We start from the raw sequence: 72089 nt of genomic DNA, 5'->3' as shown, positions 1-72089 counted from the left end.
TGTTTAAAAAAAAGAAAAAAAAGAGACGTGGTATATAATCGTTTCGTTCACTTTCCTATTTGTTCAAAAAAAAAAAAAAAAAAAAGAAATGTTCGTTCGTTGGTTAGTCTCGAGATTAAATCGGCCATGAAACTCGCGCAAGTGTCTTTTTCCTCACTTTTGTTTACAATTGTGGATTTTAAAATGCCATTGACTTGCTTTCGTTTCCATTCTGTTAAACGTTTTTTTTTTTACTCTTCTTTGGATCGTCACGATGGTGCCAGTTAATTAAATGACTAATTAACATTTTTAATCGTGCGTCATATCTCACGATATCAGTTGTCGATTATCTTAAGTTTTTTCAATCACACAAACCAATTTTAATATTAATATATACAAAAGAGAATATTCAATTATTTTATAGACAGAAGATCAAATTATTCTATTAGATTATGCGCTTTAATTTTTTCGTTGTTGTTTCATTGAAAATAGAAAACAAAAAATTAAATTAAATTAAATTAAAAAAATAAAAAATAAATTTTAAAGTAAAACATTAAAAAATAAATAAAAAACGAACCAATTCATAAAATAGTAAAATAATATATATTATATTTAAAAAAAGAACATGTGCAATTTCAGAATCGCTAAAAAATAAAAAATAAACGCGTATGATAAAAAAGAAATTATTTATTATAATAAATACTACGTTTGATATTACAATATCAAAATAAGTTGCTATACTTTTTATTATATTATACCATATATAATATATTTTTTGTCAATCGCCAAAAAATAAAAAATAAACGCGTAAGATAAAAAAAAGTTATTTATTATAACAAATATTATATTTGATAATATAATATCAAAATATGTTGAGATACTTTTTATTAGATTGTACCATATATGATATATTTTTTGTTCTTTTCCCAGGTGTTACGAGAAACAGCCATATGTTGTATTAAAAGTCATTCGGTCTCTTTCACGACGATTAGGAGAACCTCCGTTAAGGATGGAGGTGAAATAACGGTCGTTGAGATGTACGATCACGTTCCTTGTTGTATCTATCCTTTCTCTCTCTCTTTCTCTCTCTCTCTTCCTATCTTTAGTTCACCCACACGCAAAGTTTGCTACTGGTACAGGTCACAATGCTAATTGGAATGGAATCTTCTCGAGTGATATGCAGTTAGGATATAATGCAAATCGTATGCAACTTAAGTGAGAATAATTTCAACGTGTTTCGAGTTAAACTAAACTCTTGGCAAACTAAGAAGGATGTGTTCGAGGAGGCCCTTTAATGTCAGAAATGTGTTAATTATTATTATTATTATTAATATTATTATTACTGTATTTTATTTTATTTTTATCTTGTATCTATGCCTCGAAAGTGTGTATTTTTTGTTTCATGTACATAAGTGCATCCTATTACTTAGACGTTCGTGTCATTTTCGTTGCCAAAGTAACTCGTACGTCATTATGATTTGAGATAGTTAAAAATGTCATTAAACATTTTACATTTTCATTGATCATTTTATTTTTTTTTTTTTTTTTAATTTTTCTGTATATAAAAGTGATATATACACGAGTTTTTATTATTATTTTTTGTTGTATGTCATCTCAATGTACACGATTTTTATCGATACTCTCTACAAGTGGTCTATTTTCTTTTTTTTTTTTTTTTTTTTTTAATCGATTTTTATTATAACACGTTGAACGTTTACGATTACACGATTTTACATTGTTGTTTTTTCTTTTCATATTCACTTTTTACGATCAATTTATTATCTTTTTATCTATCTCTATGTCTCGTTGGTTTTCCTTCTTGAATTAATTGTATTTTTATCGATGACGATCGCATTGTTATCTACACGTTCAACGTGTTGAATAACAATCCTATAAAATAAATTAAGAATATTTAAGATTACCTGTTAAATATTATTTATATCTGTAGATATTGTATAATGTATTATGTAAATGTAAAATGTAAATGTTTCATGTATGTAAATGTAATAATAATAATACATTTGTATATTAAATCTAGGAATGTATTTTATAAAACGTAAGACGTTATGTATATATTTTTTCTTTTTTTATATTTTATATTTTATTATTAGTTATTTTTAATTTTTTAAAAATATATTTGTTTATTTTTTCATTTTATTACAAAACAAATTAAAAATGATATTCAAATCAATCAAACAAATTTTCTAAACGTACGTTGTGGGTGTTGGTTAATTATTACTACCTTTTTAGCAAGGTCACATTCGTCATAGCAATTTATCGTCATCGTAGCCTTGATCGAAAAGGATCAAGGAATGTCTTTTACGCGATTCAAATCACCGCGATGGTGGGTGTTTTAATTAAGACGTACTCAAAACGTGTAAGAAAATTCTTGCTCCTTCTGTCGTATCATCATCGGTCAATGCCGATCCTTAACAAAAGGGCTGCCATAAGCGTCTATCTATGAATTGTTCGGTGGATTAATGAAATGCACGGATGAAGAAGATCATAAGACAATAGAGATTTATTCAGCAGAATGGGTTGTTTAAATGTGTCAGATAAAAGGATAAAACGTGAAACGTCTTACGATAAGTTTGTTTCAAACGAACCAAAAAAAAGAAATCCTACCACGATTTATCCTTTCCCCTTCCGAATAAATGATTTCTGCATTTTTTTTTGTCAACGAGATATAAAACATTGTTAAATGAAGAAAACAAAAGAACAAAAAATATTATAATATTAATTATATATATTTTGTATATAATATAAATTAAACATAAAATTAAAAAAAAAAATAAAAATTCTATCTAACCTAACATTCAGACTAGCTACAAACTATAATATAAAACTATAAACTATAAATTATAAATTTTATTTATATATTATATACAATATATAAATAAATATTTAATAAATAAATATAAGATAAATATATAAATAAATATAGATAAAACAAAACATATGTGCAGATCACACGTGTTAGAAGTGAAACCTTCAAAAACTTAAGTTACGAAACAATGAGACGAATGCAGAATATCAGGTGTAGGATAATTGTAGGGCTTATTTGTTATAATATTATTATTATTATAATATTATTACCACATTCAAAAATTATTTTACGTTTCATTGACACATTAGTTATTGTATTGTATTGTATTGTTAGGACCGTTTTCTTGTTTAAGAAACACGAGCTGGTAAGTGTTATTAAATAAATTGATACTTAATAAAAAATAAATAGATACGTAAGTAAAATAATTATTAAATATAATGTAATAGTTAATAAGAAATGAAAATTATTAATAATTATGTGTATTTATCAATAATTAACAAACTTTTTATGGCGTGTTTTTGATCGGGACTACGGGCTAACCCTAAAGATGCTCTAACTGCGCGCTCTCCGTCCTCTATCTCAAAAACGATTCAACGTATAAAAAAATTGTTTAAACAAAAGTTGTAAGAAATTTAATCTTCTAAAATATTGATAATAAATACAAATAGCGAAAAACCTATAGGAAACGAGATATTTGGAAAAAATCGATTTTTGTGACTTTTGACCTTAGATTTTAATAGTCGCGTACACCCTATCATATGTAGATTTTGAGACAACTTTTAGAATGTTAAAATACTATTTTATACGAGTTTATAGCTTGGGATCTCAAATTCCGAGATTTTTACCTAATTTTGACTAATTTAACTGGACTATATAGTAATATAATTGAGATTTATGAATGAAAGATGAAAGAAGAAGAAGAAGATGATGATGATGATGATGATGATAATAAGAGATAAAGAAGAATAAAAAGAATGCAGGATGATAACGAGGGAAGAAATCGATGTGTTTCTTTATTCGAATGTGCTAAAAAATAACTAGGATTCTCTCATTCTCTTTCTCTTTCTCTTTCTCTCTCTCTCTCTTTCTCTCTTTCTTTCTTTCTCCGCGGGGGATTAACGCTTGGGGCGATCGTAAATCACTTTTGAAGGGCGTTAGAGGACGATAAGTTTCATGCTGTGAAAACTGACTACGAACCCACCCTCTACCACCCTCTTCACCCGTTCTCCTCCTCTTAAAACCACTTATTCCAATCCTACTGGAAAAGTTTGATTTATGAAAAAAGAAAGAAAAAAATAACTAGATCCCCCTTTACTAGCAAACACATATCTCGTATTAACGATTCGCGCGAATCTAATAGGAGAAAATAAAGGATTTATTACAAATAAATAAAAGAAAGAAATAAAAAACTAAAAAAGGTAAATAAATGCATCGATTTGTAAAAGATTTATCGGATAATTTCAACCAAACGAGCGGAACACGATTTAATTCAAGAATTAATATCGTATTACTGTAATAGTGAAAAATAGTGGGTTGTATATTATGCCAACTATTGAAAGAGATTGAATTTAATAGGAAAACACTATGCGATTAGAAAAGGATGACACTAAAGTGGATGCAGTGACTTTCGAAACCGTGCATCACTCAGGATCGAACGAGGTGGACCCCATTTAATTCAAGAATTAATGTCGTATTACTGTAATAGTAAAAAATAGTGGGTATATATTATGCCAACTATATATTGAAAGGTTGAATTTAATAGGAAAATACTATGGGATTAGAAAAGGACGACACTAAAGTGGATACAGTGACTTTCGAAACCGTGCATCACTCACGATCGAACGAGGTGGACCCTATTTAATTCAAGAATTAATATCGTATTACTGTAATAGTAAAAAATAGTGGGTATATATTATGCCAACTATATATTGAAAGGTTGAATTTAATAAGAACATTGATTCATGCTACGAACCTATACGATTAGAAAAGGATGACACTAAAGTGGATGCAGTGATTTTCCAAACCGTGCATCCTCCTAGGATCGATCGAACAGGAAGATAATTCGACAGTCGATGCCCCACCTATGCACCCAAAACCCTTATGCACCTAAACCTCTCTTTTTCTCTCTCTCTCTCTCTCGTAAAAGATAGAAGATTTTTCGAGTAAATGACATTTTGGTTGGTCGATCATCTAGAATTTAATCGAATTATGTGATAGTTAATAGGATCGGAATTGAAGGATGTGATGACGATTAAAAACTATTAACCTTGAAAATTCACTGATATAATATTAAGATGATATCAACGAAATATATATATATATATATATATATAGAAAAATAATTTATATATGAACAAGAAAATTATCTATTTATCTACATAGCTAGCTAGATAGTTCTCATGTGATTCTTAAAACTATTAACCTTGAAACTTTACTGATATAATATAACAATGATATAAACGGAATATGTTTAGAAATAATTGTGAAATAATTTGTATATGAAAAAGAAAATTATCTATTTATCTAAATAACTATGTAATTCTCATCTGATTGCTAATTTCGATTAAAAATCATAGAACCGCGTTATTGCTACGAAGATTATTGCAAGAAGGACGTTAAGGGACCACCATGTGGAAAGTCTGATAGAAGTAATGATGAGGAAACCTGATTGAAGATGAAAGTAACCATGAGAAAGAGAGAGAGAAAAGAGTCTGGAAGATAGTCGCCCGAGGGAAGGAAACACGCCCTCGTTCCCGTCATGGATTAAGTAGCTAATATTTCACTGGAGTATTCGAATAACGGCTTTTACTCGAAGGGACGTAGGGATCTCTCGTTTCAAGAAGTAGAAGAAGACGACATCTCTAGTAGTTTCCTTCCTTCCTTCCTTCCTTCCTTCCTTTCTTACTTCCTTCCTTCCTTGATTAAAAGAAAAACACTAGAGCAAGGTTGCAACAACCTTCGATTTTAACCTTAAACTACCCCTTCGAATATTCAATCTCGTCCTTGTTTTATTTTTTCTATTATACTAACGTGAACATCATATTTTTCTTTTTTACTTTTTTATTTAATAAATATTATATTATTTTCTCTCTTTCTTTTTATCTGTCTTTTATTGTCTAAGATCTTATGATTAAAATAGTTAAAGATACTTTTAAAATTGTTCGTATGAATCCCTTATTTTTCTCCGGGTTTTCTATTTTTTTTTTATAAAATTCTTAATATTTTTTTTTATTTAATAAATAATCTATTATATTATTTTCCCTCTCTCTCTCTCTATCTATCTATCTATCTATCTATCTGCCTGTTATTGTCTAGGATTTTATGAATAAAATAGTTAGAGATATTTTTAAAATCGTTCGTATGAATCCCTTCTTCTTCTCAGGGTTTTCTATTTTTTATAAAGTTCGTAATATCTATCGAATATTTCTAACTTTACTTATCGATCCAATCTATCTCTTTCTTTTTCATTGTAATAGTTTTGTGCTCACGTATGTTTCAATAATCCTAGAATATATTTAGAATATTCTACTAACGGTTCTATATCTCCAAATTCCAGAGATCGTTCCAGAGATGATTTAATGGCTCGCAACATTCGTCAAGAATTTCTGGAATATATATATATATATATATTTATATATAATTAAATTTAAAATACTTTAAGTATTTGAATATTTTAAAAGCAATGATTTTCTAAACCCCACTCCTAAATAGTCGAAATATTTTCATTATCGTTTTAAAAAGTTATCTCTATCATAATGTAAAGATTTATATTAACGATTATAACAATAATATCGAATGAACAAAATTTGCAAGATTTTTTTAGGGAATTTAATTAAAATTTCAAATTACTTTTATTTATAATATAATGAAAAAGATTAAATATATGAATAAAATAATAAAAAAACAATGACATTTTTATCTTCCAATAGTACATTCGTATTTTACAATTTGTATAATTATATTATTATTTATTATTAAATATACATATATATTTATTTATTAATATTTATATTTATTACTATATATTTATTATAATATATTTTATATATATTATATATTTATTATATATTTATTATATTATATATATTTAATATAATAAATAATAATATAATTATACAAATATATAATATATATAATATATAATATTATTTTGTTAATCGATTAAAATATTACTATCAATCCAATAATACCATAATTGTGTTTCACTTTTAAATATTATTATATTATTAGTATATTATTGTATGCCATAACACGTTCCTTGTCACGTATACTACCAGTGGTGATACAACATTAATTATAATATACATTAAATATAACAAATTGAATTCTGTAAATAAATATTTCTATTAAAATATTGATTATACATTATACAAAATATAATATATAAAACAAAGTACATCATTTTGTTTAATTATTATATTTATAATAATTAATAATTACATATAATGATTGATTTTATTAAAACAAAATTAAATGGCCTTAATGACAAGTCAGGTAAAAAGAGCTTGGCATGGAACGTGTTAATCAATTTTGCACAAAAATTCATCAAAAGAGTTGAATTGTTTTTCTTTTTTTATTTTTTTTTTTTTTATTTATTTATATAAACACGTATAAATGGTAAGAGATATTGAAATGGGGTAACATGTTGTCAAATTTAAATGTTGTCCATATAAAATGATAATATATAATAATCATTTTATTGGTTTTATTTTCAAATCAAATATTAAGCAATCGATCATAGTTCAATATCGTCGTGAACGAACAGTCATATGAACGGACAAGGATAATTCGCATATTCAATATAATCTCTAGCAATATAGCATGTCTTTTATTAAATGCACGTGTAACGTGACACACGTGGATAGTAACGACATTTTCTATCTTCTCGTCGATTTTTCCAACACACACACCCATTTATATATATATATATATATATATATATATATGAGAGTTCATACAGTTTTCTCATCGTTAATATAAAGTTTGAAGATTTTTCTTTAACATCCTTTGACCTTGATCTCTGACGACCTTAACCCTTTCAAAAATATCGATTATATAAAATAAAAAAATAAAAAATTTAAATTGTATATTACAGTGTCGTTGAAGAAACGATTTAAAAAGGCTATTTTAGTTTTGGTAAAGAAAAATGCAAAAAAAAAAAAAGAAAATTAGAAGAAATGAAAATTTAATCGAAGAAAGAAGAAGAAGAAAAAAAAGAAAATAAAATTCGTTGAAATATCTCTTAAATCTTTTTTGTTTTTTACCTACATTTTGCAATCCTGACGAATGTGCAATTAGATTTCATCGAATTTACTTTTGTTACTTTTATATATTTCTTCTTTCCACCACCGCCTCCCAATCCACCCCCCCTCCCTCCTTTCTTCAGCTCCTCTTTAAATTTTTTTTTTGTTTTTTTTTTCTTTTTCTTTTTCTTTTTTTATTTCATCACTAACTAGTGATGATCCAATTAAACGTAACGATGTACTCTACGAAAGCAAAATGAAGAGGGACAGGTGAACACAAACGAGGGATTTCTATCACTTTTTTTGCTCTCTCTCTCTCTCTCTCTCTCCCTCTTTCTATCTCTCTTTCTATTTCTTTTTCTCCTTTAGGAAACTCAAATATTTTTTTAATTACGTATATTAAGTATTAACTTAACCAAATATTAGAAGAAAAAAAAACCTACATGGGATTTACAATCAAACGCTATTGGTTTTGTTTGTTTGCAATTTTTCTACAAGTGTACAGAGACAGACAAAGATAGAGTCAAGAAAATAAAATAAATTATTAAAAAATAATATCATGTGTGCAAATTACACGTGTTAGAAGTGAAACCTTTTTAAAAACCAAGTTTCGAGAGAATAAGTCGAATGCTGAGTATCAAGAGTAAGATAATTGTAGGATTATTATAAAAACAAAAGTAACATGTGATTGATTTTCAAAAAAGTTCGACGAGTCTAGGAAAAAAATTAGTCAATGATCGAAGGACTCGTTCATTTTTCAAAAAATTCAATGATCTACGAAGAAATTCCTCAATGATCAATGAACATTGACTGAATTTTTCTAAGACTCGTGCATTGACGAATTTCTTTGTAGCTCAATGATTGAACAAAATTGAACAAATTTTTTTCCCTACATTCGTGCATTGATTAAACTTTTCGTAGACTCGTGCATTGACTGAATTTTCATCTTACATCGTAGACTAGTAAATTAGAACAAATTTTTTTTCCTGCATTCGTGCATCTTCTTATGGAATCATTTTCATGATGAAGTACCATTTTCTTTTTTTTTTTGTAAAAAGATTCGATAAGCAAAAGAAAAAAAAAACGATAGAATAAAGTAACGAATTGATAAGATGGTAAAAAGAAATGAAAAAAAAAAAAAAAAAAAAAAAACAACAACAACAAAAAGGGAAAAAGTTTCGTAAAGATTTATGATGAAAAATCAAAAGTTTACATTATCGAGAGTTTTACTTTTTTCCTTGTTTCTTGTTTTTTTTTTTTAACCCTTCACTCGAGATGTTTGCCTTGAAGTGTCAAAGAGACTCTAGAAGGATGTCTTTTTTTTCTGATTATAATCGATAAACTTGATTCCACCAATCCAGGCTCTAAACAAATTTCATATTCCCTTTTTTTTGTTTCTTACCAAAAACTAAAACACTCGAATGTGTTTCCTTGACTTTTTTCTATCTCGAGTTAGGGAAAAAAAGGGAGTTTAGGGATAAGGGAACCTTGTGAAACGAGATAATGAAATCGACTGTCGGACGTGCTTGAAAACGGATTGTTCAAGGGGTTGGAAGGGGCAGAGGGGGTGAAAGAGGAGTTGACAGGAAGGAAGGATACATAGATTATGTTCGTAACTTGTGCTGCTCGAGTGTCTAAACTCTCTCTTCACGGTCGAAAACTTTAGCTGAATTTTCTCTTAACATTCTCTCTCTCTCTCTCTCTCTCTTCTCTCGCACTCACTCTCTTTCTTTCTCTTTCTCTCAAGAGATTCGAGAAACTCGTATAATTCATAACATTGTTATAAACGTATTGCATCGTTTATTCAAATGACTCTTACTAAGTTGAAAAGAGATTTTTTGATAATAAATATTCAAATAATAATAGACGTTAATATTAATAATCAAAATTATAATAATTATGAAAATCAAATTAGATCAATATTGTCAATGATTTGTAATCAAAATCAATCCTAATCGTTCAATATAACAATTCACAATATTACGAAAATAAAGAAAACGTTTGATTGTAAAAACAAGAAGAATAATTAACGTTGCCTTTATGAATTATCTTTTAACTCGAGTTAGATGAGATTAAATTTGTCGAAAAATTTCATTAGTCAAAACTAAATTAGAGAATAGAGAGGAAAGAACAGGAGTGCTGCTAGCTCGTTGTGGGAGTGCTAGTTGGTGATGAGAGAGAAGAAGGAAAAAGGAGAAAAAGATTTATAAAATTTCTTTTTATTAATATTATATTTTATATTATATTATTAACATAATATATTAATATTAAATATAATATATTATATTTATATATAAAATATTAAATATATAAAATATTACATTTATAAAATTATAATAATGTATAATATATAATAATATTATTTAATATATATATATATAATATATTTTAAAATATATTTAATATAAAAAAATATATATTGTAAAAAGAAATATAAATTAAATTATTACAATTAAATAAGCATTTAAAATAGGAAGAAAAGAACTAAGAAAAAAAATAAAAAAATAAAAAAAAGACAAAAGAATGAGAAGAACAAGATAAAAGACTAGACAATGTTAAAAAACGGAAATTCGTTTTTAAAATTGAATTCAATTCAAACCCACCCAACCACCCACCAACCCCACTCTTACCAGTTGTCGCGTAATGGAACAACCGATGCTTTTCGATTACTGTTGGTATCGATTATCTCTTTCTCTCTCACTCTTACGATCTTAATTAAATAGTATTCCACCGGTTAAGTTGTTAATCGCGAGTTTGCGCGAACGAGAATGAGAAGGGGGTGAAGGGGGGGGAGGAGGAGGAAGGGGCTTTTTCAAAATGCTATATTAACCTTGTTACTCTTTACTTTACTCGTCGTCTATCACACATGGTGACACGTTTCTCCAATGACCTTCACTGAACATCTTGTTCGATAATCGCTAGGCCACTCGCAAACAACGTTTAGATAGATAAATCGTCCGTGAAAAGGAACGAAACAGTAGAGATTAATCGACAGATTAAATAGAATCATCCATTTGTCTACCATAACTCGACCAACCATAACCCATCCTCCTCTTACCCCTACCTTTTCGTTTTGTCAAGGTAAAAGGAAAAGTAGAAGAAGATGATGATGATGATGATGATTTGATGATTAGAATGATATGATTAGATATGATGAAGATGAAAATGATGATTAAGAATTTAATGGCCGCTCACACAATATGTGTTTGATAAATATATATATATATTTAAAATTATGTATAAAATTAAATTTATCGTTAAAATGTTGTTTTTTGTTTTATGTTAATTTTTTCGTCAATGACGATTAGGATTTTTGTTGTTTTTTTAAATTAATTCTTGAAAAATATTATTGAGCCCCTGACGACGTTTGACTGTATACACGTGCGCCCATTAAAGTGTTAACCTTAATGATAATGTTTCTTCTTTAACTTCATTATCCCTCCTCCCTCTCCAATAAATTTCTAATTTTTCTTTTTCTTTATTATTCTTATTAATTATAAACGTTCGAATTGATTTTATTGTCGAATCGATCAATTATAATCTTTTTATTTTTATTAACCCTTTCGCTACCTAACCCTTACGTACGGGCTGCTAATACGTGCAGCATCGAAACTGTACTTTATTTTTAAGTAATTTTGTTGCTGATAGTAACAGTTTTCAATTGAAACAAACAAAACACTACAATTGCACGTCCATAATGAGATATTTGATGTGCTATAACTACATATGTTCGTCGTATATAAAATACGTGATGGCATTTTACTACGGGCCACTATAGTGGCCTGTAGTAACGAAAGGGTTAATACATACTCTACTTATAGTTTAACACACACATTTGATGTAATAGTCCCTCTTGCATACCATTAACCCTAACATTTATAGATTTCCAACGAACACTGGTTGGTCCCCTCCACCCTTTCCAGATGTAAGAGAAAAAAAACTCCTCTGTTCACTCGGTCATGGTGTAGGAATTAAACAAACGTGTGGTTGCATAGACACATGGTAAATAGATAATACCATTACATCGAAAGTACCGTAATCTATAGCACCGTTCAACCATCCAACGAACGAACGAACGAACAAACGAAGAGGAAGTAGCTACAAAATGGAGTACAAGCTTAAAATAAAAATAGACAAACTGTATGGATGTGAGGTGGGGTGAGGGGGAAGGTAGTAGGTGTACCATAGAACAGGTAAATTGTGTTACGGGGAGTAGAAAGAAAAAAAAAGAAGAAAATTAATTCTTCAAGTTAAATAAAACACTACGATTAACATCGACATTATTTACTATTCCTCCTTAATTTATTATTCTATTTTTTCTTTTAAAAAATATTATATAATAAAAATATTTAGAAATGGTGTCAGGAATAAATAGATGGTTGATTGGTGACGGTCATGAAACAGTAATAGGTTTAAAAAAAAAAGAAAAAACATAGAAAGACAAAATAGAATTAGCATTTTGATAAAAAAAAAAAAAAGAATGTAGTGGGGAAAGAGTAGTGGAGGGGGAAGGAAGGTGGTTGGTTATTAGCGGAAGAGGAAAGAAGAGAAGAGGAACGTGAATTCTCCCCACCCTCATCCCACCTTCTTCTCTCTTAACTCTACAGATCCATAAATATAATATATATAGATATTACACACACACACACACGAACGTATAAAGAGACATTTAAAAACCTATAGATAAAGACGAAAAGATTGAAACATGTGTGGAAAAATGTATATGTGTATGTGTGCGTGTGCGTGTGTGTGTGTGTATTTTTGTGTATTAGAAATTTGTCTTCAGTTGGCGATATAGTTTGGGCCAAAGATTACTATGATGTGTCAAGAGAAAAGAGTAATACTAGTAGTAGTAGTAGTAGTAGTAATAGTAATAGTAGTAGTAGTAGTAGTAGTAGTAGTAGGTAGATCGCATGCGGCTTGCATGTGCCGCCTCTTGAAACAACGCTTGCGCACTGTTCAAAGTTTCGGCAAGCAGGCAGACAAGCAGACAGGCAGGCAGGCAGGCAGACACCAGCTCGCAGCTACGGGTGCATCTCGCGGCAGTTCGCGGTCGCCTTTTAAAGAAACCTCATTAACTATCTATCAGTTGCTTTTGATATATATAGGTATATATATCTCTCTGTCTCTGTCTCTGTCTCTGTACAGCATCAAAGCAACCCAACCGCGACACCGCGACTGGAAAATTTATTTTTCTAATCTTTTTTTTTAATCCTCATTCGTAACACGACAACAACAACAACAACAACAAAAACAACAAGAATCAAAATAAGAAGAAAAAGAAGACGAAGAAGAAGATAAAAGACAATATCAATTCTTCGATTGGATCTGTTACGAATCTTCCCCCCCCCCTAACCACCCCCCCTCATCTTTTCTATTCGTGCATAATATCTATTTTCAATAATTTTTCATTTAAACAAGTTTTATTGTTTTTTTTTTTTTTAATTTTCTTTTTTTTAATTGTAATATAATAATCTTTTACTTTATTTTTGCCCACTTACCAGATATAATTTATTTGTCTTTCTACTTTTTCTTAATTATTTATACTTTTTTTTTCTTCTTCTGGTTTTTCATAAAAGATTTGAATGTAGTATTAAACGTTTGAGATTGTCTTATAATGTAAACTTGTTTAATTAATCGAACAAATATATATGAAATTGAAGAATAGAAAATAGATTTTTTGAAGTTTGGATTGGAGAACATCGTTGCACACGTGCGAGTTAAAAACTTTGCGAAGAAGGGGAGTCGTCGAACTCGCGTACAAACCAAATCGAATGTCACGGACTAATAAATTGGATATGATCAAGAACAAGTGATCCTATATTATCTAATAGCTGATATATCATCGGGTTTTTTCTTTTTCATTCTAATTGTTCAGAATGATATATACGTTTTTGCTAATCGTCCTGTGAGTGCAATTTGACGATTGATTATCCTAAAAACGAAAAAAGAAAACAAAAAAAAAGGAAGATAAAGAAGATTGTCTTCTACATTTGTTTCGTTTTGTTTTGTTTTGTTTGTTTGTTTTGTTCATCTTCATCTTTTTCTCGCAAGAGGAAAAAGAAAAATTGATCGAAAGAGAAAACATAGAGAGTGGGTGGTGGGTGAAGAAGAAAAGTTGTAAAACTCACACGCTCTCTCTCTCTCTCTCTCTCTCTCTCGTAGTAAAATAATAAAAAATAAAAAATAAAATAAAAGAAATAGAGAACGTCGTTTCGAATAAATTGTGTGGGCGACACGAGGTGAAACGAGGTCGTCGACCACACGAGAGAGAGAGATGCGTTTCTCGATGAGGAAGAAAAACTGTTAGAACTAAAGGAAAAAAAAAAAAAGAAAAAAACTATAACATTTTTAAGGGGGTGTTTAAAACAAGAAATTTTCCCTAAGATAAGAGAATATTCTTATAGAAGAAATTTAAAAAAAATAAAAAAAAAATAGAAACAGATAAAAAAAATTGGTGTGTGAAGGATCTAATGGTCGAGATACAATTTCGACGTTCAACGTTAAAATTTCCATCGATGCTGCAACCACCCTCTCCGCTGATGGAGATGGCGTCCCTGCGTTTACCGGACTCAGAAGAGTTCGACGTTGATACTCGTCGTAGAAGTAACAACGATAACATGTTACCAACTACGATAGCTACCTCATCACCAAGTATAGGTGGTGGTGCTGGTAGTAGTAGTAGTAGTAGTAATACATTTCAACAGATCAAAAATGATCTTGGTGATTATTTGAATTTGTTGGTCGAGGCTATTACGACTAATCCTAGGGGTGTTGTTGATCCCACATCTATGATAGATGAACAAACTGGATTATTCAACGCTAGTAAAACACCGAATATTTCAACGACGATCGAACAATTACCTGATCGACTTTACAGGCACAGCATGGCCATGTCTGCTGTTTATTGCGTAGCATACGTTTTAGTATTTGTCGTTGGCCTAATTGGCAACAGTTTTGTCATAGCGGTCGTTTACCGATCACCAAGGATGAGGACCGTTACCAATTTCTTTATCGTCAATCTCGCAGTAGCCGATGTCTTGGTCATCGTATTTTGTTTACCAGCCACTTTGATGAGCAACATTTTTGTCCGTAAGTACTTCAACAACTTTCTATATTTTTTATTTTATATATATATAGACACACATACATACATATAGAAGGAAAAAAGCAACTTTGATTTTTGACCCTTCTCCAACTATTTCACGCAACGATATATAATACATCTACACGTACACCTATATATAATACGTGAATCGTTCTATCTCGTCTCGCATAACTTCTCAACGTTCCAAAGGCGTTCCAAAGGGTCGTTTAACTTTGCCAAGGATAAAAAGAAAAAAAAAAGAAAAAAAGAACTTGGAGAACGTTGCTCTAGCACAGGAAGCTACTTACTACTTCCTTCTAAGATTTATATTATAATAACGTAGAACAGGAAACCCCAACGAAAAATTTATTACAAAAGTGTTGGAGTATATTTCCTGTTTCGTACCAAAGTACTACGAGAGTTCATTTTTTTTCTTTTTATTTTTCTTTTTCCTTTCGCAAAAAGAATCTCGTTCAATCGTTTAAAGTATTTTTCACGGAAAGGGAAAGGAAAAGGGAAAAGGACGTTCTTTGAAGTGCAACGATCGTGTGTGTGATACGTTGGCCAAACAAACCGTTGTGCACTTTTAAATTGCATAGTGGTCCTCCCTATCATTTTGTCGACGGTTTCTCGTTCTCTCTCTCTCTCTCTCTCTCTCTCTCTGACGAGTTGTTGAGGGCAGGGGTGTGAAGGGTGCACGTAGCTTTGGAGGGGATCCCTTGGTACTTCGAAATCGATTCTTCCGTGACGCCCTGCAGCACGATATTCGCGGAACCATTCAAATTATTATTACAATATTTTCTTGCACAAGGTTTTTATCAATTTCAATTAAATTTTGTTTTTTAATGTTAATTAATTAATAATCGAATCTTTACAATTTTTCTAACATTTTTTTTTATGTCTTCATTAAATTAATAATTAAATCAGAACAAACATGGAAACAACGGTAATAGAAAAAAGGTGTTTTAGTTTAATTTATTTTATATATTTTGTATATAATTATATATAATGTATGATTATATATTTATTAATTATATATTTTATTTATATATTATTTTATATATAAAATATTAATATATAATATTTTATATATATATATATATATATATATATATATATATATATATATATAATATAATTAAATATATAATGTAATATATAATAAAATTTTATATATAAAATAATATATTTTGAATATGAAAATAGTTTTTATATATTTTATTACCAAATACCCGAACGATCCTAATACTAGCCCGAGCTTTTTAAAAATAATCAATAATTTGATAGTCAAAAATGGGGCTTGTAGGGGAAAGTGTTAAGATAAATTCGTGATATGGGGTAAGTACTACCCCCGAATCCCTGAGAGGGAAAGAAAATCGTTGAGGAAGAATATATGCACTTTCCCGTGTCCCATTTTTCAACCAAGGACACCGTGAAAATGATTTTTTTATTACAAACACGATATACGGGTATAAATATATCCTACATATATTTTCTTTTTTATTTAATAGTCCTCTATCTCTCTTTTCTTGTATCGTATAATATTCTCTGTATTATCATAATAATAATAATAATTATTATTATTATTCATCGTTATCATTTATATTAATCATTAACGTCATTCTTTATTTCTACGTCAATATCATCAAAAATTTGACATATTATTTTAGGTACACAGTGTACAAATATATATTACAAAGAGGTTGTTGTTCAAATATTTAATATAACATTAATTATAATAATAATAATAATAATAATAATAATAATAATAATAATAATAATAATAATAATAATAAAAATGATAGAAAATATTTTTTTTAAATCGAATAAACGAAATATCGATTTTATTTTTTATTTAAACGAACCTTTTTACATCGAAAAATCATTTACGATATTTTTTATTTATTTAAATAAATACGTTATTTTAAATTATTCATATACATTTGACGTTGTGTATTTCTCAATTATTTACATAGTTACAAGTAATTCATTTTGTTAAAGACAAAGTTTTAATATAGGAAGATAGGAACGGTTTCTTTTTTGTCACCGAAGTACCAATATGAAGACACGAAACATTTTTATGACGTACTTCCATTTCCTGGTGATTCTCATTTTATTACCCACCCATCCCTCATCCACGTGGTTAGCGATCGTGGTTCGTCAGGTTAACTCAGGTTCACGCAGTGTCACGCAGAGTATCATCTCATACCAAACTACATTTTTCTTCGTTTAATACGCCTCGTACGATGAACTATCATCAACAAATTTTTTCTCTTTTGACTAAAACACATAGACTCGATGGAATTTGAAAAAAAAAAAGGAAAAAAAAATAAGAAAATTGTATTTGCCAAAATCGATTAACGAAATTATTTGTACTCTGATCAAAAACGAGTCGTTTGATTCCACAATTTTTTCCTTATCTTTATTTTCTGATCTTATCTTTCAAACAGATACGAAAATATAATATTTCTACCAATACGTTAATGCATAAAATGTTTCGATTTATTTCACATAATACTACTACTAATATTACTCGAATAAAATTCCTAACTCTTTCCCCCTTACCTCCCCCCATACGCACATTTTTATCATACTTTCTACACTCGGAAACTTTCTGTCTGTCTTATTTTGCTATTTCGATTATCTTTATTTTAAATATTTGTGGGTTTAAAAGAACGATTATATAATTAATATATATATTAAATGAATAAATACATAATAATTAATTAAATTATTAAATATATAATATATAAAAATAATATTATAGTATATTAATTATATTATATATTATAATATTATAAATGACGATTGTATAATTAATATATAATATATATATTAAATTAATAAATATACCATATATAAAAATAAAATTATAATATATTAATTATATTAAATATTATAATATTATAAAAAAATGACGATTATATAATTAATATATAATATGTATAAAAATAATATTATAATATATTAATTATATTATATAGTATAATATTATAAATGACGATTGTATTATATATTATTAATATTATAAATAACGAATTATATATTATATATTATATATTGTATATTATATATTATATATTAATAAATAACAATTGTATATAATTATTATGTTTTTCCAATCTCTCTAATAAAATATTTGTTTCTTAACCCTTAGAGTGCTATAGACACACATATGCGTTTGATAAAAATTACTAACATTATCTTTTGACTTATATCCTTGTTTTTTAATAATAATGTAAAATAGTGTATAATGTTTAGTATAATTAAATTAAATAATATTCCTAAACAAAAACATTATTTATTAAATATAATTTATTATTAAAATCTAGTTTAATAATAAATTATTTCGTTCTTACAAAACATTTTAGTTAAAAGTATTCAACACTCAAAGGGTTAAGATTTAACCATACAAAAGATTTGTCTTGTTCGTTGTAAATATATATATATATCAATGTTTCTTCATATTCATTCATTTTTTTTTTTATTTGTTGTCCGTGAAACGTTATAAACAAGTATTTTCCTTTCAATTAAGAGACAAAGAAATAAAAAATGGACAAATACTAGTGTTAATATTGACGACTTGGTAAATACGTGTTATGAGAGAGAAAACACTGCTGCATGTGCATTTTTACTCAAGTGGTCTGTGTTGTGTCTCTGGGTATTATTGAAATAAAAAAAAAAAAAAAAAAATAGCAAAAAAATAGTTTCATAAGAGAATATTTACGAAGCCATGTACACACACATACACACACACACACTCATTGGCGAGGCTAAATTCTACCGGTTATTCATCATTTATGTCATCTCATTCATCAAACAATTCGACGTACGATTCTGACCTATTATTAAACTTCCATATTCATTTTTTTTTTATTTTTTATTTCTTTTTCTTTTCCTTTTTTTTAATTGTCAATATAAATAAACGTCTAAACAATCATAATTGTATTTTTAATTTTGTTTATTAAATATACGACTATTTATATCATCAGGAATTTCTTTTGGGTGAATAATCCTCATATCTTTTTTTTGCCAATGAAATAAGAGACGGGTGGGAGGGGAGGGGGAGGGACGGAGGAGGAGCAGCGGATAGATGAAAATATTTTCCTTAATTTTTTATCGTTGAACGATAAACGTGAGTTCTCTTTATAATATGGGAATATTGGGATCGTTCATATAAATCGGAATGTTGGTACTGCATGGCAATGCCATACATTGCCATGCATGCATGCAATAATCCTTAGATAATATTTCTAACGCGTTTTTTTCCTTTATTTATTTATTTATTTTCTATCATTCATTGTTTTATTTTAATTTGATTTTAATCGATTTGATTTTATTCTTCATCTTCTTGTTTTCCGCATAACACAAGCAACAAAACTTTATTTTACTCTCTTAGGCTAACTGTTTGGTTTTTGTTTCTTTTTTTGTAATCGATTATAACATAAGTACGTAAAAAAAAAAAAAAAATTAATTAACACGCGAGTCTTGTTACAATTGCGAAACGTACAAGTTGATATATTATTTGATAAAAGTCAATTGCAATCGAACGAATAAATAAAATGAAGGCAGCCGTAATTCGACGTGGTGAAGCGATAAAGAACAAAAAGAAAAAGAAGAAAAAAAAAGAAAAAGAAAAAACAAGGCTAAAAATTAAGTTCGTGTTACGTCAATTGCGATGTGTGGTTCTTCGCTTTAAAGTGACAGGTTAATCGTGAAACGTAACGAAAGAAGCGTGACACCGTTTGTTACGGTAAAACTACTACTACTACTATTACTACTACTAGTAGTCCTACCTTCGTTCCACCTAAAGCAAATCGATTCTAGGCGTGCTGTAGTTTCATTTATTTACTCCTCTTTCTCTCTCTCTCTCTCTCTCTCTCTCTCTTTCTGTCTACGACTATTCGTTCGAGGGGTCAAAGGGGGAATGGGTGGGATCGTCGTTTTCAATTCACCATACTTCGATTAGAAACTAAACGACGACTAAATAATACCGTGTCCATTCTTTTTCAATATATAATTGGAAATACGAGCAAACCATGCTTTATACTGTAATAATAATAATAATAATAATAATAATAATAATAATAATAATAATAATAATAATAATAATAATAATAATAATAATAATAATAATAATAGTAATAGTATCAACTAAAACAACAATGATAGGTTTCCTTTACCTAACCATCAACCTAGGATCAAACCCCCCTATCAAAGGAGCTTGAAAACTAATACCCAAGGTTCTAAACCACCATCCTCTTCCATCTAAGTTACAAAGGAAGAAGAGGCATGCAGCATTTTGTAAAGTTCCTCCTATATGCATTTAGGTATCTCTAATACATGTATATTACGTATTTGTGTTAAACGTATAGGTCATAGGAACGTTTAACACACACACACACACATACTCATAGTTCAAATACGTAGTAGACAACACAACCAACAACAACAACAACAACATCAATGAAGCTCTTTGCTTCTTGTACGTACGCTTTGAAATGTAAATTGGCAGCGATCTTGAGATTCTGAACTAACAACACGTCAAAATCGAATTACTGGCTTCATAGTCGATCATCGTGAAAGGTGAGGGGCCAGGAAGGGAAGGGAAAGGGGCTTCACGAGATGGTGGGCGTCATTCGTTTCGAACCTTTTTCAATTCTTCCTTCTTGGTTTTAATGAAATTTTATGGATCATTCGAAATACTTTAAATTTTTTCTCTAACAAATTTCGATCCATACATTAACATACTTTTCCTAAGCTAATTTATTTCCTATGACATTTTAATCTCGTTTAATACCTCTATAAACAATTATCTTAAAACCCCATAGGGAAGGAAAATTTGAAGGGAAAATTTTTCTCAAAGAATTCTTTCATTATCAACCAACAGATAGACCAAAATTTGTTTTGCAGAATTTTCTCAAGTCTTCCAAACCCTCCACTTCTTTCTCCTGTTTAAAAAAAATTTCATTTATCTATACATACATACATTCATACACTTATATGTGATATTAATTAGAGAGAGAGCACCTTTTTTAATCGACTTTGATTGTAGTGACCTTAATCTTTTCCTTTTCCTACTTCTCGAAATGGCCTCGACATCGCATTTTCTTTCTGGGCGGCGGCCCTTAAACATCCTAGTTGGCCTCGCTAGTTCTTTCCTTTTTCGATGAGACTTTTCTTTATTTCTTCCTTCCTTCTTTCCTATTCTTTTCTTTTCCTTTTTTACTCGTACATTTCATTTCAAAATTGTACAATATCCTTTAAATTTCCAAAAGAAGATATTAATCACTGAACTTAATACACACACACACACCGTTCCTATCTTTTAAAAAGGATCATCAAGTGGATCGATGTAAAACAGATTTTGAGAAGAGTTTCAAACAAGATGACTTTGTTTTTGCACCTTAATACAACTGATAAATTGATTTAAAACAATGTATCTATTTTCTAACACTGCAATCTTCTTTAAAGAAGATAAACTCTAATCTGAAGTGAAACGAATGAAACGGAGGGGATGAAAACCTTTATGGTGAATAATAAACCAAGTCAAGCAAGATCCTAAGATAAAGTTAGTTAACAATAAAATATGAACACAAATTTATTTTAACTAACAAACAACAAATAAAATAATGCAACAATGCAAATGTGTGATCGTAGAGTTGCAATTGAATGTTAACACATTCGCGACTGGCATATGTTTTCCTTATTTAATACTGAGTACCGGCAAAAATTATGAATATTGTTTAAATTTATATTTAAATAATAAAATATAATTATTTAAATATAGTATACAAATTTATTTATATTAAATTTTTCAAATTTAAAATGACGTGAATTCACGTCAGCGGTTGCGAATGTGTTAATATCGAAAGTATATTAATATAATATACATATAATGTTAATACGGATTAATATTTTAATCGTTGAAAGTTGTTAGCAAGAAAACAAATAGGCCGGGACGATTATATAACAGATAGGGAGGAAGGAAGGAAGGTGAGGGGGATAAGGGAAATAGGTGGTTAAATTGAAAAAGGGTGTTGAGAATGATAGTAGTTACAACCAATGTCTGTGTGTGTGTGTGTGTGTGTGTATGAGGGCTAGGTCATTGCTTGGTATAGTATTTCTTCTTGCGTAGGTGCAAATGCATCGGGTGCAATGTGTATATGTGTTGGTAACAGTTTGTGGTTGTACATGCATACATGCATGCATGCGTGGGTGAATGTGTGTATATCTATAGATGCACGTGTAGAATAGAAAGATAGAGGAAGAGGAGGAGGTGAGTCTGGTGGGTGGAGAGGAAAGTACCCTCTCTTGCACACAGCAGCCACGCGGGACATAGCAAAAGGGGTGAGGGTGTGGGTGTGGGTATGGGTATGGGTGTGGGTGTGGGTATGGGTGAGGGTGTATCGAGTGTGCTGGCTGCACCAGGTCAACGACCTGAGGTGACCGCCTCCTTCACCCTCCACCTGCAACACAAACCCCGTGTTACGAGAGAATCTCTCCTCGGAAACTGGGACTCGAGCGAGAGCACGTTCCAACATTTTCAGGGACTCCCTTTTTTCCCTTTTTCCCTTCCTTCCTTCCTTCCTTCCTTCTTTCGTCTTTTTCTATTTTCTTTATTCTGTTTTATTTTTGCTTATAATTATTCCGACCCCACCCTTATTGTATTTTATTTTATCTATACCACGCCCCTTTTCTTTATAATTTTCCTTTTGTTTATTTTCGTTTATCATCCTCCTTCGAAATAAAAAAAAATAAAAAATGTATAATACATTTCTTGTGTGACTTTGATGAAAATTATTTTTTCTTTTCGATACGTCCTCTTTAATTTTTAACCCCTTTTTTATTTGTTTTTCGTTAAAAGATGTTTGACTATGCATCAAGCACGTTTATTAAATTCCTTTCTAAAAGATTCTTTATGGTAACATTATTATTATTATTAATATTTCCCTTTTATTATAATTTAATGTATTTTCTAGTATTTGATTGCAACCACACATGCTACGTGAAAATATTTGAAGAAATATTAAGCAGAATAGAAAAATGAAAAATTATTTTCTTAATTAATTTAAAAAGAAAAAAATTAAAAAAAAAACCAAGAAGAAGAAGAAGAAGAAGAAGAAGAAGTAAAAAGCAAATAACAAAATTGATGATACTAATTGCAGAATAAGTTTAAGTAGTAGTAGTAAACGGACTTGTCAACATAGAGATTACAATTAAAAGGGATTTCAAGTTAATTTGAGAATATAATATCTTTAGTATTACACCTTATCTTTATGCCATTATACTTCGAAAACTGTCATGAAGAGAAGAGAATAATATTCCTCTTTCGAAGGATACGTCGAATTGCAGTAAGGATTTCCTTCTCTCTCTTTCTCTTTCTCATTCTTTCTTTAATGCACTCTCTTTTCATACTTTTCCTTTGTCGATTTTAGTTTCTCATTGTTAACCTTCCCAGTGTTCTTAATACATTAAGTAAGAACTTAACAAATTATCGGACAAGGTTAAAAACTTTAACCTGCCATTATCATTCCTTTATTGTTATTTTCCTACTTTTTTCTTTTTTTTTTTTATATAATTTCAATGATCTTAATATAACTGTTAGTGGTATACATTTTAAATATAAAATAAAAATCAAAAGAAAGGGGGAGGATTCGTTTTCAGTGATCAAATTTGTTATTGATCGGACAACGGTACTTCAACAATTTCATTATTTAAATTTAACGAATAGTAAACGAAATACACAAAAAGAAAAATATATCGATGGATAAATAGAATTTGTTGTGTTCGTGTTCAAGTAGGTTATAATGAAAGAGAGAGAGAGAGAGAAAGAGAGAGAGAGAAATGTATCCATTGCTTTTCATTTCGATCACGAGGCAAGTAATGTGGTCGTTCACCTGATGCCAACACCACCACCACCACCACCACCCAATGCAACCCGATATATAATCATCTTCCAATATATAAATATATATGTATGTGTACATGTGAAACAGTAATCGAATAGATTTCCTATTACCGGAACAATCAATATGGGTTAGGTCTCTTTCCAACTAGATGTAATCATGTCTCTAAACCTGTACGAATTCAAACCTATACAATTATATTCATCACATATATCTATTTATCTATCTTGGAAAAAGTTTTCACGACATTATGTTACATCGAACCAACCCCCAAGTGTTTATAATTTGTTCATTCAAATTTTAACGAGAAATATTACATCGTCAATGATTTTGTATTATCACGATCGAAAATTATAATTTAAATTAGTGGAAAATTTAGACAAACACACACATCTATCTATTTAATCCTCATATTCTATCTTTTACCTGTATTAATTCTGATATTTTCTTATCAATTTATCTCTCTATTATAAACTCGCTGCATTGTCAAAAACATATGACAATCATGTATATGCAATCGACATAGATAGGTTCATGTTTGTGAGTCGAATTATCGTGTGTTATGGGTAACATGTAAATCATTTATGCGAAAAAATCAATCAGACGAAAAAGAGAGAGATAGATACAGAGATATCGTATTAGTATCGTTTTAATATATATTAGGTTGGCAACTAAGTCATTACAGGATTTTGTTTTACATCTAATTCAGTTTTTTTTTTTTTATAGCAAATATCAAAAATTTGATGAACGTGGCATTATGATACTGGCAAAAGGTCATCAACAAAAATGAACAGTACCTATATGAATAAATTTATATTTTTAACACGTTCCATGCCACGTGTACCACCGATGGTACACTTAACATTAGACATATTTATTTAATACACTGAAAATATATGTTTATAACAAATTTTATTATGTACAAAAATATTTCTATTAAAATATTGACGCATTATACAAAATGCAGTATAGAATAAAACACATAAGTTTATTTAATTGTTATATTTACAATAATTAATAATTAAATGTAATGGTTAATTTTATTAAAGCAAAATTAAATGGCCTGGGTGACAAGTCAGGTAAAAAGGGCTTGACAGAGAACGTGTTAAGCCAAAATTTGGAATTTTCATTCTTATTTAAAATCCGCAATCATTTAGTTACCAACCGAATATATGTATATACCATCTGATAACAACACTATCTAATGAAAATTCATATTCAGTTTTTTTTTTTACGAATAGAAAAAATAATGTAAACCGTTTACGTGTTTTATGAGAAACGTATGAGAGAACAGTTGTTGAAATTATTATTGTCTCAGGTGTAAGTCGGATCCATCTCAACGTGTATACACAACTGTTACTATCTTCTTGTAATCATGAATGCAAACGTGTGTGGGTGTGTGTTAGTTGTGTCGTTGTCGTTGTCGGTTGTTACTTATTCATCATCGTCGTCATCGTCATCATCGTCATCGTCGTACGCGAATTAATTGAAGTTACCGTTTTTCTTTCTGTTTTATTTCTTGTTTTTTTATTATTATTTTTTTTATTTTTCTCTGTATATTAGACAATGCAAGTGGTCGTTCGCGAGGCTAAAAAACTTTGTGAGAAAATATAAATGCGCTTTTGTGCGATGTCTTGTGTGTGTCCTACTACTTCCTTCTCCTCCTCCTCCTCCACCACCACCACCACCCCTTTTTATGATTCAACTGCAATTGCACTCGGCTCGAGATTAAAACAATTTTTTTTTCTTTTACTCTTTTTCCTTTTTTTTCTTTTTCTTTTTCTTTTTCTTTTTCTTTTTCTTTTTACTGAAAGAATACCCGTACAACGAACGATTACAATTTATTGCAATCTGTTGCTTTGTGCCTCGACACGATTATTGTTACTACACACATACACACACAACCATTAATCTTCCTCTCACATTTACATTAGGAATTTTACTTTGATTTTTTTCTTTTTTTTTGTAAAATGCAACATAACCGTGAAAGATACGATTGATTGGTATAAAATATGATAAATAAAAAGAAAAGATTATTTATAAGTATAACAAAACATAAACAAAAATATTACTTAGATTTAGAGATTATTTGTTAATGTTTATAAAAAAAAAACAATTAATTTTGAAGAATTATTCGTGGATTCTGATAAATATTGCTTTTAACACTTTAATGGGCGCACGTGTGCTCAGTCAAACGTCGTCAGGGGCCCGGTAATATTTTTCAAGAATTAATTTTAAAAAAAGACTTTATTATCATTCACGAGAAAATTAATATACATAAAACAAAAAACAACAAATTTAATTTTATATAAAATAATAAATATATATATATATATAAAGTTATAAATAAATTAACGGCCAATGTTCCAGCTATCACACACATTTTGTATGAGCGTCCATTAAAGTGTTAATATCGGTATTTATAATTGATTTTTTCTTTTTCATTCATCTTTGTATACTTTAAAAACTCTACTTTACTCAACTCTTCTCTACTTTTTCTTTCTTTCCTTGTGTTTTTTTGTTTTGTTTTGTTATGTTTATCTTTCGGTATATGAGGTTTCCCTGCGATCTCGTCCTTGAAAATTCTTTGAGCCTTAGACTCTCTCTCTCTCTCTTTCTCTCTATCTGTTTCGGTAAAGTAGAAGAAGGAGACACGTGAAGAATATTCTTTTTTTTTTTTTTTTAAACGCAAAAGTCCAAATTACCTCTTTTCATTTGCTGAGCGAAATAGTTAGTATAGTTAGTACGCGATTTGCCTTCTCTATGCTTGAAGATTCTTCTTTTTTCTCTACTTCGTTTCTTCCTTTCTCTCTCTCTCTTAGTTTTCTCGGTCTTTCCCTTTAAAAATTTCAAAAGTATCGCGCGCCCTGCACTCACTACTCCCTAACCTTGACATAATTCGGCCTGAAAAAAAAAACATATGTAACGTGGGATCGTTAAAAAATGTATGAATTCGTGTTGTACAAAGGCGCGAGATATATGACAGAATAAACTCGACTCGATGGGATCTTCTCGAGCGAAATGATCCGATGTGGGTCAGTGGTATTCGATGAGATGTACCTACATGTTAACAAAAAAAAAAAAAAAGAAAAAATATGAAAGTTAAAGAAAAGAAGAAGAAGAAGAAGAAGAAGAAGAAAAAGATAGAAACTTGGTATAGAAATTTTATTAAACTTTCCTTCAACTAATACTTCCCCAAAAAAAACACATATGTTTTTTAAACATATTTTTGTTCTCAATCGCATTAACCAGGACGGAAACAATGGTGAGGTTTGATATTTGCGGCAATGAACTTGCGAGTTCCTAATGCCAATTAATAATAATAATAATATAATCGCATTAACCCTGATATTTCTTTTTATTTTATTCCCTGATATTTATTTTTACTACTACCCCTATTTTTAAATAATATATTATATTTAATATTTAATTAATTATATATTACATTTATTATAATATATAATATATAAATTTTATTAAATTTATATTATATATTATAATTATTAATTAATTATATATATAATATAGTAATAATTAAATTATTATATATATATATATATATATATATATATATATATATATATATATATATATATATATATATTATTATTTTATTATTATTAATTAATAATATATGTATATAATATTATAACATTATGTATAATATAATGTTGAAACGTAAAGTTAACATCAAACCAAGGTACAATCGTTTAAATAATGATACTTCGGATCATTTTATTTATCCAACAAATTTCTATAAATATATGAATTATTATATATATATATATTGTTCTAACGATGTGTCTGACATAAACAAAAATATAATAAGTTGAGTTATATCATCACATTAGATAGGAATCAACCGATCAACGTTTATCTACGAAACGTGCTCCAATCCAGTTATAACCGTACTTGCGTATATTCGGCTCATAGAATTTGAAGAGAGTAGGCGCGCATCGGTAACTCGACCCCAGCAAGCACCACCCTCCTCCTCCTCCTCCCTCCCTCTCTACTTGCCTGCACCTTACACCCTGCACCCTGTGCACCCCTTTCCATACCGACACGAAGATCCATACAACCTGTATTGGTGTCAAGGCAAAATGGGGGCCAATACTCTCGGCTGACCTACATCGGCCGATCACACTCCTACCGATTCCCCCCCCCCCTTCGAGTTCAACCCCTGAGTTGGTGCACACATATACATACACATATATACGGCAAACCCCTTCCTGGCGTTTCCTGCAATCTACGCGATGAACAGGGTTATACCATCCCACCCCCTTCCCCTGTTACTATCACCACCACCATCGAACGAATATCATCGAGAGAATGCATTTTTACCAATTGCATATAACGAGTAATTTTTTTTTTTTGGTAATAATCGAAGGTCGTACGTGAAAGAGAATTATTTTTTTTTCTAAATAAATAAAAGAAAAAAAGATGAAGAAATATAAATGAAACTATAATTTTCTATCATTGATATTTTTACATATCACCACCATCACATAGTTGTTAGAATAACTATGGTAAAAATATTTCAAAACAAAATTATTTATTTGAATAATAATAATTTATAATAATAAATTATATTATTAAATTAGAATATAATAATATATATATAATAAATAATATTATATTATAATATAATATAATAATAAATAATATTTATTTTGCCATAAATTTCAAATCATTTATTTTCTAATGCATAATATTAATATGTTCATACTTAAGCAAATATGTTTTTGGATACATAGAAGTTCTATTATTATTGTCATAATTAATTAGAATGAAATTTGAAACATCCTAAATCGATAGAGGAATATTAGTGGTAGTTCGTATACAATGTTTCGTATATATATGTGTGTGTGTGTGCGTATGTGTATATATCTCTACCTCAATTACGTAAAATTTTCGCGAGGATATTTGGATCAACTGGTGGTCCTGATCGAACTTCAAAGCACGTACATATTAAACTCCCTGTATCATTCTACGAGATATTGTTCTCTTTCTCTGAGTTCTCTATCATCGATATTATCGAATAACAATTAAATAACAAACTGGATATAGATATCGATAAATAATATCGATGAAAATCAAACTAAACGAAAATAGAACGATTATTGTCTTCAAGTTTAACCAATAGTTACATCAATTAACTATATTTTTATTTGTGTGTGTGTGTTTTTTTAACGAGGAAATTTGAAAACGTTACTTTTGTCAAAATGAATTCCTTTTTTCTTCCCCTTCCCCTTTTCCTTATTAAAAATTTGTTCGACGAGTAATATAACTCATCAAACCGGTGTACGAACTTAAGTAAGTTTTGATTGAAAATATATAAACAATATCACGATAAAATATAATTAATTATTATATTATATTTTACATAAATAATTTGTAAAAAAAAAAAACAGGAAAATAATTGAAATTTCTACTTTGTCGAGCCCTTATCTATAATCTATTAATTTTTCATGATTTTTTATTTTGGAGGGGGGACGTAGGTAAAGGAATTTGCGTGCTATGATATAACAAAACTATGATTTTAAATAGGGGGATGGTGATGCGTCGATAAAACGACATTCGTGTCGGCAGACTTGGTGTTAGCGTTGCGTCTACAGGTAAAATAACTGGGTCAGCGTCCCAGTTGATGGGATCCAAGTGGTAGTATTGGTGGTGTCATGGTAGTAGTAATAGTAGTGGTGGTAGTACTGGTGGTGGTGGGTGGGTACTGGTGGTGGTAGTTATAGACGATAGAGGGGTGGAACCGAGAACCGAGAACGAGTTTACCTGAAAACTACGGGTCACCACATAGCCCCTGCCGACCTATAACGTTTTCGATCGTCAAACGACACATCGGACATCCCTCTGATCATGCTACTACCCCTTTGATACTACCCCGTATGATGTTCAAACGAAATGGTAACATCAAACTGATACAATCGGGGGTTCAATATGATATATATTTATATCAGACCCTTTTTATCTATCCAACAAATTTGAAGAGATAAATATAGTTAAATAATTTAAAATGACACCACCAATGAGAAACAGACAGACACAGAGAAAGTAGTTTTTTGATTAAAAACAAAAAGGAGGAATATACTGTTAAAGTTCTGCAAATGACACTTCCTAGTTGTATACAATTCTTAGCTTAGTTTCTTCAAGAGTCTCCACTCATGAGAAATGATAAGCTACTTGAAAGGTTTTAGCAATGGGATAAGAGAAAATGGGGCTGAGGTGGGTAGAAATGGGTGGACAGGTAAGTTGATGTACGAAGGAGAAAACTGGCAGGCAGGCAGGCAGGCAGAGATATGGCCCAGTTCGGACTTGACCCGTCCAAGGTCGCGCCTCGCGAAAGATAATTACGTATTTAGGTCAGACAGTCGGAAATCTGTATGGTCCGTTGCTCGTATAGATCTTAAGCAGACATTCCTACTGTTTCTATGTATTTACAAATTATTAATTGCTGTCTTTTTCAACGCATCCTTAAAACTCAAATCTATTCCTAAATTTATCCATCCTTCCTCAATTATTATCTTACTTTTAACATAACCAAGACTTTTTATCAAAATAAAAAAACTTGTTGTAATTTTTCACCCGGTAAAATCGAAGAATTGGTTATCGGTGTTAGTTGATGCTGATGCTGATGTGGTCCTAATGCATCGCCGTCCACGACCTCGAGATCGCTAATTCGCATTACCACGATCACTTACAGGATCTGCAAACCTCTGTTCACGTTTACTGGCTTATAGAGTTAATCGGATGGACTTGATTTTCCCCAGAATCAATTCCAGCATTGTCGAGTGTAGCTGAGCTATAGGAAGAGAATGAGAGAGAGAGAAGAAGAGACCGCAGAAGGTCTGCCTATGTACCAGTGACATTGCCAAACGCATTTATAGGAAGATTCGATTTGGTATTGGTGTTGCTAGCTCAATTGTAGTCGTCGAATGCTCGAAGCACTTGGTCAAGGACGAAAGTAAATCTATTCTCCTGTAACCGGTGACAATGGGAACCAACAACCAGTACACGACATAGGCTAGATGAAATTCTCTCGATTATCGAGATACGATACATCGATTCCCTAAATCTTTTATCCTTTTCTTTAGATAATTAAAAAAAAAAACTTTCTCGTATGAAAGAAAAAATAAACTGAGATGTTTCGATCTGTACGCGACAACTTTCAAGAACAACATTTACGAAAATCCTATTTACCTTAATTCGTACGATTTTTACCTTTAATTTAAATCAATGATTCTTGACTGTTTGCAAGAAAAAAAAAGAACTGAAAAACCAAAGTTTTTAATTGAAAGTATTTTTTCGCGTGTGAATAATTCGCGTAAATTTTCGTGACGGAAAGTGGTCAGTCAAGTCAAGTCAAGTCAGTTAGTCAGTTAGTCAGTCAGTCAGTCAGTCAGTCAGTCTCGACTTGGAAAAAAATCGAACTCAACCAACGTTTACCTAGTTCTCGTTTCTTCGTCATTAAATCTACAAACGTTTGGATTAAACTTAAAGGAATAGAATAACAAGGAAAAGAAGAAAGTTATCGAGATATATTAGAAAAAGTTTGTAGTCTTTTCAAACGACTCTAAACTAAAACCAAACCTCAAACCCCAGACCCCAAACACCAAACCAAACCAAACCAACAACGGTCAGTTCAGTAATAGAAGATAAATTACAACGACGATACAACTGTTTGAAGTTTCTGTGTATGTGTTCGGGGTCTTGTACTTATTTTCTATTTTTTTTTCCTCTTTTTTTTCTCTCTCTCTCTCTCTCTCTCTCTCTCTCTCTCTTGACAGATAAGGAAGAAGAACTCGATGGCAATATCGTAAGATCGATGGTATTTCCGGGCATTGCATCCCCTTGGGATCTCATAGCTCTTTCTAAGGGAGAAGTACAGTACGAACAGCAACAGCAAATGCACATACACAAAAGACAGACACAGACACAGACACACTGTTGGATAAGGCAAGTTGCGCTTGGGGTATTCTCGAAGAGGGTAGAGGCCAGTGGGACACACACCACACCTGTACCGTGTCGGTATTCGGGTCATGCATCTCGGCCACTTGTACTAGGTCACTACCTCCCTCGTATAATCCGTTTCTCCTCCTCCTCCACTATCCTCAACCCCCCACTCCGATATATATCTATATAATATATGTGTATATTATATATATAGGTATATGTATAAACGGATAGAAACACGGACACCTGCAAAACCTACCTCCTCCTCCTCCTCCTCCACCAACAGGACTCTAGGTCATATCCTCGAACTCGTGAGGGAGATGGCTGCGTGAATTTACGGAATTTATATACCGCGAAGAGAACTTATCGTCGAATCGTTCACCACAATCTGAGTCAGGGCCGAATCTAGGAAATTCTTATCTGGAATCGTACCGACACCTCTTTATATATCTCTTTCTATCTCTCTTTTTCTAGTTATATTTGTTTGTTCAAAAAGTTTAATTGATAATTTCGTTAATATTCCAACGAATGAGACTATTACCTTTTCGTTCCTATGATGATTTAAATAACAGGTGGCTTAATCGAATTTTATTCTACATTTAAAATTCATTTGAAATGTTTCCAAATGCATAATTATATATATATATATATAAGTGTTGATAAGCTATGATTTAAACTTTTGGAAAATGAAGGGTTCGTTTTTTATTATTTCAAGATATTATTGAAAACTCGAGTCTAGATTCTTTTTTCTCTTTTACCTTTTAAACACAGTATAAATTCAAATTGAAAAGCAAGTTGAGAAAAGTTAGAAGATTCGTAGGTTACGTTGCTTTTCGATTTAATTAAAAGCCAACAGAAAGATTCATGTTGGGATGAGAAGGGAAACAAAGTTTTCAGCTTCTAACACTCTTCTATGCTTTATATTTTTTTTTCGAGATAAGAAACAGAAAAAAAAAGAGAGAAAAAACCTTTTTTTTGAAAAGATCTTTTGAAAAATTTTGATTTGATCCAACGATTATAATAATAAATCGATTCGAAAATAAACTCGTGAGAAAATTGTTGAAGAAAAATATTGTTTTTAATCGATTATTAAAATAACCATCACCCATACTCGAATGATTTCACCTAACACACCCTATAGTCATAAAATTTCGTTATGTTACATCAATAAACCAAAAAAAAAAAAAAAAAGAAAATAAATTAACCCTTCACCCTCAGAAACTAATCGTTCATACAAACGTAATGTTTATATTCCAACTCTGATGACGAATTGTTTCTTTTTTTTCTATTTCGATCATTTACATAATCATTCATTTTCAACCACCATTACTGATATGCAGATAAACAAATAATAAATAATAAATAATAAATAAATGGATTGAATACCCCTTGGAATCAAAGCAACCTGTTTTTTTAATCAAGATAGATCACAAAAAATTCAAATCCTAAGGAATTGATAATATTATTAAAAAAAAAAAAAATATATATATATATATATATATATATATTATACAAAAAGTAACAATAGTAATAATAATAATAATTTTGAGAATAGAGTGAAAGGGTGAAAAGCACATAGGTGAGAATCGACAAACGGATATTCTCTATTCGAAAGGGTTTGGATTGTGGTGCAAGAATCGTGGTCCTGTTAGGAGAAAAGCTGTTAGGAGAATGAGTGTGTAGGTGTAGGTAGGTAGGTAGGAGACCTTGAAGGTATTCGAAACCGGGGCAGTGCCCTCGAAGAATGACTCGACGCAGGCGCGCGCGTAATCTGAACGTCTACCACCACTAACTGGGAGGTTTAGGTAGGTAGGTAGGTAGGTAGATAGGTAAAGCCGCCGGGGTTGCCCTACATCGGTTGGTCTGTTCTCTGCCACCGAACTCAACCCCCCTACTCCTCCTTCTCCTCCTCCTCTTTTCTTCAGGTTAAAAAGAAAGAGAGAGAAAGAAAATCTAGAACAGAAGCACCAACGTTTGATTCCCTCGGAGGAAGAAGAAGAACAACTGCTTTCTCATCATTAATACCAACATTTTTTATATAAATATTACTTGATGCAACGAATCATCACAAATATTGGATTGTTCGAAAAGTAATTTTTGGTTTTTTTTTCTCTAACACATACTCGGCAAATAACTGGACAACACGTAAGATCGGTGAGAGGTTTAATTTATCAAATGCAACTGTTTGCGTCCACTTGAAAGGCCTAGGTTTAATCTCTAAGTGAAAATTAAATGCATAAAAGAAAAATGAAATTATTTTCTGAACAACCCAATAGTATCATCGTCCTTTTCCATCTGATTGCATAATTATTTTTTCTTTATCTTTTTTCATTATAATCGATAGAACGTATAGAGACACGCATAAGTACGAACATTATAATAAGCTTGTCACTGATGCTGTGTTAGGGGGAAACGTTTACGAACGAAGGTCGGCACTTAACTCACATTAAGGCTCCCATTCATGGTCCAACGATAATTTACCAATCGATTTCTGCTATCGACTGTTGGCTGTGTTGGCTGTTCTCTTGTCCCACCCTACTTCAGCCCACTCCCAATCTTTCTACCCCTTTACCACACCCTTTCTCACCCAAACTCACATTGAATCTGCTGTGTCGAATATGCAAGAAGCGATATCGATTTCGATAATTAAATCGACTAACGATAGCAAACTTCGCAAACTACTTCCAATTAGTTCGATCGTTTTCGAATAAACGATAGATCTATTTCTTCCTCCTCTTCCACCCCCTCCTCACTACCCCTACATTGTCCCTTCTTCTTCGTTTTTTTTTCTTCTTTCTGAATTTCAACGTTTATTGATTTTTTTTTTTTTTTGACAAATAATTAAAAAAGATTCACTGATTGATTCTATTCTGTAAATATATATCATATTACATAATAAATATTATTATATTAATAATGATAATAATAATTATTTGTAATTGTGAATCGACGATAAGAGAAAACATTACGCATGCTATTTAAAGAAATAAAAAGGAAAAAAAAGTTTGAAAATTGTTATCGATCTCGTTTGAAATTCACGGCTCATAAATTTTTAGAGTTTCAATAACAACTAGCCTCCTCCTCCTCCTCCTCCTCCTCCTCCTCCTCCTCCTCCTCCTATTCAAGTTTCGATTGCTCTTCATTTCTACGTCTTCTGAAAAACACTAGAAACTCTTCCATGCTGTTAAAAGTTCATGAATTATATATACCTGTATTAAAAATTCAATTTCTTCCGTTTTCCAAGATAGAAAAAAAAAGAAAAACTGTTGTATATATGTCTATAGAAAAAAACGTCTATTCTCGACTGAAATTTATTTTAATTTATGTTACTCAAAATATCCTTCTAAAGGTTTGACTTAAATGAAACAAAAAAAAAAAACATAAAAAAGATTTAAAAAAAAAACAATACTATATACACAAGCATTGAAATAAGTTTCTTAGTATTTTTTTTTAACTAATTTTCGTGATTTCAGAATTGCATTTTTCACCCAAAATATATAATATACTCTAAAAAAAAGTACGACATATTTAAAAAAAGATTGGTGTTCGTGTAAAATCGAAAAAACGTGTTACCCATTATTATTATTTTTTTTTTTATATTATAATTTGTTTTTTTTCTGCAAAAAATTGTTTACATAGAAGACTGCTGATAAATCTGCTACTTTTGTCAGGTTTACTTATCGTAATTGAATTTCACTTGGATAGTTTACGCATAATAATGATCACCACCCTTTTTTTGGAAATTACTTCTTACCCTCGCGCCTCACTTTTTTATTTCTTTATTTTTTTTTCTTAGCGTTTAATGCAAAAACAACAACAACAACAACAAAATTACTTCTACCTGTGCTATAAAAAAAAGAGTTGATTATAGTTTATTCTCTTTCTTTCTCGTTTTATTTCTTTCTTTAAACTCTTTCAAATCTCACAATTAATTGAATTCGAAGAATTTTGTCCATTCCTCATCCCTTCATTCGCCACTTTGATTTCCACTTCTTCTTCTTCTTCTTCTTCTTCTTTTTTTCTTTTTCTTCTTCCGTGTTTCTTCGTAGGAAAAACGTCGACGACATTAATGAGGCACAGCTGGCACAACCCTTTCCATCCTCAACTACCCCCTACTACATCTTTTTTCATTTTCTTTCTCATCCTACTGTCTACTTCCACATCCTTTCTTACTTTCCTGTTTCGAAGCTTTTCAAACGCAAACGCAAACCCATCAGCCAGCTTTTCCAGTTTATTCCTCTATTACTTTTTCAACGACGTTCAACACATTTTACTTAAGTAAAATAATCGCACGACGAACGAATCGAGTTGAGTTTTAAACGATAACGTGCCCATTGTGTTATATCTTTCTTTCTTAGCAAATAATTTTCAGAGATATTAACATGAACAAAAAAGAGAAAAAGAGAAAGAGAAAGAGACAGTGAGAGAGAGAAGAAATTTTCAATTTACTTCTATTGTTCCAACACCAAAATGTATTATAATTGTTTTTTAATTTTAATCATCTTCTCCATTTATCTTTATTTATTTTTTAATTCGATTAAAAGTGATTCAAAAATGGATTCCGTAGGGTATTTCCGAAAAGTTCGTAGGTCCGTTATAACGAGACATGATCAAGTGCGCGTATACTTTGCGAAAATTCAAAGTTGATTTTCTCGAATACAGATCCTTAAACGAAAATATTTATTCTATACTTTCGATGTATTTTTTTATGTTAAATCACCCATTTTTCGCTTGTACTACCAGTTACAGATCACGCTGTTTATTATAAATATATATTTTTGGCAGCATTTTAATTACTAAATATAAATAAATATATAAATGAAACAAAATAGAAATATGCATTTATATAGTTATATCAACTTCTTAAATTCAAATGACGAGTCTCACTCGTTAAATGTACCCAAAGAGTTAATAAATATTATTATAAATAATCTTAAATAAATATTTTATTAAATGAAATATCCTTTTTTTGATCCTACGTCAAAAAATATTCATTTAAATCTTCATATTTAAATCATTAATAAAATTCATAAATATGCTCTTGAACGTGTACCGTGTATGTGTGTTTTAAAATACAAAACACGTCATTATTTCCGATCCTAATGAAAAGTATCAATAACGAGTAACAAAAAATTACTTAACATTATTTCATATAATGTTATACACTTTAATAAAAAAAAAAAAAAAAGAACAAATACTTTTCCTTTCGCTTTTATATTTTTTCTTTTTATTTTTTTTATTTTTTTCGATTTCAACCAGACGACGACACGTTTATAACTTATAAATTATTATATATTTTTTATTATTTTTTATCCAAAACAGAAAAGTCATAAGAGAAAAAACCAACACACATAACACAACGATACGATCACAAAGAGACACAAAAAAAAATTTTTTTAAAAGAGCAAAAAAGAAAACAAAAAAGAAGAAAAAGAAAAAAAACAGGAAAAAAGGGAGGAAAACGACGTGAACAACCGTGACTGCAACACACACATGAACACACACACACAGACACATACACTATAAATTCACGCGTGATCGAACGGTTGAGAGAGAAAGAGAAAGAGAGAAAAGGTGGAATCATAAAAGAGGTACGGTTACGAGGTCACGGTTCTGCGATTGAAATCCTTCGAGGCCGGTCTCGGTGTTTTTCAAATCGACTACTTCCATCGTCGAGTAGTCCAAAGAGTGAACTCTTAATGGAAAGGGTAAAATCGAAACACAGACAGACAAACAGACAGACAGATAGAGAAAGAGAAAGAGAGAGAGAGAGAGAACGCGTTCGTCCAAACGTTTCAATTTTCACTTCGTCGATCCCTACAATTCGCAGCTTTTCGCTTACTTGGCTCCTGTGCCAGATAAACCTTTTTTTTCTATCTTTTTTCTTTCTCTCTCTCTCTCTCTCTCTCTCTCTCTCTCTCTCTCTCTCTCTCTCTTTATTTTGATACCGATCCAACTACGGCTTAACGTTCGACGTTTGTATATATAAGCTACAAATTTTTCTTTCTTTTTTTTGTCAGAAGCTCATTTATAAATCGTCTTTTTTAATGCGGTAATTAATAAGAAGGATTAACTCTTTGCTTTTTTTTTCTTTTTTATTCTTTTTTTTATTTCACTCAATATTTTCTTCTTCGATCAACTTTAAAACTAAACACTCATTTAACTAACACCAACCTGTCAACTTCCAAAGTTCATCTTTTACAGGTTTTTATCTCTCCTTATGTTCATTCGTTTTTTTGTGTGTGTGTGTTTTTTTTTTTATTGATTTTTGTTCATTATTTTCTACTTTCTTCTTTTTGTTTGAATTTTAAATCATATTTTTTGTAGGATTATTAAAAAAAAATATATATATACAGATACACATGCTACTTGGGATTATCTTAAAATTAATTTTATAAGTATCAATCGATATTTAAATCTTACATTGATTTGAGATAGGGGCTTACGTTTAAATAATATTTAGTTATTTTAATGAAATAATATTTAATAAAATATTATTATACGTTTTAACACGTTCCGTGCCACGTGTACCACCTGTGATACACTTACAATTAGACATATTTATTTAATGCATTAAAGTGCTTATGTTTTTAACAAATTTCATTTTGTAAAAGAATATTTTTATTAAAATATTGATGCATATTATTCTATTAAATTATTATGCATTATCTATAAAATATTATGCATCATTATATATGATATTATAAAGCACATAAGTTTGTTTAATTGTTATATATATATAGACTATAGACATGATCAAGTGCACGCGCACTTTGCGAAAATTCAAAGTTTATTTTCTCGAAAACAAAGCCTTAAGCGATAAATATTTATTTTATATTTTTGATGTATTTGTTCATATAGAATCACTCATTTTTCGCTTGTACCACCAGTTACAGATCACCCTGTATATATATATATTACGTATTAATATAATATTTAAAGGAACACACATGACCATGTGAATTTAGTATAAAAAAATTATACTAATGGTAAGCATATATTGCATACATATCCTTTTCTTCTTAGGACGAATTAATATATGTCCTAAAAGGGATGAAATTCTTCTTGCTACGAAGAAATGTCATTACGTGTCGGAAACAATAAGACGTTCTATAATATTTGGAGCAATTTGGCAACATCACGGTCTTCATGATTATTTCTTCGTATATGATAACAATCAACGAGGTATTTTTTTGTAACACAAGCCCTTTTTTCCCCCATTAAACTTAATCACATTAAAGGGTAATTTGCTTTTGCTTGGATTAAAGGCTAGAGTATAAACTTTTCAAATTAATAGATCAAAATTATTCTAAATGTAATTATTCAATTATTTTACGTAGAACAAATTATTCTCTCCTTATTTCGTCACCCAACCACCACCCATATTGACAATTATCCTTAATTATTACTATCTTTATTATCTTTGGCAATTTCATTGTATTTATCATTTTATACACCTAATTAGCAAAAGAACAAAAAAAGATATTATAACGTATATCTAAAATTATAATTGTAATATAAATGATATAAAAAAAAAAAAAACATTACAGAACGAATTTCTTTTATTTTGTTTTCCATAAAAAAAAATAATTGTTTTACCATAATCTAACGTCTTATGTAATTTTATTATCGAATGGATATATATACCCTATAAACTCATACACCCACGCACGACACATAATTAATAAAAGGAAAAAAAAATAAAATTACCAATCCTAGTAATTATATATGTTTTACTTTATGAGAAATGAATTATTACTATTACTATTATTTTAAAGGATATGTGAAACAAAATAAAACCATAAAAACAAAAAATATATAAAATTAAAATAACAAGTTTATTGTAAGAAAACCAAATTATTTCGAAGCATTGTGAATAAATAGAATTTAATCGTAGGAGGAGGCAGGGGGAGGACATATAAACGAGTTTAATATGTGTAAGTGTGTGTTTGAACACACATGCAATCAGGAGTAGGGGGACCTTGTCCAATCGAGCGTAGAAAACAGTGAAAGTATAGAATATGCAGAAAGAGAAAACTTGTACACACGCACACACACACACGTATTATAGGATACGTTCAATCGTTATTTAAGTTATGTATATACGTACATGTGTAGGTTGTTGTTAGCAATTGGAAAAATGTTTGCATTAGATATAAAACGTGACTCGGTTAAAACTCGCTTGCCAATACGAACGGTCAGCTGCTCGTAGGTTGAATAATAACACACGTCTTTTTCTCTCTTTCTATATCTTTATCACTCTCTTTTTATATATATATATCTATATCTCTGTCACATTATCCTATCCTATCCTTTTCTATTCGCATATACAACACGTTCGCAGATATCGAGATAAAATTTGGAATTTGCAGTTTATATTCTGCATCGATATATATTTACATACATATGTATATGTATATGTCAGACCTTTATCCTATTAACGTGTTAATTTTTCCGTAGTATTTTTTTTTTTAAATAATTAACAATAATTTGTAATAAAATAATTAAAAATAATTTTCAAATAATTAAAATAACTTCTTTATTTATTTACTGTAAGAGTATATTTCTAAACAAATAATTTACTTATCATATATCATCTCTTATTCTATCTTTTTTCTTTTTTTATCTTTTTTTTTTTTTTTTTGGTTTACTTCGAAAAAGGAGAATAATTAAATGAACGAATTATATTATATAAACAACAAATTAAATAGATTTTATGAAAAATAATATAGAAGTTTAATTAAAAAGAGCTTTGGAATGTTTCGGGTTTCAGAGTGGGGAGAGACATATATATATATACATATATATATTTTTTTCTCTAAAATAATATCACAAACGTGTATTATACAATCGATTCAAGACCACTAGACACACTTTTATTCAAATTTATTATAACCGGTTACGAAATATACTCGCATAATTATCACCTGTTCAATAATGTCGTGCAAGAGAATATGATGTAATTTGAAAAGTAGATAATATATTATTCTAATGTTGCAACGGTTGAGAACAGTTTAGTTTAATTAAATTTGTTAATTAAAGTCCCCACAGCCGTCTCCCCTCCCACCCCCCTCTCCTCCCTCCCCCCAACCACCCTAGGGAGCCGACGTATGACCGATGCAAAGAGACGGGGGGGGGGAATAAAAAAAAAAACAGTGTACACGTAAAACGCTTATAATTATCACGCGTTAACCTGCAATGAAAAAAAAATATATATTTTACGATGTTTTTCAACAAGAACAAGAACAACAAATAAAAAAATAAAAAAATAGGGTGATAGAGAAGAAAAAAAGAAAAAGAAAAGAGGATACTTCTATTTCTAAGAGTCCTCCTTCTATCTTGGCAGTGTAGTCACGTATAAAGGAGTGGGCAGGAAAGGAGTGAGAAAAGTTAAAGGAACGTTTGATACTAGCACGAAGAGAGTAAGAGAGAAAAAGTAAAAGAGGATTTTTCTCGGGAAGTATCTCAAAGCTACTACGTCCGATGGAAAGCACTGTAAGCTTTAGAGACGTGAAGAAGAGAAGAAAACGTCGTGGTGTACGTCGTGGTGTACGTCGTACACGTGACAACACGTATACGTTAGAGAGGAGGATGTGTTTTCACCTATTTTTTTTTTTTTTTGTTTTTTTTTTTTTAAAGTAGATCCTTCGGAATCTTCGAACGATAAAAATTGAATTCCCTTTTTTCTTCTTCTTACTAACATTTTATTTTATTTTATTTTTTTCTACTACTACTACTACTACTACAAATCTATGTATCTACGAATGCAAATAAAAACCCCGGTTACTACTGTGAAGAAAGTTTTTATATTGCACGCATGCAAATAAATGAATAAAAAAAATAATACGCGAATTAATTAAATTGTTTTTCCTTATTTCATCTTACAATTTTGTACGAGAAAAAAACCTTATTATTAGGAAAAAAAAAAATATAAAACAAAATAATATGCAAATTAATTAAATTGTTTTTCCCTATTTCATCTTACAATTTTGTTAATATGAGAAAAAAAGAAAATCTCATTACTATGATAAATATAAATAGTTCTTATCATTCGAACGTTATTGTTTGATGATGCATACACACACACATACTCCTCCTCACATTTACACACCATACACACACAAAAATATACGAATTGGTTTAACCATTTTTTGTTTTGTTATACAAACGTTTAACAATGTCGAACAACATAACCGATAAAATTTCCATGATATTATCTAGTATTGTATTACATGTACTAACACAACAAATACTAACTCGTTTAAAATGTATCAATGGAAAAATATATATGTAGCCTATTTGTTTGATTAGTTACGAATTTTAAAAGCAATATTAGTTTTTATCTTAGCTTACACTAATATGTCTATATATATACAGTATATGTATAATTAGAGATTATATTTGTTATTTTACTCGTTGAAACACTTATTCTGTACAGTAGATCGAATATATTCGTAAGTATAACGAAAGTCACATATATCTATGGGCTTTTATATACTCAGATAGAACACGTTTGATACCCCCACCTAAATGCAATAGAAATTAACGATGCATAAAACAAAATGCTTTAATACGAGAGTTCGAAATTATATAATAATGAAATAAACAAAAAATATATACATATATATATATATTATAATCTTTCGCAATTGAGAAAATAATGCAAATGAATGCAGACGCGATTTAAAATATTATATAAATTAATTTATTAATTTAATATCATTATAAATGTTACAAAATATTTTTTTTATGGATATATATATATAAAAATATAATATATTTATATATAATAATAATTATTATTATATTTATTTTTATTATATTATTATTATTATTATATAATATATTATATATATATATATATATATATATATAAACTTATAACAATTTATAAAATAATTATAAATTAATTTATAATATTTACAATCACGTTTTTTTATTCATTTTATTTATATATTATGATATTATAATAATTATAAATTATATATACATATATAATTATTTTGTCTTTTTTCAAAAATGCAAAGGCTATTACGAGATCTACGAATTTGTTAAATTAAAACATATTTTTTTTTTTTTTTTAGAGACAAATTTGAACATCGTTGCATGACATTAAGTTGATATTATTTAATTTAAACTAAAAAAAAAAAAAAAAGGATAAAAAGTATAATTAAAATCAAGAAATCATTTCTTTCTCGATCATGCACGCACGCATGCATGCATGCATGCATGCATGCATGTTTCATTTTATATTTTATTTTACGTCAACAACAACGTTAAAATTACGTATTCGAATTGCAATAATAATCATGTTACTCTTTTAACGCTGGATTTACCTTTCTACATTGACGGTCGTCGTAAAACGTTACCCTTCACTTCTTACAATACTTTCGAAGGCCGCACCCGAGTGCACGTTTTCGACCACTCTCAAGGGTCAAAGATCATAATCTCTCTTGGTATATCTCGTTAAAGGTTCCTTCAAGGTTTATCAATCGAACTCTCAAATCTCAACATTTTTATTATGCATCAGTCTCATCTTTTCTTATAAATGATCCATCAAATTTTACGAAAATTTAATGAAAAGAATGATTAGAAAAAAAAAAACAAGAAAAAAAAATGCATTTTTCTATTTATATAAATAAATATATCGTCAATAAATTTTGTAATTGTTTTTCAGCATGGTTCCTGGGATGGTTCATGTGTAAAGCAGTTGCTTACATTCAGGGTGTATCGGTAGCTGCTTCAGTTTACAGTTTAGTTGCAGTTTCTTTAGACAGGTACGTACACTATAATATTATATATATATACTTTTGAGGGTTTACTTTCACCCCAAATAACTAAATATAGTATATATTTACTTTCGAGTTTACGTGAGATAAGATAAGATAAGTTTTCATCAAGATAGGATTGAGGAAAATCTTTCTTGTCATCGAATAAAGTCCCCTCTTCACTCATCACACCACCCAACGATAATCCTAATCGTCTTATAAAAATTAGAAATGTTTTAAAACACGTACTATAATACGCACTATAACATAATAATAATAATAATAATAATAATAATACGAAATAAGCTTCTTCTTTTTCTTCTTCTATACGATGGTGTATCCCATAGATCATGCATTTTAATGCAATCTGATATCTTACTGTCGGTGGAAATATAATGCGTGTTTTACACCAAGACACCTGATAATATCTCTCTCTTTTTATCTCTCTGTCTCTCTCTCACTACTTGTTAAACAAAGATCAACGTTGGATCGATGATCTAGAACGTTCCTAATATGTCAGTCAAGAAATAGTAGAAAATGTGTGTTATAACTAAATTAGCATTTTCTATTTAAATCTCATCACGGTGGATTGTGCAATGCTAATTAATGGATTATATATTTTTCGTAGGTTTATTTGTTTTCTTTTTTTTTCTTTTTATTTTCAAAGTCAAATGGAACCCATTTAAAAAAAAAAAATATTTCATCTCGTCGAGTTTATTTTTATATCCCAGCCAGAAATTGTTCAAATTCGATTAAATAAATCTTTTTTTATTAGATAGTTAACTTTGTTATGTTTCCAATTAAAAAAAAAAAGACAAAAAAAATGGCAAATCTTGATCACTTACATTTATGTTAATGTGACATTAAAAATCATATAATTGTGCCATTGAATATCTTGCGAAATTAAAAAAATACCATAAATTGCAACACATTAGCAATGTTCTAACCCCTCCCTATCCCCTGTCTCCTCACCTTCCCCTGCTATACTTTTACCTCATCATTCGATTGGTAATGCGATCTCGTAACAATTAATAAACGTATGAGTTGTATACTCAATTATACATCGACGGATATTTATTGACGACCTTTTTGTTATTTTTTTTCTTTTTTTAATTATTATGAATGGAAAATAATTCGATTCAATCTGCAGGGAATTGTGTTAATAACGATTATGATAATTGTATACTTTAACTAAGTAAAACGAATAATTATTTATCGCAAACTCCGACATTTGACACAATTGCAACGTACAACTTAATTGCAATCTTGTAACTATCATTACCACTATAATTAATTATTTTATATACTAGAACGAGTTGGATTTTCGTAATTCTTCTAAACAATAAAAAATAAAAAGGATGAAACTCTCAAATGACACTGAGAAAGTTTAACCTTTTTTTCAGGATTTTCTTCAAATAATTTTTAAGCGTAAAAGGAATATTTTTCTATTTTATAAAAACTTCTTAAACGATGATACATTATCCGAGTTATTTGATATCGGTCACTTATGAAATGATAAGCAAAAAATAAAAAACAAACAAACAAAAAAAGAAGAATAGGATAAAAGAAGAATAAACATAGAAATCGTTTTGGATCGAACATATTTAGTCGTTGAACCCAAACCCACCGCGAAAAGTTAAAGAAAATTCTCTTACTTATAGGTTTAGAGGTTGACACATGATACTCTTGTTAAACCATAAGAAGGAATAGTGCCATAATCTCTATCATAGTATCGTATGACACTTCCTAATTCTTATGCAATTCTTAGAACATTTGTTACACTTAATTAGATCATATAATACTTATTATGGTCACTGTTACATGAACGGACAATGAAATTCCTTACGTTAAATAAAATTATATAACAAACATTTATTATTTAATCTTCTTCTTTCAAATACGAATTATAATTATAATTATATATATATAATTATTATAATATTAATAATTAATATCATATTTCATAATACAATATTATATATGGTAATATAATAATAATATAAAATATAATATATTAATATATAAAAATATATTATAATATAATAATTAAAATTGATGATAAATGAACAAATAAAAAAACACGTTTAGATATATGAATACAAAAAACAAATCATGTTATTTTTCTAATACTTTTTTTAATACAAAACGAAAAGAAAATGGTAAGAATTCGCAATAATATTTTTCTAAAAGAAATAGGGGAAGCATGTCACGTTGTCGTTGTCGTTGTCGTTGTCGTCTTTCCTTATAGTGTTATCATTTTATTTTATTTTTTACGAAGATGAACTTGAAAAGAATCGTTCGATCGTAGAAAAAAAGATGATAACCTATATTGTCAAAAAAAAAAAAAAAGAGGAAAAAAATCGTATAAAAGCAAGTATGAGATTTCATTGAAGAAAAGAAAAAAACCAATTTTAATAATTTTTTGTTACTTTAAAAAAAAAAAAAAACAAATAAAAAACTTTAGAAATGGGAACAATTTCGCGACGATTTAAAAAATACGTTCCATTGTTATCTTCCAAATTTAATGAACATTTTAGTCAACGATTTTCTTTCGTCATAAAAAAAAAAAAAATAATAAAGTATTGGAGTAAAAAATTAATGAAAAAAAAAAAATGAAACTAGTTTTAAAAGAATAAAAAAAAATGTAGTACGCGTATTATACATGGATGTTTGTACATTGTATTATGTATATTGGTGGAAGAACAAGTACACGCGTCGGTGTATTACCACATAAACTTACTTAACCCAATTCTCGCGATAGGCGCAAAGGGTTGAAAGCGTCTCGATTGGCAATCAACAATAACGTATCTAACCGTACTCGTTTTCCAATTGGTCGAGATACCCCCTTCTCTTCTATTACGATCGGCTGACTCAACCGAACGTATTCTAACATCATGCTGTCCAACTGGGCCACGTGAGCAAATTTATTACCATTTTTAAAATTCGACATTCGTATAAAAGGGAGACCGTGCACTATCCGAGCATAAGCTCAGTTTCCTTTACGAAGCAAACAACCAACTCAATCAACCAACCATGTTCAAGCTGGTAAGAAACACAACAAAGATAATATAATCTTCAATACATACTTTTCTAACAATATCAATATTTAAAATTAAAATTATCTAACCATCCATATCGTAATATCAAATGTTTCATTTTAAAACTAACTTTTATTTTAACATACATGTTCAAAAGTTTCTATTCTATTTAATAATCCTTTGCCTAAAATAACATTTTTAACAAATTTCTCAAGTTTTCCGTTTTTCCATTGAAATTTTCAATTTAAATTGATTTTTTTTCTGAATTTAATCTTCAAAGAAAATATATCCTAATATAACTTTTTGTTTTTCGAGCTTGCACTAACTACATTTCTTGTTCATCTTGTTAATCGGTGATAGGATAAAAAACGAATAAGTTCATTGAAAATATCTGAACTAAAGTAGTCTTTTTCTCTCTCTATCTTTTTCTCCATTGGGTTATTTTTTTCGATTTGTATCGCGACGTGACCTTTACGCCCGCATATCTAGATTACACATACATAAATCAAATTTCAAAGAGTTGCCCTTACACGTTCACTCGAACCGACTTCGAGTCCTCGGGTCACAAAAATCAACTACTAAACGAGCGAAATCACTGGAGCATGCACATTGTGTTAGCCAACACCGTTGCAAAGCTCGTCTGAGTCTGAGTCTAAGTCTCGGCTATGTGTACTTCCACTCCATAGAAAAACGGAATGCAGCCTACCCAGCATTGCGATTATTTTTTCACACTACCATTATATATTTTTCACTATTCGAGAATTATACGTGCACGCGATCAAATATAAAACGAGCCCGCCGAGCTCGCTGCGTGTACACACACACACCTTCACGCACTTTGTAAAAATTCTCTCAGCATTTGTATTAACGTTAACATTCCATAAAAAAGAAAAAAAAACAAAAAGTAACAAAAACGCGAAAGTTCTTGCGTAATCGATTGAAGGTACACGATTTTAACAGAAAAAATAAAACAGGTAGAGTAACTTGGAACCGGCTTTAAAATCGCGAAATTCAGGACTGGTAAATCAGTAACAACCCACGCGTCCTTGTTACTTACTAAACACTCGGCTACTAAACTATAACATTTATCATAAATCAACATTTTTATCAATCCTCATATATACATATATAAGTGAAGAAAAGTTCGTGTTCAGTGACTCACGTGTGTCCATGTGAATTGACTATGTAAATTAGGCTGTCCTCGCCGCCATTTTGGCTGTCGCTGCTGCTGCTCCAGGAGGTCTTACTGGCATTGCCATCAGTGCTGGAACCGGCCCAATCCACGCTCCCCAAGTGGTTGCCGCCGCTGCACCCGTTGCCGCTCATGTTGTAGCTCAACCCGTTGCCCCAGCTGTCCTCCAAACCCCCATTGTCACCAGGACCGTCCTCAACCATGCTGCCTATGCTGCACCTCTACTCCACGCTGCTCCCCTTCATGGTTAGACAATAATGTCGACGATAATAAATCTCCAACCTACCACCAACAACAACCAACAGTCATGACGAGACAAGAACAACCCTCTCATATCATCTAATGGGCCTCGTTAATAGCGCTCGCGTTATTAACGATGGTGCCAAACATCATAATAGGCTAGGAGAAACGACGACAACAAAACAAGAACAACAACAACAACAAAAACTTCACACCATCCCTTAAAACCACGAGTCACCGCCAACGCACAACAAAAACAACAAAAACACCTTCACCGTTACCAACACCACCAGGACATTATTCTCCCCTTTTGCTCATCCATTGGAAAATGCTTAAGGATTTTTCAAATTAGTGACTTTAAAATCACGTGGAAGAGGACAGCATAGAATTGGACCTGGAATATTATCGGCGAGAGACTATATTCTTATCATTCGGACAGCCAACTTTTTTTTTTATGATTAACTTTTTGTCTTCTCGGAGATTCGTCATCCCTGGAAAAATTTTAATATTCGTCTGATCATCTTCCCACCTTTACCTCCCACCACCCACCCCCAACACACAAACCCCTTTCATCTTGATCCCTACTTTTCCCTTTTCATATGGAATTTTAATAAAATTTTAATTATAAAAAACGTTGCATTTTTTAATATATTTCACACCCTTTCTCTCATATATCAATTATTTTTTGTTGTTGTTATAATATTTTGATATTCAAATATCTCTTTTAAGTATTGATGAAGCATTACGATCATTATCTAGTCACCCACCCGTCAATCATCCTTTTTACACGTTAAGAACGATCTTTCAGGTATTTCATTGCGGAAACGTTACGTAAAACTATATATGTACTCACAAGCTTGTTTCGTCGATAAACGACCAGATTAAACTTCGATTAATCTCGTTTAAACTCTACCTCGTTCCAAACATTTCGCGTTATCCTATAACCCAGGATTTTCGGTTTAACTAAACTAACACGCGTTGTCAAGGTTAAAAAGGTAGATCATAATTCTTCTTTTTCTTTTTTTTTTTTTTTTTGAAGTTTAGAAGTACCCTTTTCCAACTTTATATTTTTTTTCTCTCTCAATCTCTCTCATCAAACAACTTAATCAGCTGAGAATAAAAGTGCAACTTTTAAGACGAGACAAATTTGCTTTGATTAACCAAATAAAATCTGTTCTAAAGTTATTTACGAAGAGTAATGTCGTAAATTTGATTCGATTTTTCAAGGAAATTCGTTTATATAATATTATCAAAATAAAAAATATCCTTGGTGGGAATGTGTATGCGTATAAAATACTGGAAGAAAATGATTCCCGGTTGCGTCTCGAATAGGAAGAAAAATTTTACGACCTGTGTTCTACACAGGAACGATAAACAAGTATTCGTGTAAATGTACTACTTCTTTATCTCCATTTTATTTGTGTTCAGGGTTGTGTCACGTGCGTTTATGTGTGCGTGGGTGTGTGCATACACGAACAACAGAAATATAAATATCCCATCTCGAGTTATCCTTATCTTTTTTCCTTCCTTCTAGTTTTTATGAGAATCCTTTTTTCACAGATAACTTGCGTCGGAGTTCAACGTTCTCTTTCCAACCCCATATTATTTTTTCTACCCCTAGTTTCCCTATCAACTCTCATTTGTATACCCTTTCAGCACCATACTAAAAAAAAAAAATAAAATAAAAAATAAAACCCTTTTCGAATTTCCGGCAAAGACCAACATTTTTTCTTACTCCACATCTAGTGATTCTTCTTATCGACGCAAACTATGTTTATGGGGGGAGGAACTTTGACGTTGCGTATACGCTTGAGTGAAAAAAAATATTCCCATATTTTTTTTTTCTTGGTGCCATTTACGAACCCCGATAGAAAACTATATGGATGTAAAAGGAAAAATAAAAAAATCCCCCCCCCGAAAAATTTGAGATTTAAAAGACCACGAATTTCGAATTTGTTCAGTTTATTGTACAATTTCGTCGAGAAATTGAATATTACGTTTTTATATTCGTGATTGAAAATATATTTTATATAGTTTATTGTTTAAAGTACAATATTAAATAAAGGATCAAATGTATATTCCTATTAAGGTTCTACGTTGACTTTCTAAAGTACAATTCGATCCTATTGTTGTCCTGTGAGAGTCCTGTGTTAGTAAAGATAAACCGAGCCAGGATGTATCCATTTGTAACCAGGATGATAAGCCAATGGTAAAGCTGGTGGATGTACTGCTGGTATAACTTTCACATAGCTTTGTGGATAAATTAGACCATGCGATGGATATAATGGTGGTACTGGTACTGGAGCTGGCTCTGGTTCTGGTCCAGGTGCTGGTGCACTCATAACACCGTTCATCGCCATAATCATCGATATCAATAATATCTATTCCAATAATTTCGATTATCATTTTCATTAGAATATACTTTTGTATGTTTTTTATTTTTAATTTTTATTTAAATGATTCACTTAATTGTAAAATGGAATGAATTAAAGGTACGATGATTTTGTATTCGTGAGAAATAATAGTTATATTCAATGGTGTTACTGATTTTTATTATGGAATTTTATAAATGAGGAAAACAAATATCATTTTTGGCAAAAACTATATAACTATAGTTATATTAAGTGGACCAGAAAATAATGTCGCTATTTAACCTTAAATTCAAACGAATAAATTTTGTTCTAACAAGTTTTTACTTTTAATCAATAATGTCATAACCACCCCTCGTTATCAACAACCTTTTTTCATCTAGTATGTAAAATTTTTAATACCAAATGGATAAAACTCAATGGGTTTTTGATAAAAATATAAAAAATTAGACATTTGTAGAAACGACATTACTTTCTGGTCCCCCTAATATATAACTATATAATTCTGACATCGATGATAAAATAAACGTTTAAAATATAACAAAACAAAACAAAAATAGTAAAGCCTAGTAGAAGAGCTTAATGATCAGAATTGTTTTGTTAGTTTTGATTTAGCATGTAATAGAGATAAAATATCGTTAAAAGTGAACTTAAAAAAATCTCGATAATATGTAAAACGCGTAAAAATGGCTGAAATACTACTATTTACCAGTTTGAACATGTTAAACGTTTTATCGGCTTTCCGTTCGCAAACACGATGAGAAGGACTTCGAATCGATGCTACTGTTAGCACTGCAGAAAAACCGAACTCTCTTTATATATATATTTGTGTCGAAAGCTTTGTCGTACTCTCATCTATATACCCCCTACCTATACACACACATATATATGCATTTATGACCTTGATCATGCCTACCATGAGAAGAACCTCCTCCTAGCCTTTGTCCTTCTCCACGAGAAGAAGAAGAATTAATTTTTTTTTTCTTTTTTATAATCCTTCAAAGATCCTTTCTTCCGCGTTTCTGCAGCAGCAACAACTTATGTCAATAAAAAATCATCATCTATACTTGAGAAAACAGTGAGAACCAATAAAATAGAAGGTATAGATTGATATCGTGATCCCTCTTGATTTATAGAAGGACTTTTTAACCTGGACATCGATAGTTTATTCATCGTTTTGAAGGACATTGCAAAGATTGTTACAATCGGAAGATATCTTGAGAAAAAAATACCAATGAGAAATCTATATATCTAATTTATTCTATCTAATACATAGATTGAATAGAATGGAATCAAATGGAATAGAGAATAAAATAGAGAAATTGATCTGAGCTTATACTTATGTCAATTTTGACATCGAACAAGGAAATACTATTTTCTCAATATTATTTTTCCTAGTTTTTTATCTATTATACCAAAGCTACTTCTCAAGCATATCCGGAAATCATTAAAAAAAACAAGCGCGAGAATAACAGATGATTTCTTTTCACCAAAAAAATACAAAAAAAAAAAAAGTGGAATCTTTTCAAATGTAAAGAAAGGACCTATCATATTTTTTTTTGTTCCTATTCTTTTCGTTCTCTGTTAGAAAAGTTCGATAAGTATCTTTTATCTCTTACCTTAGTAGTCATCCCTTCGGATTTGCATTACAAAGAATAATAACATCTGACAGTAATAGTAACGTTCGTTCAATGCATTTTAATGCCATTAAAACGAGTTTTATCGATTTTCATAAAAATCTTTAGACGACCTTAACCTTTCACCTTATTCGTCAAGATTATTGTCGAATGATTTCAATGATGATGATAATGATAATGATAACGATTGATTATGAACGATTTCTCAGTAAAGAAAAACTTTTGAAAAAAAGAAATCTAATAAAAATATTTTATATACCAAAATCATATTATAAAAACTGGAATATATAATTTCAATACACACATTTAATTACTATAAATATTTTCTATGTGTTACTAAAACTACATGTAAATTCAACGAAGCGTGACCAAAGGATAAACCTGTGTTGTGTGGCCTTTCGAAAGAGAGAATGGATTTATTTATTTCTCGATGGTATTTATTGATACTTATCCTACGTACGTAAGATAAAATTACAAAAATTATCATCTGATTTGTATTTTGAATTATCTACTTGAAAAATGTATGCTAATTTTTAATTATACCGATGGCATAAACGGAGTCAATTGATTTTTTTTTTTGAAATTATTTCGGTTAAACGATTTATTTCATTTATTCATCAATTATCATTTTAACATTTTAACAAGAACAATTTAATTTTAAAAATGAAATCTTGGTAATATAAAATATTTTTGTTTTTAAATAACTATCATAAAAAGTCTATTTATTATTGTGTAACATTTTTAAATGTAAGCATTAGAAACAAAACCTGATTTTATTCTTCGACAATGTTGAATGCTTGATTAGAATAATTATGTAAGAGTAAATACGCGTGTGTTGGTTTTATCGTACACGTAGATTTCTTTCTCTCTATATATATATACATATATATACTTGTCCTACTTGATTTTCCACGTTAAACAATTCACTGCCACAATTACATAAACCGGAATGATATCGGTCTCGAGTATCTAATTAGAATATTGGATTTGTCCTTTCCGTGCTAATTTCATCATTCGATCATGAGTGCCCCGATAATCTGTTATATTAAAACCAATGGAATTTATCCGTAAAAAAGAAAATATATAGAACTTATTTTACCGATAATAGGTGGTAGTGGTTGTGGTGATGGTCAACACCTACGAAAAAAAGAAAAAAAGAAATACGCGAAAGAAAAATAAAAAAAAAAAACCAAATTGCGTTTACAAAACCGCGTGAAAATTTGGGAAACACAGTAAGAGATGGGAATGGGAATGGGTTTAAACAAAAAAAAAAAAAAAAACAAAAAAAAACAACAAGTTTTCTATGAAAAGTTTGATGCGTCAGATGTCTAGGATCGTGAAAAAAATAAACCAAGAAAAAACCGATACAATATTTCTACAATATTGCAACCTTAAAGTTGAGGGAAAATTTTAACAAATTATTTTCAATATGGTATCGATAAAAAATCAAGAGGGTGGGTTGAAGACAGATGAAGTGTAATTTGAGAAAAGAATAGATAAAAGTGACAACAACGGTTAGGATAACAATCTTTTAAAACGATCGGATTACAATCTTCAAACTAAAACTTAAAACGAATAGTACTTTTGCTCGATTATCGAATAGTAACCATCGGTTTTCGAGTGCTTTTAAAAGCGTTTTCATCTCTTTACATTAGTCTTTTTAGTGATTTTTATCACATTTAACGAAGTAAAACTTTGTAAATTCAATTTATCAGCAATTTCAATTTATTCAAAAATTAGATCGGTAAGAAGAAAAAGTTGAAAACAATTAGAGAGATACATATAAACGATTATTATATTATAATACTGAAAAGACACATCATCGATAGATAACGATAACTATCTAGTAATTTTAATTTGAAGTTTTATAACCGTGTAATAATTTAACCAAACTAATATTCAACGATCGTTGAACGTAGTCGTGATAATGAAACGAAAATACATATTAATAATTTGTTAAGAGACTGTTGCCTTAGTTAATTAATCCCACCGTATATATTATTTATATCATAAATGATATAAAATATCATAAATCAATGTTTATACGATAATATTTGATTGTTTTATATTTTATCTGTTTTTTATTTTACAGGTTCCTGGCTATCTGGTGGCCGCTCAAATGTCAGATAACGAAAAGACGAGCACGAATGATGATAGTTGTGATTTGGTTCATCGCATTAACGACAACATCACCGTGGTTGCTGTTTTTCGATTTGGTATCGATTTACGAAGACGATCCTGACTTAAGATTATGTTTGGAAACATGGCCACATCCCGAGGACGGTTCTTTGTTCTTTCTTATTGGCAATCTTACACTTTGCTATGTATTACCGATGATCCTGATATCACTTTGTTATATCTTGATATGGATAAAAGTATGGCGTAGGCATATACCAACCGACACTAAGGATGCTCAAATGGAACGGATACAACAAAAATCTAAAGTTAAAGTTGTCAAAATGTTGGTAGTAGTTGTAATATTGTTCGTATTATCTTGGTTACCGCTTTACGTGATATTCGCTGTTATCAAATTGGGTGGTGACGTTGCCGACCGGGAAGATGAAATTTTACCGATAGCAACACCCATAGCACAATGGTTGGGTGCTAGTAATTCTTGTATCAATCCAATCCTATATGCATTTTTCAACAAAAAATATAGACGAGGATTCGTAGCAATATTAAAGAGCGGTCGTTGTTGCGGTAAACTTAGGTATTACGAGACCGTAGCTATGATGTCCTCGTCTACGAGCATGAGAAAATCTTCTTATTACGTTAATAATAACAATAATAACAATAATAATTCATCAACGAGACGTGCAGCTTGTCACGGACCACCTGTACATCAGGATAGTAATGTTTCTTACATATTCAATCACACGGGTGTTTAAAATGCATTTAAGAATTGACAAAAAGTGAGACACAATCATCTTAACACCTTGTTCTTGTACCATTGAGAAAGAGAGACAAAGACAAAAACAAAGACAAAGACAGAGAGAGAGAGAGAGAGAGAGAGAGAAAAATAAGAAAAAAAAAGAAGAAAGTAAAAAAAAAAGATTAAACGAAAATATATCTTGACACGATTAATGAAAAGGAAATCGAATAAATCGAAGAAGGTGTGAGAGAGAAAGCATATATATATATATGAAGGGTGTTGCTTTTATCACCTTAACGACTGAAAAGGAAGACTAGACCAAGAAGACTCTTGTCTAGGCTCGAGTCTAGGCTGGCTGCCACGACTGGTAAAAATCGCTCGCATAAAAAAGATTTGTTTCTCTCCCAATGAGATTCGCCGGTTCCGAGAGATTCTGGGTCATGCTTGATCGTCACGATTGTAACTCGGGTCGGATGTCGAAGAAGAAAATGAAGAAAAATGATGAAGTTCAAGAAAAAGAAGAATAAGAAGAATAAGAAGAATATAATAACAAAAAAATGAGATAACAAACAATTATTAAAAATTAAATTAAATGAGAGAAGTTGAGAAGCGTTGAGTTTAACTTTTTTTTGATGATACCATTAAAACTCAACGCTTAATTAATTACGTAAATAGTTCATTTCGTTTATACATTATTATCCTCGGAGTTTAGAATGTTTATCAAAGATTTGAAAGAAAAACGATGAATGGATAATAATAATTTTTAGATTTAGATCCATCGATGATGATGATGATGATGATGATAATACGAAAGCTACGATTTATTACAAAAATTAGATTTAATTGAAATTTCCTATGATAAATTATCGAGGATCGTTCCTGCTAATAATTGATTTTAGAAAAAGGAAAAAAACAATAATATTATTTTTCGCACATAAACACAAACACTCAGACGTACACATACACATAAACATAAATATAAACATACACGTACATACATCGAAATAAATTTTGCATCAACTGATATTTTCTTTCGAGAGAAAAAAGGTTTTTTTCGACAAATAATTAAAAAAAAAAAAAAAAATCAAAGCCTAAGCTTACTAAAATAGCGAAAAAATTTGTTTTTCTTTTCATATTCGAAAAGGGTTGGAAATACATTTCTATGAAAAAAAAAAAGAAACAAAAATAAAAACAAAACTGATAAACTAATTTCACGTAGATCGATGTTCTCGATCAACGTATTTAGAAATTGGAGACTGTCCAAAGAAAATCAATTTTTATCCGTACACGCTGCATGTGATTTTTCGGCAAATATAATAATAATAATAATAATAATAATATATACATATATATGAATAATACTAATAATAATCATAAAATTACGAAATACACATGAATGAAAATACAAGTTGGAAAACACGTTTGAAAATAATAATCCTTCGATTTGTTTCCCCTTCACTGCCTAAAACACAGTGTAAAAATAAAAAGAAACAAAAAGATAAAAAAAAAAACAATTGTTAAAGAAAATTTTCCTAAGGCAATAAATAACAAGGACACATAAGTCGACTTTGGATAATAAAATTCATGTTAAAAGAATAAAAAAACATGGAGAATCCAGGAAAAGTTTAAAAGAAACAAAATACGCGCTGATCCATGCACGTGAAAAATGAAAATTAATTATGATACTTGCATATATATATATATCATTGTATTGTTCCTCACGTGCATACATATACAGTTACACTTAAATCGTAGCACAAATCAGCTTTTGTAGGTAAATATATAATATATTGTATTATAACAGATGTTGTGTATACAAAAAAAAATATTACCAAACTTTGATTATTTATAAAATAATTATTTAAAAAAAATCGTACGGTTTCTTTACACATGGGGGTTAAAAGTATTTCCTTTTTTGTTTTTTAAGTATTTCAAATTTTCAAAGTATGGTAAAATTTTTGTTTACGACATCCTGTATATAAAGTGACTCATGAAAGTATTTGAACACTTACCATGAAATACTATATTAATTATATTAATAATTATTGAAATATTATTAACATATTAAAAAAATAAAAGGTGTGATTATGTAAAATTATATAGATAAAGTTACAAGCAAATACACATATATGTATACAATAGTTATGAATTATTTCTTACAAACATGAACTTCGCTGATACCACACAAAAGTATATTTGAATAAATAATCCAAAATAATCATACCTATATATACTAACAATGTTAATAATATTTCTATATAATTATTGCATAATAATACTTATGATTATTAATAAAGTATTTAATGGTAAGCGTACAAATGCATATATTTATATATATGCATACCTATATATACATACATATACGTATACAAATATACCTGTATATATATGTATAAATATATATATATATATAATATACATATATACACATATATTTTCTTACTGGAACGTTAGTCTCGACCTAGTATTATCGAGTTTCTCGAGGGTGCCATACACGTACATACACACACACACACACACACACACACTTATGGATCAGAATAAAAGGGAGGAGGAAGAGAGGGTGAGGAAAGGACAAGAGAGAATAAAGTATAGGATTTAAAATTGGTATATCAATGAATAAAAGGTAGGAGAAGAAAATAGGAATAAGAAACGAATTTTTTACTAGACAGATAGATAGACAGACAGACAGAAAGACAGACAGACAGACAGAAAGCTTAACTGTGTCGAGCAAGGAAAAAGCAATACGTGGAGCCGGCCTTCGTTAAATTGATTATTTTCTCAATTAATTATTTAAAATATTTCCTCTAGTATACACTCTTCCTTACCATTTTCCATTACCATACTATTCTCATGACCTGAGACGTTATTTCCACATCTAACACCAATTTCTAGGTACATGTAAAATAACCTAGAATAATAAAAGACATAGCATGCAGCAATCGCGAATAATCAATATAAATAACAATTTTCAATGGTATTTAAAACAGAATAAATAATAAAAACTAAAAATTGATTATACATATAATAAAAATCCGAATTTTTTAATGTAAATTCTTTGTTTCACCCTTATGAAAAAATCGAATTTTTTTTTTATTCATAATTCAACAAGATTTTTATCATTTTTATATTAATTTTCGTTTACGTATCGTTCAGTAAAGTTAGAAACTTTTATTTTTTGTAGAAACAATGAAAAAAACATATATGATACAATCGATATTACAAGTTGTTTCATTAAATTAATGTCATTCTCGAGTAGCCTGATCAAAATTCTCTTTTTTTCTCTCTCTCTCTCTCTCTCTCTCTCTCTCTCTCTTTCTTTCTTTCTATCTATCTTTCTCATACTTGGATAGAACAATTGCAGTTGAAAAAAAATCTGTAAAAGGTATCTTGATATTTAATACTAAAAAAAAAACGATAATTTTATTCGATAAGAAAAGGGCAAAAAAACGTGCATACCGATTTATTCTATTAGGATAAAAGGGTTGACACAACGTATTTGATTTAATATTTTATTTTTGGTATTTTCCTTTCTTAAATACATACAAATAACAATCTACAGGGTTGAAGTTCCATCTAATTAGAAGAACGAATAGTAGTAAAGGATATAAAAAAAAGAAAAAACAGGACTATACACATACACACACATCTACTATGCAACAGATAACTAACTCTATGTATACATATATTGCATACAAATGTCGTATCTGTCGTAACAGTTAGAGAGTTGAATTTTTCTAAACCATGCGACAAAAAAAAAAAAAAAGAATAAGATAAAAATATAGTGGAATTTGTACTTTACCGTAATCTCAACGAAAAGATCTTAAAAAGAGAGACTACATTTTTCTATATGTTTTTTGCTTTCTTCTTCTTCGCGACAAACAGTAGTAGTAGTCGTGTTATTTTGTTCCCTGCTTACGATCACTTATTATTATTACTATTATTATTATTATTATTATTATTGTTATTGTTATCGACTAAACGATTTGCCTTTTAAAGGTAGAGAACAACAAAAAAATATATGAAATATACTTAGAGGTTGAAAGGACAACGCGTACAGATATGTACTCTGTATGTATGTATGTATGTATTTATTTTCCTCTCCCTCTTTCTTTCTTTCTCTCTCTCTCTCTCTCTCTCTCTCTCTCTCTCTCTCTTTCTCTAAAAAAGAAGCTTTTTCTTTGTCTAAGAAAAAGCTTTGAGATAAAGGAAGTTTGTGATGTTATCGCATAACTTGTTAAAATTATTGCAATAACAATACGAATATACTTAGAAAAAGAAAACCTGTTGACGATTCTTAAAGAGAGAGAGAGAGAGAGAGAGAGAGAGAGAGAGAAAGAGAAGAGAACAGGGATATGGTGAATATACACAGTTAAATATATTATACAATTGTAAATGTAAAAAAAAAAAAAAAGAAAACCACCTACGAACGTTACAGTCGTTCGATAAAAAGAAAAAAGAAAAAAAAAAGAAAAATTAAAGAAATTTCTGTAACGAAAGTGAAATTAACTTTGAAATCTTTATAAGGGAATTAAGACGAACAGGGAAAGGGGTTGAACCACTTATTAAACTATGGAAAAAGATTAAGGGGAAAGGTGGTTTCACTCTTTACGGGTTTGTTGCGGGATTTTACGATAGAGCAATTATTTTCGTAAGGTTTTTATACGAGGAATGACGAATGGGATATTTCAAATATAGTTATAACGTGTCAGCAAAATATGTATAGACATACGAAAAGAAAAAAAAAAAAACAAAGAAATACACACAAACACACATACACATATATGATATGATATAATATGATATCGATAAATGTATCCTTTATCCATATCCAATTGTAATTAAACGAATATAATTGAAATGAATAATTTATAAACAATTAAGAAAACAAAAAATATAATAATAATAATAATAATAATAATAATAATAATAATAATAATAATAATAATAATAGATAAGAAAGAGAAGAATTGGTAAAAAAAAAAGAAAAGAAAAACAAGGAAAACGGAAGGAAATACGTTCTTTTGTAGGGATTCTCATTGAAAAAAAAAAAAAAATGAATAAAAATAATTTCAAAAGAAAGATAAATAATACGTCTTTAAAAAAAAAAAAAAAAAAAAAAAAAATATCGTCTAAAAAGGGCTTACAGGATCTATTTATTAGATTTTTAATGAATAAGAAAAACGATCGATGTGAATTTTCAAACGTCGGATAAACGTGATGCTGATGCTGTGTTTGCAATATGTCGATGATGTGTATGTTTTACGTGAAACGTAATGGAATGTTTTTACGAGAATGATTATTATAATATTACATGTATATACATACATATATATATATATACATGTTTGTATTAGATGCATTAAGATTTAAGCGTACGTTTATCTGTCTGTGCATGTAAATAGATAATTATTTATTATATTATCTAACGTTAACTATTGTATTACTGTTGTTATACGATACTTGCCATAAGAATAGTAATCTAATTCAGAGCATCATTCATTCTCTTTCTCTCTCTCTCTCTCTCTCTCTCTCTCTCAATTATGTTAAATTTTGAATGATGCTTTTTATAAATGATAACCGCGTTTGTATAAATATGTTCTTTATTTTTTTTTTTATTATATTTTAATGTGCATAGAATATGTTGATTCTGTTTGATCGAAAAAAAACTTTTGACACCACCCACTGTTACAATGATAGTAATAAAAAACAAAATAACAAAATAACGCGAGCAACATTTGTTTCAAAAGAAATATTCACTTGTTCTTTTTTACAATCTTACGTAAAAAAAAAAAAAATGATATTTTAAAAAAGTTTACGTGTCGTTATGCGAATAATTATTTATTAATCGTGATAATTCGAGATACGTAATAATAATATTTAAATAAATACGAATACAATGTGAAAAATGTAATAAAAATAATAATAATATTAATAATAATAATAATGATAATAATAATAATAATAATAATATTATAAATAATATACAAAAATGATGTATCACGATCGAAATTGTAAAGTTTTCAATAATTAATACATCTTTCTAAGATAAATATATTATCTAAAATATTTATTTATACTTTTTCTTACGGATAAACTTTAAACTATAAAGTTCTAGTTTTCTCGAAAGCACCAGGAATCTCACGAGAAGTTTAAAAACGACTAATAAATAACGTTTTTTCATTGTATTTGAATAAGAAAAGAAAAACTGCAAATGAAGAGATTTAAAATTGAATTTAGAAATTGTAATAGTTTGTGAAAAATTCGGAATTAGCCGATACGAAAAACAACATAAGTTTCTTTTCGTTGAAGAAAGTATCTGCAAACAATATATATACGTAGTTATTAAAAACAATAACAAAACAATTGTATTATTAAAAAAAAAAAAAAGATATTATATGCATTATTTCCCCTCACGCATATCGTAAAATGTGGAGTTTAATAAATGTCCAGCAAATTTTTCAAAAAAAAAAAAGAAAACGCTCAACAACACACGATGTAACACCACATTGTAAGCGTAGAAAGTTAAAAACAAAAAGAAGAAGAAAAACAATAAAAAACAGAAAAATACCCCTCCAAAAAAAAAACAAAATAAAAGAATAGAAAAAAATATATTACAAATACGTGTGCTACACGCAGAAAAATAAAAATAAAAATTATTAAAAAACAACAATAACAACAACACACGAACGATGCGTCAAAATGAGAGTTTAAAAAATAAAAAGAAATATTTGACAAAAAAAACCCACACCCTATAATAGAAAAACTCAACGGGGAAAATATATATTATACGACATAATGGAGCTTTAAAAATAAAATAAAAAGAGCTTTTCTTCACGGAGCACGCTTGATTTTTACAAAAGAAAAGAAAAGAAAAAGAAAAAAGAAAACATGTGAAAAAAATTATCCACAATAAGGTCGCAATTGATTCATAGAATTTTCTCTTTTTATTTAAAACTATATCAACCCCCCACCAAAAACACCTGTTAATGACGAATATGTGAGCGAATCTATGAACGAAATTGTATCTAGTATGTATTGTATAATATATATATATATATATATACGAGACTGTAAAAAGATAAAGTATAGTAATTAAGTATAGTAATTAAGTATAATAATTAAGTTATCAAATCAATTCTCATGTAACATTTGTCATTAATACCATTATTTTTTATTTGTCATAAAAAATTCACATTCATTTGTACGTGTTAAAGGTTTTTTCTTTTCCTTTTACTTTTCGTTTTTTTCTTTTTTTTTTTTTTTTTTTGAATAAAACATGCAAATAATAATCAGAAAAAGTAAAAAACGTAAGTGTACGTGAGAAAGAAATAAAAAAAAAATTAAAAGAAAACTTTTTATTACGTATCCATTCGTTTCTTATATCCGTCGTTTCTATTCAAGCTCTCTCTCTCTCTCTCTCTCTCTCTCTCTCTCTTCAAAAAGAATTCGTGCATTCTAACTTAGATTCTTAACAATAGCTAAGAATGACACAAGGACATATGCATGCATTCATTGTCAAGTTTTCAGTCATGAATAGTGGATCATCAAGAAAATACTATTTCAAAATGTTTTCCCTAGTATTCCTAGTAACTTCGCAAATTTTCCTATTCCTTTAATTCTCTTTTCAGGATTTATTCCAACAATAAACGGTATGATTTATCACACATTATTTACATATCACTAATATAAACATTTTTTATTAAAAAATCAATTATCACTCATATTTTTTTAATTTATTATCTTTCTGTATGATAAGTTAAAAAAAAAAATAAATAAATTATAATCGTTTTCTGTTCTCACAAAATTTTATGTACATAATACGAATATATATATATGTATACATAAGGCGATAAGTAAAAAGTATTTGCGCATCTTTTGAAACCAGATAACTTGAAAAGAGTGGACCAAGAAAAAAATTGCATCGAGAATGTGAGACTCGATGACAAAAAAAAATTAACAAAAAAAAAAAAAGGAAAATAAAATAAACAAAATCGTTTGATTCATCTTAAAAACAAAAACAAAAAAACAAGAAGTTATCGAGGTTTCTATGGGACGTGCGAATAGTTTTTATTTTAAAACAAATAACAAAAACTGTACGTTACATATATATATATATATATATAGTGATGATCGTATGATCTTTCTATACTTAAATAAGATATTTTTTAAGTGCTCCTTTTCACACGAATAAATAAAATAAAATAAATAAAATAAAATATATTTAAATACGTTAAGATAATGTATGTGTGTGTATGCGTGTCTATAAAGTCTAATAATTCTAAGCTAAGTTTTAAAAGAAAAAGAATATAATTAGCTAATCGAAGGACGCGAATGGATCAGACAAATGTGTGATGAATTTTAAATGATTAATTAATTAATAATTTGATCTATTTCTACATTATGTAATTATGTAATAATGTCTCTTTTGCAAAGATTGCGTTATTGTTCTATCAAACACGCTTTGTCACTCTAAATATGCTGAATAAGTTTTTGCTTATGACAAATTTTCACTTTTACACGCTATAATTAAAAAACATTTTTAGATAGACTTGTTAAATAGATCAAACAATTTTCGTCTATGTCTATATCAATAGAAAAAAGAAAAAAATTTAATAATTATTCGTTTATTGAAATTTATTTCGCTTACGGTTTGTATAATATTTTTTTCTATTTTCCTTTTTATCGCGACCAATACTCTTTTGTTTATTATTTAATTAAAAAGAAAATAATAGATCTATGTGATTGATATATTTAAAATATTTTTTCATATTTTTTAATCTAATAGCTCTCTCCTCTCTCTCTCTCTTTTTCTTTCTCTCTTTCTCTTAAGCTTGTTATTAAAAAAGCAAATGATTTATTTTAAACGAGAGATGATTAAATTTTCTTTTGACAAATTAATGATGTGAAATATAATATTGCCTTTTTTTTTGTAATCATATAGAGAAAAAGAAAAGAAAAAGAGAAAAAAAAAAGAAAAGAAAAATCTACGAAATAGTTTAAACATACTACAAAAGTCCTTACTACTCGTCGAGAGAGAATACAAAAAAAAAATAACAAAATAAAACAAAAAAATAAAAAGAAATAATAATATTAATAATAGTAATAATAATAATAATAATAATAATAATAATAATAATAATAATAATAATAATAATATTTTTTAATTGTAACCGACTACTACACACGACAGCACACACGCCAAAAAAGTTTTACTTTTGAAAAAATATTTTCTTACTTTCATTGTGTAAATTGTTATGTCGGATAAAAAAAATGCGTTATCCTAATAACAAAATGAAATAATAGAAACATATTAGGTAAGGAAATGTTCGCATAAAATAAAAAAATAATAACAAATAACCGAGAAGAAAAAAATTATGAAATTGATGATAAGTGTTTAGCATTGTATCAAGAAGTGCGTATATAATAGATAATTAACGTTCATATTAGAATCGTTTCATATATTAAGTATTTATGAATTTTTATGCTCCCAAAGGCCCCTAACAGTTAGAAAAAATAAAATAAAAAAGAAATATATCGCAAGTTTCAAGTCTTTATTTAAATTATAAACTATACTGTGTATGTGCACAACGATGCAAGTTTCCCTACTAAATAAGACGTGGTTTTTGATATTGAATAATTAATTATTTATTCAAGCTACAAAGTAATTGTTCCAAAAATTTGGAACTCTGTAGACTTTATTCTTTTAACACTAGCTATAACTGAGAATTTTTATAGATTTTGGGCTACTATAATTCTGAAGTTACAGCTAGATGAAAGATTACGTTGCCTAATTACTTCATTCACCCCTATTCTCATCAACTTTTGTACCGATGATTTATCGAATATCCTACATATTTGTCTTGTATCATAGAAACAAGCAAAATAAAATTACATCCTTTTAAAATGCCTGTCATACATATTATAAAAATAAAAACAAGTAGACCCATTACAGTCTTAAATTTGAAACAGATATGTTAATAAATTAAACATTTTATTAACAAACGTATTTAAAATCTTTTATAAACCTGCGCAAATATTCAATGTTATATTTATTATGGACTTTTAAATATATCTATTTCATATTTAGTGTTTATATGTGTGCCTTCAGAAATGCATTTATACATATATCAAATGGAGGAGAATCAAAAAGGTTTGTAGTTAAATCCAACGAAGATCACCTGTAACAAAAAGAAAACCATATTAATCATACAATCAAGTGATATAAAGTAGCCTAACATATGTATCATCCAATTCGTAGATGCACTTTTAAATTGAATTCTCTATTTATTTTTATCAAATATCTATCTACTATTGCAATAATTTTGAATTTAAACGCGTGATTTTACATTTACATAAAAAAAATATATATATATAAAAAAAGAGAAAGGAAAGATATCAAGTTACTAAAAGAAAATGTCTATTAATTATTATAAAATACTTTTAAACTGCATTATATTTAAAAGGAAAATTAGAAATTTAATAAAATATGATCACAATTAAAAATCTTAAAGACAAAAAAAGAAACGAGAAATTACTTTAATATTCAAAAAACGATAATTAGGCTTTAAAATGTAATAATGAGGGAATTTAAATTTTTTGACTCGAACTAACTAAACACATATGCATCTTTTTGACGATATAGACACAAATTTGGTGTCCCAAGGAGATGGAATGGTCCATCATCTCCAATTACAACTACAAATTAATGACGAGCATAACAAAAATACAATAAAATATAAAATATGACTAGAGAGCAATTCTCTAAAGGTTCAAACTTGCTGTTGAACCTTTAAAAAAAAACTCAATAGCCTGTAGTTGCCCTCTTCAGCCACAATTAAGTGGGGGCCTCTTCGGCATTATGCCTCTTCTTTCTTCATCCCATGAAAACTGCATTTGGACATTTCCTACGTGCGAGCAAAATAAGATCTTTCATACTAATGTTGCAAATGAACTCGTATTTTGTTATAATTCTAATTCTCAATTATTAAAAAATTAATTTACATTTCGCGTTCACTTTTCTACACCGTGGACCATCAATGAACTTAGAGTTCACTGACCATACACGAGAAACATTTAATCGAATGTCCAAGCAGATAATAATTTCCCTCGATGACCTAATAACACTTCGCACTTTTAACGTTGAGTAATAAAATCGAATTGAAATAAGTAGTGCAGTAAATGTAATGCATTTTCTTGCAATACCTTCATTTCATTAATACTTTATGTTTAGTAATATCAAATATTTGTAGCTGTAAGACGAAATCGCGATAGTGCGTAGTGCTAATCCTGAAATACTTAAAACTAAGTATCAAATGCATCAAAGAATTTGCGAATTTGATTCGACTTTATCTCGTTCGAGATCAAATCGAAGTAGAAATGAATCTTTCAAATGGTGGCAAATATCTTTGAATCATGATACATAATAAAGATCACAGAATAGTCACAAAATAAATTAACAAATCAAGCATAACAGAAAGAGATGATCAAATATTTTGTAACAATTCTGTATAAACCAGGAGGCGGAATTTCCACTCCGGAGTGGAAGCAAGAAGTCTAATGCCTTTCCTGGATCCTACCTACTTAAAATTAAAGTTTTCACACTCATTCAGAGAAGTATGCTACCTGCCTGCCTATTACCCATATTTTTACCCATTTTAAGAAAAACCATACATACCCACCCACTCACTCCACGGTTCTCACACATACCACCAGGGTGCAAAAGCCTAAACTAGAGAGCATGCCCCGGGGCACCTCCGACACCCTAGTTCAACCACGTTTTATAAACTTATATGCTAATGGGTATACGTACTTTTTGCTGAAATCGACTGCCAAGGCTAATGATTATTGCATAAAAAACTAAAGCAAAAATACAAGTATACACTAGTATATATATATATGCATACTAGTAATATACAAGTATATCAAAGTTTCCACAAATAAATGCAGTAACTCTATTATGCAAACGATTATCAAAAAAATGAGAAATATTTCATATGAATATAAGAATATAGAAACGCATATTTTTCAAATCACACGTGATATATAGAAGTAATGCTTTGAGTATCTAATGATGTATTAAATGAATAAAAATATCGCGAAACGATGTACAGTACACACTACCTAATACGCACACACAGGTGTAAAGTACATCGTGCAATCACTAGCACAATAACAGCCGCCAATAGGGGAAAAAACTAAAACTAAACCCACGCTAACTGTTTCTCACCCATACGTGTAACACCTGGGCACACGCATAGATGAGAACGCAGAAAGTATGGGGGGGGAGAAACGGGGGATTAGTATATTAGAAGCTGAAAATCCTGATCTAAAAAAATATAATTAACATATATAAATATATCAAAAGATCTTAATAAAAATTCATCTAAACGGGCTAAGGACTCTACAAGTCATTTGGTGAATAATGACTTAAACAAGCGAATGAAAAAAAAAGTTACCTCATATGAAACAATTATAGTTTCGAGGTAAGTATGTATTAAAAGACTCTACTATGATGATGGATATTTTTTGCAAACCTCGGACGACTTTTTCATTAAATGGCTGTTCTAATGAAAGAACTGGGCTTTGAGCCGCCACTTAACTGCCAAAGTCTATCCGTCGCGAATGAGTTTGTCTTCTTGCTCATTTATTTAAAATTTCAGAGTATTGATATATCAAAATTAATTTCGATTAGATAAACTATGTACAAAGCAATGCATGTAAGACATTTATTACATACTTTTAACACGTAATAAAAAAGAGAGTGCATTTATTAATTGCATTATGAATTAAATGAATTTAACCGATGAGACAAGAAAACCTATCCTGAACTAATAATAAAACATAGAATAAAATATACAGTTTTCATGAGTAACTCCTAAAAAGGAATTACTCATGTGCTCGTCAATAATTTATTTAAATAATTACAACCAGTAACTCGTGCCGATTTGGACCTTTCATCCTCGGCATGATTGAGTACTGGAGGGACTTTAAATAAAAACTCACGGTTTAAGAAGTTCTGCGATGGCTCCAAAACACTCCTACTTCGCAGCAAATATTGTAATCTGACGATGGAAGACGATACTTGATTTGCCATTGAAGAAGATCCATCAAAGATCCATCGAAGAACTCATCCAACATCTTTGAAAGGAAGAGAATCCATGGTTATATCTATACAATAAAATAGAACAAAACGATAAGTTATCTGAAATATTATTCAAAATCATATAAAACAAAATCGAATAAAATGTAAATACAAATGAATACTTACAATGCATTCCAATGAGATGCTGCTCTATTGCACCATGGTGATGCACCTCGCGTGAATCTAAAAACGCGGTTTATACGAAAATAAGAAACTATAGATGAGTTTCTTATCGCGATACCGAAATTTTATTATACGACGAACAACACTGACTCTAATTCGCGTTTGATTTTAACTTATTACTCGCCCGATCACTGATTCTAGACTGCACTAATTCAAAGACTGCATTGCTCGCAGTCAAATGCAAGAACAAAAATTTCACTACTGGTCACTTTACAAGGGCCATTCGTGCACGATTTCAATCTGAAACTGAAATAAAAAACAATACTGTTAATATTATTACTATTACAGAAAATCATTAAAATTTTGGAGGAATTATTTAATATAAAAATATACTCACTTTAAATCTTTATTGATGAATGCACAATGGGTTTTCTATCCTTAGGATGACGATGACAATGCACAAATAATGACTATAAAACTGCATTATATTAAGTTAATTCAATTAACACTAGATTTATGGACTGAGCAAATTTGATTCACTTTAAACTTTTTTGTAACATATATATAAAATAGAAATATTTTAATTAATAGTAATTTAATAAAATTTAAATTTAATTAACTTTAATGTAGAATATTTTTATGAATAATATGGTAATTTTTAATGCTGTAATGAAATATACGTAAATATTAATTTCTTTCCTCTACCTACTTTTTAATTTAAACAATGTTTGTAAATTTTTAAAAAATAGTGAACAAATCTAGTGTTAAACGAATTTCTACATGAATTTAATTAATAAAATGTGAATACCATTCCAACGATAATCTGAAACACAAAGAAAAACAAGATTATATAAATCGTTGTTATATAAAAATTACTATAATTATTGAGAAAATGTTTAATATAAAAATTGACTTACGTTTTTTCTTCATTGATGAATGCAGGATGGGTATCCTACCCTTAGGATGACGATGAGCACATATTTAAACAGAATAAAAGAAACTTGCGGATTTCTTAACCGAGCAAACGAAACTTTAACATGCGACGATCAACACTGAATCTACTTGTCGACTTTTTTATATTTTATTTTAACACGATGCAACACACGAGAACCTCATTGCCTACGCGCTCGATTGCAATGATTTTCTGAAACAGAAAAAGAAAAAGAACAATTAATAATTTTGTTGTAATAAAAATCAATTGAAATTATCATAGAAATGTTTGATAGTAAAATATACTTACTTTTAGTCTTCGTTGATGAATGCAGGATGGGTATCCTACCCTTAGGATGACGATGTATAAAATAAAATTAAATAAAAAGTCTGAAAAGCTAAAACATACTAAAGATTATATTACATTTTTTCCAGTAAATCATTTCTGAAGGCTGGACACATATTAAAAGATATTTTATCATAAAGAATAAATGTGTATGTGTGTGTGTGTGTGTATTAAATATATTTCAATAAAGAGTAATCTCAATAATAAACCGCTCTTTTATATCGTTCTATGTAATGGTAAAACTTTTTGAAGTATTAAAATTAACACACGTTAACGTTAGAAATAAAATTATTAAATAATTTAATGCCTAGTTATCGTTGCCGGTCTTTACGTGTCGACGGCTGGAAGGGGAAAGAGATACGAAATTACGTTTATCCTTGAAAGTGTCGAACGTTCGTTGCTCGGTACTCGGGTACTCGGTATTCGGTGTTCGGGGGTACTCGGCTACTCGGGTAATCGGTGTTCGGTGCTCGGCTGTTCTTCTTTTGTTGTTGGCTGTTATTTGTTTATTTTTGTTTCGAGAATTTCCTAGAAATATATAAACACATTTTATATCATACTCTTTCTATTATACTTCTTTCTGTTTTAAAAGAAAATTTAACACTCGAAGTCATCACTGCTCATGAACAATAAAAAAATTACGTTAAAATAAATAAAATAATAAAATCTGTACGATAAAATATTGAATTTTCTTTATTAGAATTATAATTACCGTTGCACACATGATCAACATATATAAAGTCATATAAACAACTTTCTAATGAATGTTTTGTTTTAGAGAACAACGGCTCAGTCTATAAGTGAATTTCGAAGAGGAAGGTACTCCGAAAGTATATTCCGTACTTTTAAATAATAATCGATACTTCTATTAATTAATTAACAATTATTTCAATATTCTAATACACCCTACTTATATTACAGCATAGTTTAACACTCAAAGTCATCACAGCTCATGAACAATAAATTAATTACATTAGAATAAAAAGATTGGTAAAATTGGAACGTTATAATATTGAATTTTCTTTATTAGAATTTTAATTACCGTTGCAGAAATAATCAACATAAGAAAAATCATAAACAACTTTCTAATCAAAGTTTTGTTCTAGAGAACGATGGGTCAGTCCATAAGTAAATTTCGAAGAGGAAGGTACTCTGAGAATATACTTCGTACTTTTAAACAATAGTCGATACTTCTATCCATAATTTAACAATTATTTTAATATTCTTATGCACACTTCTTATATTACAGCATAGTTTAACACTCGAAGTCATCACTGCTCATGAACAATAAATTAATTACATTAGAATAAAAAGATTGGTAAAATTGGAACGTTATAATATTGAATTTTCTTTATTAGAATTTTAATTACCGTTGCAGAAATAATCAACATGAGAAAAATCATAAGCAACTTTCTAATCATAGTTTTGTTTTAGAGAACGATGGGTCAGTCCATATGTAAATTTCGAAGAAGAAGGTACTCCGAGAATATATTTCGTACTTTTAAACAATAATCGACACTTCTATCCATAATTAAACAATTATTTCAATATTCTAATACACACTACTTATATTACAGCATAGTTTAACACTCGAAGCCATCACTGCTCATGAACAATAGAATACTTACTTTAGAATAAATAAAATAATAAAATCTGTACGTTATAATATTGAATTTTCTTTATTAGAATTATAATTACTGTTGCACACATGATCAACATATATGAAGTCATATAAACAACTTTCTAATCAATGTTTTGTTTTAGAGAACAACAGCTCAGTCTATTAGTGCATTTCGAAGAGGAAGGTACCCCAAAAGTATATTCCGTACTTTTAAATAATAATCGATACTTCTATCCATAATTTAACAATTATTCTAATATTCTTATGCACCCTTCTTATATTACAGCATAGTTTAACACTCAAAGTCATCACTGCTCATGAACAATAAATTAATTACATTAGAATAAAAAGATTGGTAAAATTGGAACGTTATAATATTGAATTTTCTTTATTAGAATTTTAATTACCGTTGCAGAAATAATCAACATAAGAAAAATCATAAACAACTTTCTAATCAAAGTTTTGTTCTAGAGAACGATGGGTCAGTCCATAAGTAAATTTCGAAGAGGAAGGTACTCCGAGAATATACTTCGTACTTTTAAACAATAGTCGATACTTCTATCCATAATTTAACAATTATTCTAATATTCTTATGCACCCTTCTTATATTACAGCATAGTTTAACACTCGAAGTCATCACTGCTCATGAACAATAAATTAATTACATTAGAATAAAAAGATTGGTAAAATTGGAACGTTATAATATTGAATTTTCTTTATTAGAATTTTAATTACCGTTGCAGAAATAATCAACATAAGAAAAATCATAAACAACTTTCTAATCATAGTTTTGTTTTAGAGA

At 29.3% G+C, this 72089-nt stretch overlaps 3 protein-coding genes and 1 long non-coding RNA gene across 5 annotated transcripts in view; 3 read left to right on the top strand and 1 right to left on the bottom strand.

Moving 5' to 3' along the window:
- The window catches only part of Cad89D (cadherin 89D), a 40298-nt gene extending 38286 nt beyond the window's left edge, over positions 1 to 2012 (top strand). Inside the window, exon 22 of the mRNA XM_015332804.2 lies at positions 910 to 2012. Coding sequence (XP_015188290.2) covers positions 910 to 941 — 32 coding nt within the window. The 3' untranslated portion in view covers positions 942 to 2012. The remainder of the gene's footprint in view (positions 1 to 909) is intronic.
- An 11018-nt stretch (positions 2013 to 13030) lies between these two features.
- Positions 13031 to 64480, top strand: SIFR (SIFamide receptor). Of its 2 annotated transcripts, XM_089179490.1 has the most exons (4): positions 13031 to 15141; positions 39034 to 39192; positions 43685 to 43784; positions 54344 to 64480. In XM_089179490.1, the coding sequence occupies exons 1-4, from the start codon at positions 14523 to 14525 to the stop codon at positions 55137 to 55139; spliced, it is 1674 nt and encodes a 557-aa protein (XP_089035616.1). In that variant the 5' UTR covers positions 13031 to 14522; the 3' UTR covers positions 55140 to 64480. The 2 variants fall into 2 exon arrangements, with proteins under 2 accessions (XP_089035616.1, XP_015188285.1); XM_015332799.2 differs by lacking the exon at positions 39034 to 39192 and having other exon boundaries at positions 13032 to 15141.
- LOC107072670 (uncharacterized) lies at positions 46665 to 49007 on the top strand. The gene is made up of 2 exons (XM_015332801.2): positions 46665 to 46820; positions 48008 to 49007. The coding sequence occupies exons 1-2, from the start codon at positions 46809 to 46811 to the stop codon at positions 48254 to 48256; spliced, it is 261 nt and encodes an 86-aa protein (XP_015188287.1). The 5' UTR covers positions 46665 to 46808; the 3' UTR covers positions 48257 to 49007.
- LOC149033399 (uncharacterized) lies at positions 50256 to 51565 on the bottom strand. The gene is made up of 2 exons (XR_016178910.1): positions 51324 to 51565; positions 50256 to 50626 (listed from the first exon to the last, which is right to left on the bottom strand). It is a non-coding gene; the product is annotated as an uncharacterized LOC149033399 (long non-coding RNA).
- Positions 64481 to 72089: the final 7609 nt, after the last annotated feature.

The sequence above is a fragment of the Polistes dominula genome, unplaced genomic scaffold (genome assembly GCF_049000335.1).
Source record: "Polistes dominula isolate Pdom_NZ unplaced genomic scaffold, Pdom_raw_medaka contig_27, whole genome shotgun sequence".
NCBI lineage: Eukaryota > Metazoa > Arthropoda > Insecta > Hymenoptera > Vespidae > Polistes > Polistes dominula.
The sequence above is the reverse complement of the archived record's forward strand: the minus strand, read 5'-3'. Positions and strand labels throughout refer to the sequence as shown.

Excerpts from the sequence above, each read along its gene's own strand:
- SIFR (XM_089179490.1), top strand. The coding sequence starts at position 14,523 with ATGGTCGAGATACAATTTCGACGTTCAACGTTAAAATTTCCATCGATG. Across the intron at positions 39,193-43,684 it reads ATATGATAACAATCAACGAG|CATGGTTCCTGGGATGGTTC; the intron begins GTATTTTTTTGT and ends ATTGTTTTTCAG. Across the intron at positions 43,785-54,343 it reads GTTGCAGTTTCTTTAGACAG|GTTCCTGGCTATCTGGTGGC; the intron begins GTACGTACACTA and ends TTTATTTTACAG.